The sequence below is a fragment of the Mirounga leonina genome, unplaced genomic scaffold, assembly GCF_011800145.1.
Source record: "Mirounga leonina isolate KUSES-001 unplaced genomic scaffold, KU_Mleo_1.0 Mir_201, whole genome shotgun sequence".
Lineage (NCBI taxonomy): Eukaryota > Metazoa > Chordata > Mammalia > Carnivora > Phocidae > Mirounga > Mirounga leonina.
Genome location: NW_023270504.1, coordinates 26629156 through 26701244, shown reverse-complemented (window position 1 = coordinate 26701244; position 72089 = coordinate 26629156). Strand labels below are relative to the sequence as shown.

General features: G+C 38.9%; 1 protein-coding gene across 1 annotated transcript; it reads left to right on the top strand.

Moving 5' to 3' along the window:
- The first annotated feature begins 15608 nt into the window (after positions 1 to 15608).
- GALNT8 (polypeptide N-acetylgalactosaminyltransferase 8) lies at positions 15609 to 61736 on the top strand. Its single transcript, XM_035028424.1, is given in 13 exon segments — positions 15609 to 16978; positions 23991 to 24285; positions 39241 to 39356; positions 39359 to 39406; positions 44177 to 44360; positions 45056 to 45253; positions 45747 to 45861; positions 50276 to 50461; positions 51428 to 51470; positions 51473 to 51564; positions 52116 to 52211; positions 53254 to 53421; positions 60674 to 61736. Coding segments are annotated over 13 exon segments (1896 nt in total). The 5' UTR covers positions 15609 to 16767; the 3' UTR covers positions 60818 to 61736.
- Positions 61737 to 72089: the final 10353 nt, after the last annotated feature.

The following is a 72089-nucleotide window of genomic DNA, read 5'->3' as shown; positions in this document are numbered from 1 at the left end:
CTTTGGAAGACAGTGGGCAGTTTCTTAGAAAACTAAATATACTCTTTACATATTATTCAGTAATTGCACTCCTAAACAAGTTACCTAAGTGAGTTAAAATTTCTGTCCACAAAAGAACCTGCACATAGATGTTTATAGCAACTTTATTCACAATTGCCAAAACTTGGAAGCAACCAAGATGTCCTTCAAAAGATGAATGGATAAATAAAATGTGGTATATTCAAAAATATAATATTCAGCACTAAGAATAAATGAGCTATCAAGCTATGAAAAGACAGGGAGAAAACTTAAACACATTTACTAAGTGAAAGAAATCAATCTGAATATGCTCCATAGCATATGACTCCAACTGTATGACATTCTGGAAAAGGCAAAAACATGGAGACAGTAAAAAGATCAGAGATTGCCAGAGTTTGGAGGGAGGGAGGGATAAATAGGCATAGCACAGAGGATTTTTAGGGCAGTGAAATTATTATAAATGTTACTATAATGGTGGAGACATGCCACTATATGTTTTCCAAAATCCATAGAATGTATAATATCAACAGTGAGCTCTACTGTAAACTATTGATTTTTTTTAATTTTATTTTTTTATGTTATATTAGTCACCATACAATACATCATTGGTTTTTGATGTAGTGATCCACGATTCATTGTTTTCATATAACACCCAGTGTTCCATGCAGTATGTGCCCTCCTTTTTAAGTTTTTTTTTTTAAATTTTATTTTATTATGTTATGTTAATCACCATACATTACATCATTGGTTTTTGATGTAGTGTTCCATGATTCATTGTTTGCGTATAACACCCAGTGCTCCATTCAATACGTGCCCTCTTTAATACCCATCACCAGGCTAACACATCCCCCCAAACCCCTCCTCTCTAGAACCCTCAGTTTGTTTTTCAGAGTTCATAGTCTCTCATGATTCATCTCCCCCTCTGATCCCCCCCCCCCTCCATTTTTCTCTTCCTAGTATCTTCTTTTCTTTTTTCTTTTTTTTAACAAATAATGTATTATTTGTTTCAGAGGTACAGGTCTGTGATTCATCAGTCTTACACAATTCACAGTGCTCACTAGCACATACCCTCCCCATTGTCTATCACCCAGCCACCCCATCCCTCCCACCCCCCCACCACTCCAGCAACCCTCAGTTTGTTTCCTGAGATTAAGAATTCCTCATATCAGTGAGATCATATGATACATGTCTTTCTCTGATTGATTTATATTGCTCAGCATAATACCCTCCAGGTCCATCCACGTCGTTGCAAATGGCAAGATTTCATTCCTTTGGATGGCTGCATAATATTCCATTGTATATAAATATATATACATATATATCTTCTTTATCCATTCATCTGTTGATGGACATCTTGGCTCTTTCCATAGTTTGGCTACTGTGGACATTGCTGCTATAAACATCGGGGTGCACGTACCCCTTCAGATCCCTACATTTGTATCTTTGGGGTAAATACCCAGTAGTGCAATTGCTGGGTCATACGGTAGCTCTATTTTCCACTTTTTGAGGAACCTCCATACTGTTTTCCAGAATGGCTGCACCACCTTGCATTCCCACCAACAGTGTAGGAGGGTTCCCCTTTCTCCGCATCCCCGCCAACATCTGTCGTTTCTTGACTTGTTAATTTTAGCCATTCTGATTGGTGTGAGGTGGTATCTCATTAAGGTTTTGATTTGGATTTCCCTGATGCTGAGTGATGTTGAACACTTTTTCATGTGTCTGTAGGCCATTTGAATGTCTTTGCAGAAATGTCTGTTCGTGTCTTCTGCCCATTTCTTGATGGATCATTTGTCCTTTGGGTGTTGAGTTTAAGAAGGTCTTTATAGATTTTGGATACTAGTCTTTTATCTGATATGTCATTTGCAAATATCTTCTCCCATTCTGTCGGTTGTCTTTTAGTTTTGTTGACTGTTTCTTCTGCTGTGCAAAAGCTTTTAATCTTGATGAAGTCCCAATAGTTCATTTTTGCCCTTGCTTCCCTTGCCTTTGGCAATGTTTCTAGGAAGAGGCTGCTGCGGCTGAGGTGGAAGAGGTTGCTGCCTGTGTTCTCCTTTAGGATTTTGATGGACTCCTGTCTCACATTGAGGTCTTTCAACCATTTTGAGTCTATTTGTGTGTGTGGTGTAAGGCAATGGTCCAGTTTCATTCTTCTGCATGTGGCTGTCCAATTTTCCCAACACCATTTGTCGAAGAGACTGTCTTTTTGCCATTGGACATTCTTTCCTGATTTGTTCAAAGATGAGTTAACCATAGAGTTGAAGGTCCATTTCTGGGCTCTCTATTCTGTTCCATTGATCTCTGTGTCTGTTTTTGTGCCAGTACCATACTGTCTTGATGATGACAGCTTTGTAATAGAGCTGGAATCCGGAATTGTGATGCTGCCAGCTTTGCTTTTCTTTTTCAACATTCCTCTGGCTATTCGGGGTCTTTTCTGGTTCCATACAAACTTTAGGATTATTTGTTCCATTTCTTTGAAAAAAGTGGATGATATTTTGATGGGGATTGCATCGAATGTGTAGATTGCTCTAGGTAGCATTGACATCTTCACAGTATTTGTTCTTCCAATCCATGAGCATGGAACGTTTTTCCATTTCTTTGTGTCTTCCTCAATTTCTTTCATGAGTATTTTATAGTTTTCTGAGTACAGATCCTTTGCCTCTTTGGTTAGATTTATTCCTAGGTATCTTATGGTTTTGGGTGCGAGTGTAAATGGGATCGACTCCTTAATTTCTCTTTCTTCTGTCTTGTTGTTGGTGTATAGGAATGCCACTGACTTCTGTGCATTGATTTTATATCCTGCCACTTGACTGAATTCCTGTATGAGTTCTAGCAGTTTTGGGGTGGAGTCTTTTGGGTTTTCCACATAAAGTATCATATCATCTGCAAAGAGTGAGAGTTTGACTTCTTCTTGGCCAATTCAGATGCCTTTGATTTCTTTTTGTTGTCTGATTGCTGAGGCTAGGAATTCTAGTAGTATGTTGAGTGGCAGTGGTGATAGTGGACATCCCTGCCATGTTCCTGACCTCAGGGGGAAAGCTCTCAATTTTTTCCCATTGAGAATGATATTTGCTGTGGGTTTTTCATAGATGGCTTTTATGATATTGAGGTACACATCCTCTATCCCTATACTGTGAAGAGTTTTGATCAAGAAAGGATGCTGTACTTTGTCAAATGCTTTTTCTGCATCTTTTGAGAGTATCATATGATTCTTGTTCTTTCTTTTATTGTTGTATTGTACCACATTGATTGACCTGTGGATGTTGAACCAACCTTGCAGCCCAGGGATAAATCCCACTTGGTCGTGGTGGATAATCCTTTTAATGTACTGTTGGATCCTACTGACTAGTATTTTGGTGAGAATTTTTACATCCATGTTCATCAAGGATATTGGTCTGTAATTCTCCTTTTTGATGGGGTCTTTGTCTGGTTTGGGGATCAAGGTAATGGTGACCTCATAAAACGAATTTGGAAGTTTTCCTTCCATTTCTATTTTTTGGAACAGTTTCAGCAGAATAGGTATTAATTCTTCTTGAAATGTTTGGTAGACTTCCCCTGGGAAGCCATCTGGCCCTGGGCTTTTGTTTCTTGGGAGGTTTTTGATGAGTGCTTCAATTTCCTTAGTGGTTATAGGTCTGCTCAGGTTTTCTATTTCTTCCTGGTTCAGTTTTGGTAGTTGATACATCTCTAGGAATGCATCCATTTCTTCCAGATTATCTAATTTGCTGGCATAGAGTTGCTCATAATATGTTCTTATAATTGTTTGTATTTCTTTGGTGTTGGTTGTGATCTCTCCTCTTTCATCATGATTTTGTTGATTTGGGTCCTTTCTCTTTTCTTTTTGATAAGTCTGGCCAGGGGTTTATCAATCTTGTTAATTCTTTCAAAGAAACAGCTCCTAGTTTCATTGATCCATTCTACTGTTCTTTTGGTTTCTATTTCATTGATTTCTGCTCTGATCTTTATTATTTCCCTTCTCCTGCTGGGTTTAGGCTTTCTTTGCTGTTCTTTCTCCAGCTCCTTTAGGTGTAGGGTTAAGTTGTATGTTTGAGACCTTTCTTGTTTCTTGAGAAAGGCTTGTATTGCTATGTACTTTCCCGTTAGGACTGCCTTTGCTGCATCTCAAAGATTTTGAACAGTTGTGTTTTCATTTTCATTGGTTTCCATGAATTTTTTTAAATTCTTCTTTAATTTCCTGGTTGACCCATTCATTCTTTAGTAGGATGCTCTTTAGCCTCCATGTATTTGAGTTCTTTCCGACTTTCCTCTTGTGATTGAGTTCTAGTTTCAAAGCATTGTGGTCTGAAAATAGGCAGGGAATGATCCCATTCTTTTGGTACTGGTTGAGACCTGATTTATGACCTAGGATGTGATTGATTCTGGAGAATGTTCCATGGGCACTAGAGAAGAATGTGTATTCCGTTGCTTTGGGATGGAATGTTCTGAAATGTCTGTGAAGTCCATTTGGTCCAGTGTGTCATTTAAAGTCTTTATTTCCTTGTTGATCTTTTGCTTAGATGATCTGTCCATTTCAGTGAGGGGGGTGTTAAAGTCCCCCACTATTATTGTATTTTTGTCGATGTGTTTCTTTGCTTTTGTTATTAATTGCCTTATATAATTGGCTGCTCCCATGTTAGGGGCATAGATATTTACAGTTGTTAGATCTTCTTGTTGGATAGACCCTTTAAGTAGGATATAGTGTCCTTCTTCATCTCTTATTATAGTCTTTGGTTACAATCTAATTTGTCTGATATAAGGATTGCCACCCTAGCTTTCTTTTGATGTCCATTAGCGTGGTAAATTGTTTTCCACCCCTTCACTTTCAATCTCGGGGTGTCTTTGGGTCTAAGATAAGTCTCTTGCAGACAGCATATCGATGGGTCTTGTTTTTTTATCCAATCTGATACCCTGTGTCTTATGATTGGGGCATTTAGCCCATTTACATTCAGAGTAACTGTTGAAAGATATGAATTTAGTGCCATTGTATTGCCTGTAAGGTGACTGTTACTGTATATTGTCTGTGTTCCTTTCTGGTCTATGTTGCTTTTAGGCTCTCTCTTTGCTTAGAGGACCCCTTTCAATATTTCTTGTAGGGTTGGTTTCATGTTGCAAATTCCTTTAGTTTTTGTTTGTCCTGGAAGCTTTTTATCTCTCCTATTTTCAATGAGAGCCTAGCTGGATATTATCCTTGGCTGCATATTTTTCTCATTTAGTGCTCTGAATATATCATGCCAGTCCTTTCTGGCCTGCCAGGTCTCTGTGGTAGGTCTGTTGCCAATCTAATGTTTCTACCATTGTAGGTTACAGATCTCTTCTCCCGAGCTGCTTTCAGGATTTTCTCTTTGTCTCTGAGACTCGTAAGTTTTACTATTAGATGTCGGGGTGTTGACCTATTTTTATTGATTTTGATGGGGGTTCTCTGTGCCTCCTGGATTTTGATGCCTGTTTCCTTCCCCAAATTCAGGAAGTTCTCTGCTATAATTTGCTCCAATATACCTTCTGCCCCTCTCTCTCTTTCTTCTTCTTCTGGGATCCCAATTATTCTAATATTGTTTTGTCTTATGATATCACTTATCTCTTGAATTCTGCCCTTGTGATCCAGTAGTTGTTTATCTCTCTTTTTTTCAGCTTCTTTATTTTCCATCCTTTGGTCTTCTATATCACTCATTCTCTCTTCTGCCTCATTTATCCTAGCAGTTAGAGCCTCCATTTTTGATGGCACCACATTAAGCCTTTTTGATTTCAACTTGGTTAGATCTTAGTTCTTTTATTTCTCCAGAAAGGGTTTCTCTAATAGCTTCCATGCTTTTCTCAATCCTAGCTATTATCTTTAAATTCATCATTCTGAACTCTAGTTCCAACATCTTACTAATGTCTGTATTGATTAGGTCCCTGGCAGTTGGTACTGCCTCTTGTTCTTTTTGTTGAGGTGATTTTTTCCATCTTGTCATTTTGTCCAGAGGAGAATAGATTAATGAGAGAACAAAATGTTAACAGGGTATCAATGCCCCCAGAAAAATATACACTAAACAAATCAGAAGAGATCTGAAACCAGGGGGAAATAAAGGGAAAGAATGAAAAAAGAAAATAAAAGAAAAAGAAAACAAAAAGAGTATGATTAAATATGATCAGGCTGGTGCTTAGATCAGTGCCACACACTGGATTTGGGGCATATTTTGGTCTGTTAGGAGAAAGTGCCTCCCAAAATTTTAAAGAAAGAAAAACTTATATATGTACAAAAATAAGGGTAAATATGATGAAGGGATGGAATATGACTGTAAAGATGCAAATTATAAAAGATTTTATAAAAGGAATTGATAAGAAGTTGGTTGAAAAAAGAAAGAAGAGGATTTAAAAAATAGGGGGGAGAGAATGTGATCAGGCAGGAGACTAGAACAAAGCCATACACTAGAGATTTAGGGTATATTTTGGTCTGTTAGAAGAAACTGTATCTCAAAATTTTAAAGTGAGAACATCTTATATATATTTACATATATACCAAAACTAAGGTTAACTACTATGAAGGGATAGAATGTGACTCTAAAATTGAAAAATAAAAAAGATTTTTAAAATAAAGGGATTAATAAGATATTGGCTGAAAAAGGGAAAAAGAAAAATTAAAAAAAAAGAAAATTAAAAAAATTAACTTTGAAAGAGTAAAGAAGCATGGGGAAAAAACCATGAATTCTTTGTGCAGTATTTCCCTAGTGCTGGAGTTCTGCCATTCTCATTGATCGGTAAATTTGGTCTTGGCTGGCTGTTCTCGCTGATCTTCTGGGGAAGGGGCCTGTTGCTGTGGTTCCCAAGTGTCTTTGCTGGAGGCCAAATTGCCCCACCCTTGCCGGGTCTGGGCTAAGTAATCTGCTCGGGTTTGCTCTCAGGAGCTTTTGTTCCCTGCAAGCTTTCCATGCAGCTTTGGAGGACGAGAGTGAAAATGGCGGGCTCCCAATCTCCCCCCTGGAGGAGCTGAGAACTCGGGGCCCCGCTCCTCAGTGTGCCCCCAGAGAAAAGCAATCAGTCACTCCCTTTTCCCCGGTCTCTGGCCTCACTCCGTGCTCACCCGGCCTGTGACCGAGCATTTCTAGCTCTGTCACCTGACCCCTTGTGGTCTCCAAACCCAGCAGATCCCTGCAGTGCACTCCCGCGCCACTCCTCCCAGGGGAGGAAGGGGAGTCTCCCGGGATCTGCCGCTTGTTGGGTCTCTGCTGGAGGAGTAGTGGCCTGACTGCCATGGATCATGGTTTATGGCAACCCTGAGCGGAGAGCCCGCCCCTCAGCTCTGTCTTTGCAGCCGGCTTCCCCACTCTGATACCTGGGAGCTCTGCCAAACTCAGGCACCCTGGTCTTTCTGTGACCCCGAGGGTCCTGAGACCACACTGTCCTAGCGAGGGTTCCACCCCCCCAACCCCCCCACCCCTGCTTAGCCACTGGAGCGACATCCCTCAGTGGAGCCAACTTCTAAAAGTTCCAATTTTGTGCTCTGCTGCTCTATTACTTGCCAGAAGTAGCGACGGAGGCCCCCTCCCCCACTGTCTATCTTCCCGAATATCGCCTCGGATTCACTTCTCTGCACGTCCTACCTTCCAGAAAGTGGTCGCTTTTCTGTTCAGAGAGTTGCTGCTATTCTTTTCTTGGATCTCCTGTTGAGTTTGTAGGTGTTCAGAATGGTTTGATCCCTATCCAGCTGAATTCCTGGGACCAGACCAAATCCAGGTCTCCTACTCCTCTGCCATTTGCTCCTCCCTGTTTGTCATATTCAGTCTGTGTTTTTTTTTCAGAGGAATCTTTGAAGTCTGTTGTCTCTTCTCTGCAGGTCAGTTTGGCTAAGATTAGATAGTGTAATCTTGACTGAACCTTAATAAACTGTCCTAGATGCCAGTAGGCTGAGGGACATTGGAGGGCTTTGCTCTGGTGTGGACTTTGATTTAAACAACGTTTAAACTGGTGCAGGATGTTGATAGTGGAGGAAGCTATGTGTGTGCAGGGACAAGGAGTGTATGGGAATTCTCTCTATGCTGCCCAATTTTGTTGCAAACAAATTTATTTTAAAACTGCTCTAAAAAATTTATTTTAAAAAATAGGTGGCTAGCTGGATTTGGCCTGTGGGCTAATAGTTTGGCAATGCCTGATTTAGTCTAACAATCTTTGCCTTTAATTGGTGTGTTTAGTCCCTTTTTAAAAAAACATAATTATTCATATGGTTGAGTTTGAATCTACTACTTTGCTATTTGTTTTCTATTTATCTCATCTGTTTTTTGTTCCTCTGTTATCCCTTTTCCCATCTTTCTTTGGCTTGATCAATTTTTTTTATTATTTTGTTTTAATTTCTCTGTTTTTTTCCATTATGTTCTCTTGGTAGCTCCAGGGATTATAATGTGTATCCTTAAATTATCTACCTAGAGTTAATACTATATAATTGTTAGCTATTATATTATGTAATTTTAAATTCAGTATTTTTAAAATGTAGAAACCCCATAACCATGTAACTCCATTACCTCTTCACACTTTGTGCTATTATTACATATCTAACTTCTACATACATTGTCATTCCACCTTACTATGTCACTATTTCTGCTCTAAACAGTCATTTGTTTTTTAAGATTAAGAGAAGAAAAAAATGGAGTCTTTCATATTTAGCCACATATTTACTATTTCTAGTGTTCCTCATTCCTTCCTATAGATCAGAGGTTCCTTCTAGTGAAGCATATTATTGAAGTATAGTTGACACACAATGTTAGATTAGTTTAGGTATGAAGAATTTTCTTTAGAGCTTGTTCTAATGCAAGTGTACTGATTCAGCTTTCATTTATCCAAAAAGGTGTTTATTTTTGAAAAGTATTTTTGCCTGATGTATGATACTATGTTAATTATAGACTCCCTCCCACTTCTTTAAAGATGTCATTTCATTGTCTTCTAGCCTCCATGTCACTGATATTATTGCCCCTACAGTGGCTTTTAAGATTTCTTTCAGTGGTTTCCAAAAATTGTTCAGTGCCAATATGTGTTTTTAAAAAATGTATTCTGCTAAAAAGACATTTATATTTGCAGGTTTGTGGTTTTCACTAAATCTGACAATTTTTTTCAATTGTTTCTTTTACATTTTTCTTTCTCTGCTGTCCTTCTGTGACTCTAGTTACAATTAGACTGCTTGGTGTCCCACAATTCACTGAGTGTATTTCAAAAAATCATTTTATTCTCTTTTTACTTGACATTGGATAATTTCTATTGATATATTTTGAAATGCATGACCTTTTGGTCTGAAGTTGCCAATCTGCTAAGTTTTTATCCAGTAAATCTTTAACTGGATCTTTAAAAATTATACTACTTGAATTTCAATTCTAGAATTCCCATTTGGTTCTTTATTAGAGTTTCTAGTTTTTCTTTGAGATTTCTCCATCTCACCAATCATTATGTCCATCTTTTTCTTTAAATCCTTGAAACTTTAAGTAGTAGCCTTTTTAAAGACTTTTATTTTTTAATGACCACATCTGGGTGATCTGGTGAATTTCTGTTGACTACTTTTCTTCTTTAATGAGTTACATTTTCCTACTTCTTCTCATGTCTAGTAATTTGTGATTGTATCCTTGAAGTTGTGAATAAATCCTTGTAAAACATCTGGTTTATATTTTCTTTCTTTAAAAAATGTTGAATTTTGTTTTGGCTATTAATATACTGGCAACTTATTTTGATACTGTTGAGACTTGTTTTTAAACTTTATTAGAGCAGTTTTAGAGTGGTCCTTACTCTAGGGCATGGTCCTTACTTGTAAGCACCATTGTGTTTGGCAGAATACCCAGGGTGTTCAGTAATATCTCTCTATCCCGAGTCAGCCAGAACTCTTGCATCCCCAAAGACTGTGCCTCTAGCGTCTGTTATGCTTTCAGCCCTGTTGCTATAGGCTAGATTCTGTGGAGTTTCTTTCTTACCTATTCAGCCTATTCCTTGTCTGAAAACCAGAGGTAATACTCAGAAAGCTTCTGCTTTCTGTGTAGCTCCTTGAATTTTGGTACCCTGAACTGAAATTTTCAGATGCTTTAACACCTCCTATACTCTATTCTCTGACTCCTCAGCTCAGGGGACTATCATGCTCTGCTTGGAGTTCACCATCCAGTGGTTGTGAAATTGTTCCCAGGTAAAAAGATGGGATAAATGGAGGGCTCAATTCATGCTTCCTCTTTTGGGATTAGTCTTTTGCTGCCTCTTTCCTGAAAAACAGGTGTTTCATATGTTGTGCTCAGTTTTATAGTTGTTTTTGGCAGGAGGGCAAATTTAATGTAAGGTAGAAAATATCCTTCTCTCAAACCTATCAAACTCACTTTCACTTGCCTGCAATTCCAGAGTCTCTTTTCCTAAGTGCATCTTCCAATTTTCTTTCAAACCGATAGTTTCAGCTTGAATTATTTAAATGTAACTGAATGTATTTAAAGTGTCACTGGAATGCTTAAATGACATAGAAACTGAGCTGTTGGCTGGCAGGTGGCAGCTGGGAAGTAAGGTAGCACTTCAAATCATTATCCATCAGTTAACATTTGAAGAACTGAATTTAAAGGCTTATGAAAGTGAATTACATGGACAAGTATGGGCTTTACAAAAATTGTGTCCACTCTAGTTCTGATGGTAATAGCCAAGACATCCTTGCTAGATCACTGATAAAACTCACAAGCAGGTGTTGGAAACAAACAAACAAAAACAAAGAAAAACCCACATGTTTTGGTTGTGGTCCCAGTTCTTCTCTTCTTTTGCTACCTTGTTCAGCTATCTATATTGGTCTATTTTCGAGGCTATTTTCCCCCTTTGGGCCAATTCTGTTCTTTTATAAGTCCTTAGGGATGATGAATTATGCAAAGAGTTCTGTTAATCTGCCACTTCTCAAGTTAAATGTTTATCAATTATATTGACTATGCCATTGGCTCTTCCTAATTCACACTCTTAATTATATCAAATGAATTAGGTTTTATGATGCTAATTCTTCAGTATGATTCTTTTTCCTCTGTTGCTATGGTGGAGGAGATTTGTCTAAGCCTCTTGACTATTGACAGGAAAGATTATCTTTAAAGTTAGTTTTGCAGGAAAGTTTTTCTTTTTACTCAGCAGTCTTGCTTACATTATTATTTCTTCTTGGATCATACTATTCATATTCCCACTCCTGGCTGAACAGATGGAGTGAAAAACTATTGCTTTGGAATACTTGTTCTGTGTTATATATAGATTTTAGTACAATGATAAATATATAGGCAACCAATCCAAGAAGTAAGGAAATATATGCAAAAGGAAAACTATTTGCAGGCCAACTGTACTAACCCTTAAAACTGTAGCTTAAAGAAGTGTGATTAAAACACTGAAAAGGAAAGAATACAACCTGATCCAGAGTGAAAATTACTTACCCTTCTGATCCTTAGTTTCCTTATCTATAAAATAGGGTAACAATCCCTGCATCACAGGTGGTTATGAAGATACCTATGAAAATGCCTAACACTGGCTGCCCATAGAAGATACTTACAAAATATTTATTTCCTTTTTGTCCTCCCATGCATGTTCACATCTACAGATAAGCTTTTTCAGCCACTATTATCAAACTTAGTCTTTGTCAAATGAATGAATCTTCTGACATTACGTAGATATTTGTAAGGAAGGGTGCAGTTTAATCTCTTGAGAATACAATATCCCCAAATGAGTATAGAATGAGCAGAAATTTTAGTGAGGAAATATGAGAGATGGAGGAGCTTCCCCTTAAAATGTCAGCATTATGATCAACAAAATCAATCAATTATGAAATATTTATTGTCTGGCTAGAGGTTTTATGCTAAGGAAGAGAAAAGATAGACATTATTAATGATTGAATCACCGTTTTTCCTTAATAGTATTAAGATAATATGAACATAAAATTGTCCATACTTGAATGTTCCACTTTATGTTTAATTCCAATACACTTCTACTTTGAAAAATTTTATTCTTTTCCTCTGAGCAAAATTTCTGTCCCTGATCTCTTCCTAGAGCTTCAAAGCCAGATTTCCATTTTCTCACTGGACATACCTGATCTTTCAGAGGCCTTTCAAATGTGCCTAGTTGACCCAGCGAAGTCATTCTCCTTCCAACCTGTATCCCTCAGTGCTCTAGCCCCTGCCACCCCAAGAGATAACCACTCTTCTTCTGTATATTTTTAATAAAGGGTTTGTAATTTCAGAAAGTGATGTACTTTAGTAATAAGTTTGTTTAGAGTAAGAATCACACCTTTAAAAAAAACTTTTAATTTTGAAATAACTATAGACTAACAAAATTTTGCAAAAATAGTACAGAACAGTCCTGTGTACCCTTCACCCAGATTCCCCCAATGGATGTATTTCATATAACTATAGTGCAATAACAAAACCAGACATTTGACATTGATAATTTGTGTGTGTACTTCTATGCCATTTGATCAGATGTATAGATTCATGCAACCAGCATACAATCAAAATATTTTAGAACTAGTCCATCACCACTGCACATTACATAACTTATCATAGTCTACTACTATCATCACTTTACCAGTTCAAATGAATTGTAAAAATATTACCTTATTTTAAGTTTCTTTACCCTCTTCAATTTATGATTGTCCTAAGTACCTCTTCCACATTCCTTCTTTCCTTCCTTCCTTCCTTCCTTCCTTCCTTCCTTCCTTCCTTCCTTCCTTCCTTCCAGATTTATTTATTTATTTTAGAGAGAGCATATGCACATGCATATGCAAGGGGGGAGATGCAGAGGGAGAGAATCTTCAAGGAGACTCCATGCTGAGCATGGAGCCCCACTTGGGGCTCGATCTCAGGACCCATGAGATCATGACCTGAGCTGAAACCAAGAATCTGAGGCTCAACCAATTGAGCCACTCAGGCACCCCCAAGATTCTTTCTTTTATCATTTCTTCATTTTGAAAATTTCCTGTAAGCTTTCTTTTGGAGTAGATCTACTAGCCAAGATTCTCTTAATTTTTTCTCTTTTCTCTTTCTTTCTTTCTTTCTTTCTTTCTTTCTTTCTTTCTTTCTTTCTTTCTTTCTTTCTTTCTTTCTTTCTTTCTTTCTTCCTTCCTTCCTTCCTTCCTTCCTTCCTTTCTCTTTCTTTCTTTCTTTCTTTCTTTCTTTCTTTCTTTCTTTCTTTCTCTTTCTTTCTTCTTTCTTTCTTTCTCTTCCTTCTTTCCTTCCTTCTTTCCTTCCTTCCTTCCTTTCTTTCTTTTTCTTTCTTTCTTTCTTTCTTTCTTTCTTTCTTTCTTTCTTTCTTTTTCTTTCTTTCTTTCTTCTTTTTTGTTTTTTGTCTGAGAATGTATTGATTTCTCTGCCATTCTTGGGGAATATTTTTGTGGATAAAGGATTCTGGATTGACCATTCTTTTCTTTACCCACTTGACAAATGTGACACTTCCATTTGGTTTTTGTGATTTCTGATGGGAAATCTGCTGTCATTTACATTGTTTTTTCCCTACAGGTGAGCTGTCATTTCTCTTTTGCTGCTCTTAAGAATTTTTTCTTTCTTTCTTTTCTTTTTTAGTTTTCAGAAGTTTGATTATGATATGACTTGGTGTAGATTTCTTTGATTTATCCTATTCACAGTTAACCCAGCTTTTTAAGTTTGTAAATTTATGTCTTTTGCCAACTTTGGTTAATTTTTAGCCCTTATTTCTTTGAATTCTTGTTTAGCCTCACATTCTCTCCTCTCCTTCTGGGACACAGATGAAATATTAGATATTTTGTTGGAGTCTCAAGTTCTTGAGGCTCTGTTATTATTATTGTTATTATTTTAAAGATTTTATTTATTTGTCAGAGAGAGAGGGAGAGAGAGCACAAGCAGGGGGAGCGGCAGGCAGAGGGAGAAGCAGACTCCCTGCTGAGCAAGGAGCCCCATGTGGGGCTCCATCCCAGGACCCTGGATCATGACCTGAGCCGAAGGCAGACACTTAACTGACTAAGCCACCCAGGCATCTCTCTGTTATTATTTTTCAAGTCTGTTCTCACTTTGTTGTTCAGATTGAGTAATTTCTATTCTATCTTCTAATCAAGTTTCCTGATTCTTTTCTCTATCTTCTTCATTGTGCTGTTAAGGATCTTCCTGTGATTTAAAATTTTTATTTATTGTATTTTTCAGTTCTAAAATTTCCATTTGGTTTTTCTCTATGTCTCCTATTTCTTTCCTGAGACCTGCTATTTCTTTGCTGAGACTTACTATTTTTTTCATTTGTTTGAAGCATGTTTATAACTGCTCACTGAAGTATTTTTATGATGGCTGATTTAATTTTTTTTTCAGACAATTCTAACATCTGTGTCATATAGGTGTTGGTGTCTGTTGATTGCCTTTTTCCATTCAAGTTGAGATTTGCTATGACAAGTGATCCTTGTATGCATCCTGGACATTGGGGGTATTATGTTATTGGACTCAATTTTATTTAAATCTTCTGTTTTAGCAAGTTTTCTGACACTGCCTTGCTGGGGAAAGGAAGATGCCACCTTGTTACATCACGTGGGAACAGAAGTCTGGGTTTACTACTTGGCCTCCATCAAAACTTGGTGGGGCAGGGGTGCCTCATTATACTGCTGAGGGAGAAAGTTCAGGTTGCCCACTAGGCGTCTGCTGATACCACTAGGGTGAGAGAGAGCCATTTTGTTACTATTCCCTTACTGGCATCACGGGGGAACAGGGATAAAAGTTATGCCTTCCCTACTCGGCTTTCTCTGAACCATTTTGGAGGGGGAGTGGAAACCGAAGCTTCCCACATGGTCTTTGTCAATGGGATGGCCATGGCAAACAGCAGGTTTTTCAGTCCTGGCTGTTGGCTGGGGTAGGTCAGTTATTATCTAAACATTTTTTTCTTACTGGGCTGTCCCTTTCTTGTTCCTTTGGCTAGAGAGAGCAGGCTTTTATTGTCCAAGATTCTTGGAGGCTTTTATTGTCTTTTTTTAATGTAATTTCTTTTTTTTACTTTTTATTTTATTTTATTTTATTATGTTATGTTAATTACCATACATTATATCATTAGTTTTTGATGTAGTGTCCCATGATTCATTATTTGCGTCTAACACCCAGTGCTCCATTCAGTACATGTCCTCTTTTTTTTTTTTTTAAAGATTTTATTTATTTATTTGACAGAGAGAGACACAGCGAGAGAGGGAACACAAGCAGGGGGAGTGGGAGAGGGAGAAGCAGGCTCCCCGCTGAGCAGGGAGCCCGATGCGGGACTCGATCCCAGGACCCTGGGATCATGACCTGAGCTGAAGGCAGTCGCTCAACCAACTGAACCACCCAGGCGCCCAGTACATGTCCTCTTTAATACCCATCACCAGGCGAACCCATCCCCTCACCCCCCTCCCCTCTAGAACCCTCAGTTTGTTTCTCAGAGTCCATAGTCTCTCATGGTTCATCTCCCCCTCCGATTTCCCCTTATTGTCTTTTCTTACTGGCATTTACAGTTTAACAACTTCTCCAGCATCCAGGATAGGCTATACTAGGAGGAAGAAAACACAGGGAACTCACTGCTGTCATTCCTCAGCTCCCAAGATCTCCAGCCAGTCTGCCCACTTTTTCTCCACCTTTCAGTCTTCTTATGCAGGTTTTATGTATAATGTCCAGAGTTTTTAGCTGATCTTAGTGGGGAGGAATAGAGATAAGTGGATCTACCCCATTTCATGCCAGAAACAGAAATGATCATGCATTTTTAATTTATTTTTTACTCCAGTTTGCAGGTGAGAGCATAGGAAAGATGATGAAAACAAACAAAAAAACTCCACCTGATTACTTTTCATTTTGTTCTTTTTCATCTTACCTGATTTTCCAAGATCCGCATTTCTTTACTTTAATCCACATGTCTACTTCAGCTCTTGTCTGCATATACCATGTTTGGGAACCTAATAAAGCGTTCAAGGGACTGGGATGAGTGGGAGATATGATTATTGAGGGACCCAACACCAGAATAACAACTTTGAATTTTTGGCTCTGGAAAACAATTTGAAGTATTTAACAATGATGATGATTAGGTGATTTGTCCAAACATATAGTGAATGTGAGGTATGGAAGCGGAAGAGTTACTGGAAGTTGGGGCAGAGTAGAACTATGTTGTTTGGAACTGTGTAGATGACAAAAGAGGATGGGACCAGTGAAGCATGACCATCCCCTGGGGCTCACCCTCAGGGGCTGCTTCCAGCTCATCCACCTGTTTCTAGGTAGATTCAGCAGGACAGTCTTTCCTCAAGTTTGTTGAACTAGCATTTGCTGCACATCTAATATGTTCAAGACTCCGTAGAGTTAGATAAAAGGACATCTGAGATGTGATTCTTGTTCTCAAAATCATATAATATGGAAGCTTCCCATTTTGTGGATTCTTTTTTCAAATTATTTATCTCATATACTTCACATGCCCTTTCAGAGAGCAATTGTACCAGAGAGAGGGAGCATTAAAAAATAAAATAAAATGAAACAAAACAGAGAGAGAAAAGCCTCCCCCATCACAGCCTGAAGTAGCTCCAGGGGCAAGCATTAACCTGACTTCTAAGATAGTGCAAGGTGTGTCCAGGTACCCTACCAGTCATTGGGTGGCTTCCCTGGCACACTCCACATATGTGACACAGCTCAGGGAGAAGCCAGGCAGCTTGTGACAGCTTTTCCAGTTGAAGAATATCAGGCTTAGCAGGCAGCAGCCGGCAGAGACAAAGCTCAGCTGATTGTGATCTTTAGCTTACCTGGGCAGTGACACATTCAGGCCCGCAGGAGGTGACAGTTTCAGAGGCAGGGTATGATGTCCAGGAGAAATGTCCTCAAAATCCTCTGCATTGGGCTGGCTCTGGTTATTGCCACCGATGTCCTCCTGGTATTTTATACCAGGAGGACATTAGAAAAGTTGGTTTGGGGAAATCTCCAAAAGCAGCTTCATTTGCCTTCGTCTGAAAGGAACAAGACAGTGATAAAGAGACTCTCTCATGTGGAGGTGGATTTGTGGCATCTGAGTAAGTTTATAATATCAACTTGGAGGGATGGTGTGTGTGTGTGTGTGTGTGTGTGTGTTTAGGGACACTTAGAAAAAAGGGGCATGGAAGAAATAATGAATGAGAGATCACATTCTTTTTCTCAGTTGCTCAATTAAGCATCTGATATTGAATTCTATCCCTCCAAATGGGAGGTAAGTGAGAATTAGTGGGAATCAGAGCAAGCAGTTGAGGGGAGTGGAGCAGGATATGTCTATGTGAGTGGTGTGTGGGTACACTTGCACACATACATGATCACAGGTACATGCATGTAGGCAGGGAGATTGAGGCTCAGTATAAAAACCCCTGAGAGGGCAGGAGCTGTTAAACAGAGGTGACAAACTCTGGGGCAAAGGCCTCCCTTCCAGGTTGCTGTGAGTTCCCATCAGGAATTAATGGGGACTGGGGCGCCTGGGTGGCTCAGTTGGTTAAGCGACTGCCTTCGGCTCAGGTCATGATCCTGGAGTCCCTGGATCGAGTCCCGCATCGGGCTCCCTGCTTCGTCCTCTGACCCTATCCCCTCTCATGTGTTCTCTCTCTCTCAAATAAATAAATAAAATCTTTAAAAAAAAAGGAATTAATGGGGACTTGTTAGAGGACCCAAGATTGAACCCTGACATGGCCATGATCAACAAGTGCTTATCTCTCTCAGCCATAGACTCTGGATCTATAAATGGAGATGAGAGGTTACCTGCTGGATCTCATACAGTTGTGAAATATATGCAGAAAATGTTCTGTAGACTGATGTGTATCACATTTTAATCTCTCTCTTTTTAAGTTGAGGTATAACCGACACCTAACATTATGTTAGTTTCAGGTATACAGCATAATGTTTCAATATTTGTATATATTGTGAAATGATCACCATAATAAGTCTAGTTAACATGCATCATCCCATATTTAACAATTTTATATGCAAATACAGGATTAACTATAGACACCATGCTGTACATTATATCCCATAACTTATTTATTTTATAACTGGAAGTTTGTACCTTTTGACGCCCTTTACCCATTTCACCCACCTCCCCCATGCCCTGCCTCTCGCAACTACCAATCTGTTCTCTTATCTATGAGCTCATTGCCCACCCCATTCTTTTTTTTAAATTCCACATATAAATGATATCATACAGTAGTTGTCTTTTTCTGTCTGACTTATTCAACTTAGCAAGATGCCCTCAAGATTTCCCAAATTTTAACTTCTTCACATGAATTCTGGGGTTTTAAAAATTTCTTTTCTGGGGTTTATTTTTGATTCTGGCTCACCGTGAAACTCTAATCCCTCTGAATTTTATGTGTCTCAGGATCTGACTCCAGTGAGGGGCACAGCTATGTTTCCTCTGCTCCCAAGTGAGAGGGATCTAATGCTTGTGCCCCTGAAGGGAAGTGTTGAATGTGTGAGCAGGGAAGTGACTGCACAGACATGAGAGTGTGTGCACATGGGGGCTGGAGATGGGGAAAATCCCTTCTATAATGAGAACTGAGCATTGTCAGGGTTCAGGGTGAGGCCAAGGGATAGAGAGAAGGACAGACAGGAGAAACAAAAGGAAGAGTTTAAATGGAGACTGGAGGAAAAAGGGAAAACAAGATGAGGGGAGAAAGAAAAAGCACCATAGCACCGTCTACATCCTCCTTCATAAGATGCATCATATTTTATTGTGGTACAAGTTTCTGGAGGGCAAATTTCATAGGGGCTTGCTTAGTGAGTATTTTATAGAGTGTCTTACCACTTTATTCCCTGTACCTGGCATGTAGAAATTATTAATCAATGAATAAATGAATGACTGTGGAAAGGAGAAAACAAAGACAGGCAGACAAGGATGAAGGGAAGAGGGGTACAAGGCAAGAAAGTAGATGAAACAGAGAAGATTGTAAGATCCAGAAGCCCTGGCTTTGAGCACACCCCAGTGGATTAACATTAACTATGCAAATGTGCTTAGTACAGCTTCACCAGAGGATGCCTGTGTACCTAACCAGTCACCGTCACTCTGGGGCAGAGCACCCAGACCACACCAGGACTCTCTCACCCAATCCCAGGGTTCATCCTATTGGCTCAGGCTCCTCTGGCCTTAAAATAGTAGGACTTCTGCCTCAAGCCTGACTACTCTTTCCTTCAGCTGGGACAAAGTATGCCTTGAGAGCCACCCAGAACCATTGGGTGTACTTCCCCTGCTTTCTTTGCAATGACCAGTTCCTCCTTTTCTTGTTATTCTCAGTGCTTCCCCCTTTATTCACTCTAAAATGATATGGTGTCGGGGACTCCCTACCACCTGAGATGAATTTCAGAATGTCTTCTGGACTCTGTTTCCAGATCACAAATGCTCTTCTTTCCTAAAGGGCTTCCTGAAATCAAAAGCCTGTTCAATTACCAATCATCCTGGTTGCTCATTGCCTTCAAAAAGATTGACAAAAGTCATAAGTCAATAAGGATGTCTACACAAATTATGTAAACTATCAAGAACAAAAGCAAACATGTGATGATAATTGTGGGAGGGGTTGATGACCCTAAACTAATTTGATGGAACCTCCCTAAGGATACTTTGTCCCACCACAAAGACAACATTGGGTGTGCCCCCCTTGGGTTCTGGAAAGTTTCAGTATAGTCATGGGGACAGTCTAGTGACACTGTATTCATCCTGATGGACTCTGCACTTACATCCTCAAATTAATTCTAGAGTGTCTAGGTCCAAACAATTTCCCATTGACAGCATCAATGAAAGAGAAAAATCAGATATTCCCCAAGAGGAGTGTAGGGGAATTCAAAGGCACAGAGATCCCAAGACCACCCTATGACCCTCACATACTTAGTATAGAAGAGTTTGAATAAAAAATACTATTCAATTTGGAAAACTGTAAAAATTCTGCTCTCATTTTTATTTTCCACTGGAGCAAATATGCTTGGTACTCACATGAGCCTTTTATAAAAGACCAACCATTTATTTTTCTTACCGAGTTTGCTTTGACCATCCTGTCTTTGCTTTTAAGCTCTTCCCTGGTTGTTTCTCCTTCCCTTTGGGCCAGTTTAATGCCACCTTCTAAACATGTCCTCCTCTAAGTTGAAGAGACTTTCCTGTTTCCTTTTTAGGGGCTGTATATTTAGCTGAAATTCAGTCCATGTTCTGCTCACCAAGCCATGTGCTGTGGCATGGAGCTGCACCTACTTAGAGGAAATTCACACAATAGGACGGTCCCCTCATCAAGCAGGTGCCCCTGGACTGTAATTATCCACAGATTTTCTTCTAACTTGTAGGAAAGTACTAGATGGGCTAGAAGGTGATCCTATCAGTCTGGTTGGAATTTAGAGAGTTTAGGGAGAATTAGTAGGAACTAAGTGGGTCCTTATGGTGGAATGCCTCGATTATCATTTTGGGGTTTAGTGCTGAGGAGTGTCATAATCCATTTTGGGCTTGGGAAATATTAATCTGATCTAGGTTTGGTCTAATGGAGGAGAGTCAGAAGTCTGTCACAGTAGCCCTTTACCTCATTATGAAAACCTGGCTGCCCTCTTTCCTCTGCTAACATTTCTCTGGCTGACCTCTCTGACGAGTTTTCTCACTCCTTACAGACTTTGTAATAGCTCCTGGTTTAGTTTTTGTCTCTGCCCCCAATCCTGTTATCCCCCTGGGTGATGCAGTGTCATCATTTAATACCTTGTCCTTTCCATCTGTGAAGCTCTTTACCTACATCCCACCTCACATTTCTATGGTGTATTCTGGACTTTGTCACCTCCCAGAATTGTTCACCTTAGAAATGACAAACTCATGCTGTCCATTCCTGATTGAAACCTCATGACTACAATACATCCATCGAACTTTTCTCTATAACAGTACTATTTCTCCAACTCTGCTCTTTGCAATATCTACAACTCCATTGCACACTTGTTCTGTTGCACCCACCTAAGAACCTCCCCACACTGTGTGAAATCAGTTGATCACCTTCTCTGTGCCTTCACTCAAGTGCTTGGTACTGCTGAAAAAATTCTCATAACTGAACCACTACAAATTCATTGTCACTTGCCTCAGCTGACCCTCTCTGGTCCCACGGTGCTTCTGTGTTTCAGAAATCAGGTCTTACTCCAATTTCTTATCATAACAATTTAAAAAGTTTCTCACTTTTCTTAATCCCCTTCCTCAGTTCTCCCTACCCCTCCCCCAGAAGAGGAAACAGAGAAAACAGAATTGATAGCCAAATTTTATTGTGTGCCAGGCTCTGTCCTTAGCACTTTATATGTATTAATCCACTTAGTTATCACTGAAACCCTGCGAGGTACTTGGCAAATCTAAGACCAAGAAGAGAAATCCCTTGGCCAAAGTCACACAGGTAGGAAGGTGTAGGGCTGCCTGGCTAAGGACTTTTAACATTGATGTGGTAAATTGTTGGATAGGATCAGCCTGTCTTGTCTGGCACTCTCCTTAGCAACCAGCCAGAGAAGATTCTCAATAAGTCTTTGGTGAATCAAAAGTCCAGATAAGAGTCAATAGGGAATTGGATGGGAGTGGAATGAAAAGAAAAGGATGAATTCTATCCAGAAGAGGCATACTCCACACATAGGCAATTGAATGGAGGTAGGGAAACAGAGTCAAAGGGGACCTGAGTTTTGGTGGTTGGGTAGGTAGGAGAAGAGTGGTTACCATTTGTAGAAATAGGGAGGTAACCTCAGGAGATTTGGGGGGAAGGTGATGAGTTCAGTTGTTAAGGAATTTGGGGAACTCGGGAAACAGCAAAATGAGAGACATCTCCAATAGACACTTGAGATGAAAGTGATGATGATAATGATGACCAACATTGACTGAGTATTTATTAAGTGACAGGTACAATTTTAACTGCTTTATACAAACTCATTTAACTGCTTTATACAAACTCATTTAATTCTCCTCAAAATCTATGTAGCAAGTGCAGCCGTGATTATCCCCATTCAGAGAGGTTAAGATGGTTTTCCTTAGGCCATGCAACTGCTAGCTGGCAGAGGTGACTTTCAAAATCAGGCAGTTTGAATTTAGAACAGCAGATTGTGTGTTGGGGGTGATAGTGGCCTTGAGTTGAAAGGCAAAGCCTTGGGGATAGATGAGATCACCAAGGACAGGAGGGGACAGAGGCCAAGGAGTGGGGTAATATTTGGGGGACAGGGCAGAGGTGCTTGTTGGATCCCATCTGTAATTCTATGGTGCAGAGAGTACTCACTGAGAGAAAAATGATGGCAGCATAGCCAGCACAGGCTGAGGTGAACCTAGCTGGGGGCAAGTGGCAGAGTCAGGTAAAACTGGTTTGTTTTTCTTCTGTTGATGATATTCCTAGCTGAATGATCATGTGCCCAGGCTCCAGGATGGAGCTATACCATGGGCCTTGTATCTGGAGACAAGGCCACTGGTTTGGATGGCACTGAGGAGAAGATATATTTAGTATTAAAATCAGACTCAGCTAAGCTGGCTCTCTGTGAGCTACTAATAGATTCTCCTTCCTTTGGGTAGGGAGATGGTAAGTCCTGGTTTGCCTAGAATGGTCCTGCTTTACACCTGTGGTCCTGGTGATTCTTGTTATGTAACTATTAATAGCACCCCATCTACTCTGAAAAGTGTCCAAATTAGATAGATTAATTATATTTTCATCACTAATTTAGGGGAATTGTGTTTTTGAGTGGTTTGGCAGGCAGAAGCACTTACATTGTAAGTAATTACTTCCTTTTTCTCTTTCTCTGTGGAGTCCGCAGAATTGAGCTTGAGGTACATATGGTGAGACTCTCCAAACAGAAATCTTATAGGGTTGTTGTAAAGGTGACATAAATAATGGTTGGAAAAGTGCTCTGAAATTTGGAGGCCACTTTCCAAAACTATTGTTATTGATGTCATGGATCCTAGAAGCCCTCTTCTATATAAAAGAGTCCTGTCACTGGTTTCTTTTCTTCTTCTTTTTCTTCCTTCGATCCTTCCTCCTCCCCCTCCCCTCCCCCCTCCCCCTCCCCCTCCTCCTCCTCCTTCTTCTTCTTCTTCTTCTTCTTCTTCTTCTTCTCCTTCTTCTTCTTCTTCTTCTTCTTCTTCTTCTTCTTCTTCTTCTTCTTCTTCTTCTTCTTCTTCTTCTTCTTCTTCTTCTCCTCCTCCTCCTCCTCCTCCTCCTTCTTCTTCTTCTTCTTTTTCTTTTCTTCTTCTCCTCTTCCTCCTCCCCCTCCTCCTCCTCCTCCTTCTTCTTCTTCTTCTTCCTCTTCTTTGTGAAGACAGTGTTTCTGAAATTGATGTGACCATTAGATTGATCTAGAGCAATTGTTAAAAATTCTGATCCCCACACTCCACCCCAGACCTACTGAATCAGAATCTCTGGGGGAGACCTGGGATTCTGTGCTTTTAACAAACTTTTGAAGTTTGCTTATGATTAAGCAAGTTGGAAAATGTGGGATTAGGACATCTCCAATTTAAAATTCTTGGCAAATCAAATATATAAGTGAAGGGAATGGTGGATAATGGTGCAGTTTAGAATAGATCTGCCTTTGTTAGCCACTGATAGTGTAGTATGATGTTTCAAATTTCATTGTACAAAGGAGTTACTCCTTGATTTTGTTAAAAATGCAGATTCTGTAACTTCTCTTCCCCTATCTCTATCTGACTCTATGATTCTGATTTAGTTGATTTGGGGATAAGCCTGAATACCTACATTTTAAAATAATCATGACAATTCTGATATAAGAGTTTCTTGCGCCTTATTCTGAAAAATGTTAGCTCATTATCAATCTATTTCTCAGGTCACAGTTTCTTAAGAAGACTTAAATGTGTAGGACTCAGGATAGATAAGCTCCGATAAAGGTTTAGGAGAGGTGTGTTCTAGTGCACACCTGGCCAGGACAGCCTTGCAATAGCTCTGACAAATTCCCTTAACAGACTGCATCCCCTGGGACAAGAGATTACACATTTCAGAATTTGAAGAGGAAAATATTTCAAGAAAATTTGGATAGAAAACAATGCCCAGGATTACCTGAAATATTTTCTCCCCTGCCTTTCATTTGCAGAAGAAAGTATGAAATTGGCTATGAAGCAAGAAGAAAATGTGGACAACACAGTGGTGAGGGTGAAATACGAACATCCTGTTCAAAAGGCATTGAAAATCAAAGCAAGTGAGACTAAGAAGCACAAACCCAAAGAGTTACTCTTCCCAGACTCACAGCTTTTCAGGCAGTGGGGTAAGGATCTTTCTGAGGCCCATCAGAAAAAGGCCAAGGACCTTTTCCAGAAGTTTGGTTACAACGTGTACCTCAGTAACCAGTTGCCTTTCAATTGCACCATCCCAGATACCCGAGATTCCAGGTAGGACAGACCAAGTTTGGGTTGCCAAGGGACCTTGGTTTAATTGGGGGATGAGCTTTGGGAGCAGTGAAAGTCAAGGGTTGAAAGAGGGTTGAGGAGTGGAAAATTGATGGGGAAGGAATTCTGGCAGGCTGACTGAGCAAAGTTCTTGTTTTTAATCCATTTTATAATGGCAGCTCAGAGAGGACAACTGACTGGTCCCAATGTTTACAGCCCCTTGGAAATGGGCAGAGATGTCAGAGAAACAGATCCTTGAGAACTGATAATGAGTCTAACTCATAATTGTACAGATGAGGAAACTGAGGAAAGACTTGTGCAAGCCACACTGAAGTTAACAGCTCTATTTGCTCCCATGGTGTTTTCCTCAAATTCTGTGTGAATTCCTCTCTGTTATTAATTCTAATTTAAAGAGCCTTCCCTGGGGCACGTGGGTGGCTCGGTTGGTTAAGCGACTGCCTTCGGCTCAGGTCATGATCCTGGAGTCCCGGGATCGAGTTCCACGTCGGGCTCCCTGCTCAGCAGGGAGTCTGCCTCTCTCTCTGACCCTCCCCCCTCTCATGCTCTCTATCTCATTCTCTCTCTCAAATAAATAAATAAATAAAATCTTAAAAAAAAAAATAAAGAGCCTTCCCTGGGGCGCCTGGGTGGCTCAGTCAGTTAAGCATCTGCCTTGGGCTCTGGTCATGATCAAGCCCTGCATTGGGCTCCCTGCTTGGCAGGAAGCCTGCTTCTCCCTCTTCTACTCCCCTTGCTTGTGTTCCCTCTCTCTGTCAAATAAGTAAATAAAATCTTAAAAAAAAAAAAAGAGCCTTCCCTCTCTTTCTCCATCAGTTTCTTCTTCCCATTGCTTTTTCTTTCTTTGCTTCTCCCACCATTCTTCGTAAGTCTTGAAAATAACAACTTTGTTGAGATATAATTCATATACAATTCATCAATTTAAAGTGTACAATTTAATGGTTTTTAATATATTCACAAAGTGGTGCACCATCACCGTAATCAATTTTAAAACATTTTCATCACTTCAAAAAAAATTCCATACCCATTAATAACCCCTCCTTGTTTACACATAATTCCTCATTTCTAGGCAACCATTAAGTTTCTGTCCCTATGGATTTACCTATTCTCGACATTTCATGTAAGTGGAATAATATAATATATGGGTCTCTCGTGACTGGCTTTTTTCACTTAGAATAATATGTTCTTTTTTATATTATTATTATTATTTTTATTATGTTCAGTTAGCCAACATACAGTGCATCATTAGTTTTTGATGTAGTGTTCAACGATTCCTTAGTTGCGTATAACACCCAACGCTCATCACAACATGTGCCCTCCTTAATACACATCACCTGACTGACCCATCCCCTCACCCCCCTCTCCTCTGAAACCCTCAGTTTGTTTTCCAGAGTCCAGAGTCTGTCATGGTTTTTCTCCCTTACTGATTTCTTCCCTTTCAGTTTTCCCTCCCTTCCCGTATGGTACTCCATGCTATTCCTTATGTTTCACATATGAGTGAAACCATATGATAATTGTCTTTCTCTGCTTGACTTATTTCATTTAGCATAATCCCCTCCAGTTCCATCCATGTCAATGCAAATGGTGGGTATTCATCCTTTCTGATGGCTGGGTAATATTCCATTGTATATATGTACCTAGAATAATGTTTTTAAGTTACATTCGTATTATAGTACGTATCAATACTTAACTCCTTTTATTGTCAAATAATATTCTTTTGTACAGGTACACCACATTTTGTTTATCTATTTTCCAGTTAGTGGAAATTTGGATTGTTTCCACTTTTTGACTATTAAGAATAATACTGCTCTGAACATTCATGTATAAGTTTTTGTGTGGACATATGTCTTCAGTTTTCTTGGTTATACCCTAGAAGTATAATTTCTGGGTTATATGATAACTCTATATTTAACATTTCAAGGAACTGCCAGACTGCTTTCCAAAGTGACTGCATCATCTCTAGCAGTATATGAGAGTGCTGGTTTTTCCACATCCTCACCAACATTTGTTATTCGTCTTTTGATAATAGATATTCTAGTGATGTGAAGTGGTATATCATTGTGGTCTTCATTTAAATTTTCCTGATGTCTAATGATAGTGAACATCTTTTCACGTGCATATTGGCTATTTGTATATCTTCTTTGGAGAAATGTTTATTCAGAGACTTTCTCCTTTTATTTTTAAATTTATTTTAATTTTATTATGTTAGTCACCATACAATACATCATTAGTTTTTGATGTAGTGATCCATGATTCATTGTTTTATTAATATGATTTTGTCCAGTTTATCTAATTTTTTTCTTTGGTTGCTTATGCTTTGGATGTCATATGTAAGAAACTATAATGCTTAATGCAAAGTCATGAAGATTTATGCCCTTTTTTTCTAAAAGTTTTGTAGTGTTAATCTTACATTTAGGTTTTTGGTCCATTTAAAATTAATTTTTGGACATGGTGTGACATAGAGGTACAACTTCATTTTCTTGCGTATGGCCATCCAGCTGTCCTAGCACCCTTTGTTGAAAAGACTACTTTTTCCACATTGGATTGTCTTGGCACCCTTGTCAAAATCAATTGGTCATAAATATAAGAATTTACTTCCAGATATCAATCCTATAGGTCTATTCCTTATGACATTAACTCACTGACTTGACAACTGTAGCTTTTGTAGTAAGTTTTGAAATCAAGAAGTATGAGTCTTCCAACTTTCTTCTTGTTCAAGATTGTTTTAGCTATTCTGAGATCTTGAATTTCCATATGAATTTTAGGATTAGCTGGTCAATTTCTACAAACAAACCAGCAGTATTTTGATAGGGACTAGATTGAATCTGTAGATCAATGTAGGGAGTATTGTCATATTAACAAATCTTTCAATCCATGAACATAAAGAATCTTTGCATTTATTTAGGTTTTCTTTAATTTCTTTCAACAATGTTTTGGGTTTGGGAGTGTAAGTTTTGTACTTATTTTGTTAGATATGTTTATCTTTTTGATGCTAGTTGAAGTGAAATTGTTTTCTTAGTTTCATTTTCAAATTGTTCATTGTAAGTCTATAGAAACACAATTTTTTTTGTATGTTGAACTTGTATCCTGCAATCTTGCCATATTCATTTATTAATTCTAATAGTTTTTTTAGTGGATATTTTAGAATTTTCTATTAGACTATGTTATTTGTACATAGAGAAAGCTATACTTTTTCCTTTCCAATATGATGATTTTTATTTAATTTTCTTGCTTAATTGCCTGACTAGAATCTTCAATAAAATGTCACATAGAAGTGGTGAGAGAGGGCACTTTGTTTTGTTCCTCATTATGGATGGGGGATGCATTAAATATTTCACCATTAAGTATGTTAGCTGTGGCTTTTTGTACATGCCCTTTATCAGAAATCTCATTCTATTTCTAGTTGGTTTAGTGTTTTTTTCTTTCTTTTTTTTTTCTTGTTATGAAGGGGTCAGATGCTTTTTCTGTGTCTATCAAATTGATCATGAGGTTTTATTCATTATCTATTGATATAGTGTATTACATAAATTGATGATAGGATGTCAAACAAATCTTAAATTCATGGCATAAATTCTACTTGATCATAGTATGCAGTTGTTTCTATATGTTGCTGGATTTGGTTTGCTAATATTTTGTGTCTCTATTCATAAGAAATATTGGTTTTTAATTTTCTTTCCTTGTGATATTTTTGTTTGTTCATTTTTTAAAAGATTTTACTTACTTATTTGACAGAGAGAGATTGAGAGAGAGAGAGAGAGTGCAAGCAGGGGTAGAGGCAGGCAGTGGGAGAAGGAGAAAGAGGCTTCCCGCTGAGCAGAGAGCCTGATGTGGGGCTTGCTCGAGGACCCTGGCTGGGATCATGACCTGAGCCGAGGGCAGAACCTTAACTGACTGAACCACCCAGGTGCCCCTTTTTGTTTGGTTTTGTAACTAAGTAATACTGGCCTCATAGAATGACTTGAGAAATGTTTCCTCTTCTTCTATATTTTGGAAACATTTGTGAACAATTGGTACTAATTATTTTTAAATATTTGGTAGAATTCACCAGAAGCCATCTGGGCCTGGATCTATTTTGGTGGGTAATTAGTGATCAGTAATTCAATCTCTTTACTTGATATAGGTCTATGTAGATTTCTATTTATTTATTTCAAGATTTTATTTAAATTCAAGTTAGTTCACATATAGTGTAGTATATTGTAGTTTCAGAGGTAGAATCTAGTGATTCATCAGTTGATATAACACCCAGTGCTCATGACATCAAGTGCCCTCTTAATGCCCATCACCCAATTATGCCATCCCCCCATCCACCTCCCCTCCAGCAACCCTCACTTTGCTCCCTTTAGCTAAGAGTCTCTTATGATTTGGCTCCCTCTCTATTTTCATCTTATTTTATTTTTCCTTCTTTTCCCCTATATTCATCTGTTTTGTTTCTTAAATTCCACATATGAGTGAAATCATATGGTATTTGTCTTTCTTTGACTGGCTTATTTTGCTTAGCATAATACACTCTAGTTCCATCCATGTCATTGCAAATGGCAAGTTTTCATTCTTTTTGATTGATGAGTAATATTTCATTGTATGTATGTGTATATATATACACCACATCTTCTTTATCTATTCATCAGTCGATGAACATTTGGGCTCTATCCATGTTTTGGCTAACAGACACATGAAAAAACGCTCAACATGACTCATCATCAGGGAAATACAAAACAAAACCACAAAAAGATAACACCTCACACCTGTCAGGATGGCTAAAATTAACAACTCAGGAAACAACAGATGTTGGCAAGGATGCAGAGAAAGGGGAACCCTCTTACACTATTGGTGGGAATGCAAACTGGTGCAGCCATTCTGGAAAACAGTATGGAGGCTCCTCAAAGAGTTAAAAATAGAACTACCCAATGATCCAGCAATTGCACTATTGGGCATTTATCCAGAGGATACAAAAATAGTGATTTGAAGGAGCTCGTGAACCTCAATGTTTATAGCAGCACTATCCACAATAGATTTCTATTTATTCTTGAGTTGCTTTTGATAATTTATCTCTTTAGGAATCTGTCCACCTCATCTAAATTTTCTAATTTGTGGGAAGATTGTTTATTTATAGTGTTCCCTTATAATCTTTTTTTATTTCTGGAAGGTCAATAATGATGTCCCACTTTTATTCCTGATTTTAGTAATTTGAATATTCTTTATTATGTTCTTGGTCAGTCTAGCTGCACATTTGTAAATTTTGTTGATGTTTTCAAAGAGCCAACTTTTCAGTGATTGTCTCTATTTTTATATCTATTCTCCATTTTATGTATTTCTACTCTCATCTTTATTATTTCCTTCCTTCTCCTTGCTTTGGATTTAGTTTGCACTTTCTATTTTCTTAAGGTGGAAGGCTCGATTATTATTCTTTTTTAAAAAATATACTTATTGATAGCTATAAATTTATTTCCTAGCTTCTCTTTAGCTGTATTCCATAAGTTTTGGTATATGGTGCTTTGTTTTTTCAGTCATCTCAATGTATTTTCTAGTTTCCCTTGCAATTTTTTTTTGACTCAATGGTTACTTAGGAATGTATTGTTTAATTTCCACATATTTGTGAATTTTCCTTTTTTTTTCTGTTTTCATCTCTAATGTCACTATTGTAATGAGAGAATCAATTTTGTATTAACTTAATCTTTAAAAAATTTATTGAGGCTTCTTTTGTATGCTAACAAATGATCTCTTCTGGAGAATGTTGTATGTGTAGTTTGAAAGTATTATGCTTTTATTGGGTAGAGTGTTCTCTAGATATCTGTTAGGTCTAGTTGGTTTGTAGTGTTGTTTAGTCTTCTGCCTAATCTTTTCTTGTTTATATTTTGCTTAGTTGTATCTATTATTGAAAGTGGGATACTGAAGTCTCTAATGATTATTGTTAAATTGTCTATTACTTCCTTCAATTCTGTCAGTTTTTATTTCATATATTTTGGGAGTCTGTTGCTAGATGTATACTTTTACAATTGTCTTATCTTCCTGATGGATTGATCCCTTTGTTGTTATAAAATCTTCCCTTATCATTACTAAGATTTTTATTTTAATATCTATTTTGTCTGATATTAGTATAACCACTCTAGCTTTCATATGGTTGCTATTTGCATAATATATCTTTTACTTACAATCTATTTTTATCTTTTTATCTAAAATATGTTTCCTGAAGATATAGTTGGATTTAAAAAAATGCAATCTGACAATCCCTACCTTTTGATTAGATTAATTCATTTAAATTTAATATTTTTATTGATATAGTTGGATTTATGTCTGCCAATTTATCTTTGTTTTCTAATGTTTCATGTCTTTTTTCCTCTCATCCTTTACTGATTGTTTTTTATGTTAAGTGAATATTTTCCAATGTAACGATATCATCCTTTTAATTATTTTTCAGTATATTTTAGAGTTATTTTCTTAATGGCTGCTCTAGGATTTATTGTGTACATCTTAATTTATCAGAGTCTACTTAGACTTATAATGAGATATAGGAAGGCTAGTCATATATAACTTTATTTAATCATTTTTGCTATTATTGTTATACATATTACATATATGTATGGTAAAAAATAAAAAATATATACTGTTATAATCACTTTATATAGTTTTATCTATTAAAATGAGGAAAAAGGAGAGGAAGTATAAATTTATGAAGTTTGTTATTTATCTTTTAAGTTATCATGTCTGATTCTCTCCACTTGTTCCTGTAGATTCAATTTACAATCTGGTGTCATTTTCTTGTGTCAGTACAGCTTTGCTCCCATCTACCTCTTTTGTGCTATTATTGTCAAGTATATTAAATCACTATATCTTATAGGCCCAACAATTAGATATACTTTAAAAAAATATAATTGCTTTTAAAATCAGTTAAGAGAAGAAATAGGCATTTATACTGTCTTTTATAATTGTGCAATTACCTTTACTGATGCTCTTTGCTCGTCTATGTGTGTGTGTGTGTGTGTGTGTGTGTGTGTGTGTGTGTGTTGAGTTACTACTGTCTGGGATTACTTGTTTTCAGGCTAAGGAACTTAGTATTTCTTGTAGGTGGATTTGCTACCAACAAATTCTCTCAGTGCTTATTTATTTGCCAATGTCTTCATTTCACTTTCATATTTGAAAGATAAAAGATAAAAACTGCTTGGTTAATTTTTCTTTCTGCACTTTGAATATGTCACTCCATTGCTTTCTGGCTCTATTGTTCTGATGAGATATCAACTATTAATATCACTGGGGTTTCCTTGTACCACAGGTAGGTTATTTTTCTTTCACTTCTTTCAAGGTTTTCTTTTTATCTTTGGCTTTCAACATTTTGACTACGATGTGTCTGGGTGTGTATCTCTGCATTTATCTTACTTGAAGTTCATTGAGCTTTTTGGATGTGTCTAGAAGTATTTAAATATGAGTATTTCTTTTAGGGGTTATGAAATATATCAAAAGTTGCAGCCTCTAAGTGCTAAGATCTTATAGCTGAATTCATCCAATATCAAATGAACATGGAATTGTGAGCAGGAATTTTTTTCCACAAATTTTATTCCATTTATACTTTTAACCACCAGAACAAAAGAATCATCATTGAGGATCTGACCCATAATCCATGTAATACATGGCAGTGGCCTAATGTAGCATTTGAATGATGAATTGATACTCTTCGTCACATCACCCTAAGAAGATGATTCCTCAGCATCCCCTAATTCTCTAAATCAGAAGGTAACTGGCATAGCCATAGATGGAGATGTGAGAAGCTACTTTTTCACTGAGACTCACTCGTCTCAACATGTAGATCACCCCAAAAGCATTCAGAGAAACCTTTTTCCTGTACAAGGATGGTAACAAAATTTCACCTTAAAGCCAACTCCAGTTGATTGGTAGTGACTACCTGGAGTATTGTGGTGGGAAAACTTTTGAGTCCATATGATCAAAGGCATGGATGATCTGTTAGTGATGCCTGCCATCATGAGAGGGGAGAATGGTGCCATGTGTGTCAGTATTTGCTACTTGTGAACCAGGACACAAATAGGACCTAACATATTTTCTCCTAGGTTGATTGCATAATTTAGGTCTTTAGGTATGAAGATAATATGCTGGGACCAGTTGGTAACTGAAGATGCCTTGTATTTATTGATTTTGAAACATCCAGATTTAATTCCATAAGGATTAACTCATGAAACTGCTTGTCAGAAAGCATTACTGTGGATACAAAATATTTATGAATCAAATATCTACATATATTTGAAAAATGTTTGAGTCACATCTGATACTACAAACCAAATGAGTACTCTTCCTCTCTGCTGTTCATAAAAAAAATCTTTGTGGCCCAGACATATATGGATTTCAGAGCTAAAGCATTCTGGAAACCATATGGTTTAAAACTATAGGAAGACCACTCCATTGACTTTCTTTGAGAGAAATAATTTAGTGAATTAGAGGTATTATTACATAGAATTACACAATAATGTAAGAATAGATCTTCTATGCCATTTAGTCCAGCTTCCTGCTAAGTGAGATGTCAAAGTGATTGTAATCACTGTTCCCCCACCTTTCTGGATAGCTATCTGAGCCCAGAAAAATGCCAGCCCTGGCAGCTCTCCTGTTCTCATGTCCTCGCTTTACCTTTCAGAGACCAGAGAAAGGCTACTCAGGAGAGCACTGTGTGGAATTGGAGAGTCAGTCAGTTACCTTATTGAGTTTAGGTGGATGTTAAATACCAACAAATGATTAAACACATGAAAAGTCATAGCTTCAATTGTTAATCTTTTTTTAAATTTTATTTTTATTTTTTTAAAGATTTTATTTATTTATTTGACAGAGAGAGACACAGCGAGAGAGGGAACACAAGCAGGGGGAGTGGGAGAGGGAGAAGCAGGCCTCCCGTGAAGCAGGGAGCCCGATGCAGGGCTCAATCCCAGGACCCCGAGATCATGACCTGAGCCGAAGGCAGACGCTTAACGACTGAGCCATGCAGGCACCCCCAATCGTTAATCTTTAATAGGGAATTTATCAAAATGCTGTGGCCAGGACCAGCTACAAAATTTGCAGGGCCCAGTGCAAAATGAAAATGTGGGGCCTTTTGTTCAAAAACTATTTAGAATTTCAAGATGGTGTTAGGAAGGTATTAAGCCAAGTTAAGTCACTAAGTGTGGGGACCTGTGTGACTGCATAGGCTGCACACCCAGGAAGCTGGCCTTGCTGCAGGTGTAACTTGTCTTAGGGAATCCCAATGTAAGAATATATTTTGCAATTGTTTAAAGTCTGTTTCCATGTGTACATATCAGTTTATTTGTTATGCACAATGGTAGTTTCAGGTAAAGTTATGATATACATAAAGTTTATCTTTCTAGCTCTAACACCTAGAAGCTACCTTTTCTCTTCTCCCATTGTGCCTTCTTATTGTTAGGGGGAAGTGGGGTGGACTGTGGTTCTATATTGGAAGGATTTGCCAAAGATCAGTTCCTGTAACTGTCATCCAACTAATAAATATTTTTTAGGATCTTCTGCTGCACTACCTAATATGGTAGCCAGTAGTCACATGTGACTATTTAAAATTAAATTAATTAAAATTGAATTAAATAAAAAATTTAGGGTTTTTTTTTTTTTTGGTTATATAGTGACATTATAAGTGCTCGATAGCCACACATGACTAGTGGCTATCATAATGGGCAGCACAGATTTAGAACATTTCCATCATTGCAGGAAATTCTGTTGGACAGAGCTGGTCTAACCATTCTGGGTCAGGTGTTGGGGAGCAAGGAGGAAGGAGAGATCATTCTTTTTGGAACTGCAGGAGCCACATTTCTTGCTTCCCTTGATATAAGGTTGGGAAGAGAATGTGGGGTGTGGATAAGAGAAGTGTTGGGAAAACATTTAGAACATAGCCAAGACAGTACTCAAAAGGAAGCATGGGAGACTGAGTGGAAAAAAGAAAATTTAAAGGTGGTTGATTGGATTATGTGGATTAGAGGGAAGAGAAGCTGAACAAAGTTTTAATCAGGTTTCAATTTAACTTAATTACCAACTCTTACTCTTGATTAAATACATATTTATTATATAATCAGTCTGTACTAGATATTAAGAACTGCCCCTGAACTTGAAAGAATTTAAGATTCATCTGTCACACTCCTTTGCCTCTGCTTTAAATATTGATGACCCTCAGGCTTTAGCTTAAGGCTCTTTTCTGCATGTAACTTGAGTGATTTTATCCAACTCTTACGAATTCAACCACCACTTACAGGGTGATGACTCCTAAATTCACTTGTCTCCAATCCAGATTGTTCAGCTGTGACCCTGGGACCATATATGCAATGACCTGCTGGGGAATTCCATGGTGTGACTCACAGGTGCTTCCTACTCAACATGGCCAAACCAAAATGTATCCGTTTCTTTTTCTCCTCTCATTGTTCCTAGTTCAGTGACTGGTGCCACTGTTCAAGTAATAAATGTAAGAACAAGAACAGCAATAATCACTGAAGTAGTAATAGTAGCAGCTAACATTAAATGAGCACTTCTTTTGTTCTGAGCATTTTTGCACATTATTGCATTTTACCCTCATAATAATACTGTTGTGAAATAATAGAAAAAATATATTTGTCTCTGTCCCCTCTTCCTGACACAGAGCTAAAATCCTTGTGACTTCCTAAATGATGAGAACACTATGAGTATTTTATGTTCTAATGAGGTGACTCTGAGTGGATCCCTGGTTGGCGGCTGGTTATCAGAAATATCTACCATGATAAGGAGCTTGGAATTTTCAGCCCCATCCCTATCCCTCAGAGAAGGGAGAGGGATTGAAAATAGAATTAATATTCGATCATGTGTATGTGGAGAAGCCTCCATAAAATCTCAGTAGTATGGAATTTGGAGAGCACCCAGGTTGGTGAACACATTAGTAACTTAAATACTACTCAGGTCCAGACAGCTCCACTGGTGAATTCTACCAAAGTTTAAACAAGAATTAGCTTCAACTCCTTAAACTCTTCCTAACAATAGAAGAGAAGGGAATACTCCACAACTCGTTATATGAGGTCAGTATTACCCTGATGCCAAAGTCAGATAAATACATTGCAAGAAAAGAAAACTGCAGAGCCGCATCCCATATGACTATAGATGTCAAAATCCTCAGCAAAATACTAACTGAATCTAACAGAATAGAAACAGGATTACACACCAAAACCAAGTTGGGATTTAAGCCAACAATATAAAATTGATTCAAACTCTGAAAATCAATCAGTGTAATACATCATATTGATAGAATAAAGGACAAAAGCCACACTATAATGTCAATAGACACAGAAAAAAAGCACTTGACAAAATCCAACCTTTTCATGATTAAAAACACTCAACAAGCAAGGAATAGATGGGAACTTCCTCAACCTAGCAAAGGGCATCTATAAAGAGCCCATATCATTCCTAATGGTGAAAGACTGAAAGCTTTCCCTATATGATGAAACTAAACAAGTATGTCCGACATCAACACTTGTATTCAAGATTTTAGTCAGGCAAGAAAGAGAAATAAAAAGCATCCATCTTGGGATGGAAGAAGTAAAACTGTTTCTATTCACAGATGACATGATCTTATATAGGAAATCATAAAAATCCATTAAAAACTATTAGAATTAATAAATGAATACAGGAAGGTTGCAGGATGCAAGATCAATACATAAAATTTATCATGTTTCTACAGATTTGTAGTGAACAATTCAAAAATAAAATTAAAAAAAAGTGTCACTTAGCATCAAAAAATACTTGGGAATAAATTTCACAAAGAAGTGCAAGCTTGTAGATGCAAAACTACAAGACATTAGTTAAGAAATTAAAGATTTAAATAAATGGAAAACATCCCATATTCATTGTTGGAACATTTAATTTTGTTAAAATAACAACAGTCTCCAGGTTGATCTACAACTGGATTTTTGGTAGAAATTGACATGTTGATCCCAAAATTAAAATGAAAACACAAATGATCCCAAATAGCCAAAACACCTTGAAAAGGAATAAAGAATAGAGAAAAGAAGAATAAAGTTACAAGACTCACATTTTCTCTATTTCAAAACTTACTGCAAAACTATAATAATCAAGACAAGGTTTAACTGGTTAAGGATAGATATATAAATCAGTGGTATAGAATTGGTACCAAGAAATAAACTCTTATGTTAATGGTCAATTGATTCTTGACAAGGGTGCCATGATACTGTGATTTATACTAAGAAATATATATTTGGTCTTCACCCCTGTTCCTGACATAGAGTATCTAAAATCCTTGTAATTTCCTAAGAGATAAGAGAGATGAAAGTGTCTTTTGGTATCCTTAACAAGCTCCTTTCAGCCCTGAATTAATGAGGTGACTCTTAGAAAGCCTCTAAGGCTATGAGCTGGTTGCTATAGTAATGAACCCTATAATTATAAGGTTGGGATATTCAGTTCCTCCTATATCTTCTGACAGGGGAGAGAGGATGGAGATAGACTTGACCACTAACAGGCAATGATCTTATCAATTATGCCTATTAAAGCATGAAGGATGCCAAGGCTGTGCTGCACCCCAAACTCCACTGGGACAGAAGTTCCTGTGCTCTGGACCCTTCAGAACCCTGGCCTGTGTATCTCTTCACATGGCAGTTCATTCATATCTTTTAGTATCTTCTGTAATAAACTGGTAATCTAATAAGTAAACTGGTTTCCTGACTTCTGTGAGCTGCTCTAGCAAATTAATCTAACCCAAGGAGGGGGTCTTGGAAACTTCCGATCTATAGCTAGTGGGTCAGAAGCACCAATAACAACCTAAACTTGTGATTGGCCTCCAGAGTGGTATGTGTGTGTGTGTGTGTGTGTGTGTGTGCCAGTCTTGTGGGTGGGAACTCTTAACCTGTGTGATCTGATGTTAACTTCAGGTAGGTAGTATCAGAATGCAATTAAATTATAGGACACGCAGCTGGTGTCACAGAATTATTTGATGTGAGGAAAAAAACCCACTATCCAGTCATCAAAGTTTTCATTATGAGTAGTGCTGTGAGTAGAGAGAAAGAGATACACAGGAGAGTTTTTCCTCTTTACAAGTGCTAAGACAACTGAATGGGGGTAAGAATTATCTCTTCAACAGATGGCACTGGGACAACTGGTTATTTATATGCAAACAGATGAAACTAGGTCCTTATATCATACCATACATAAATATTAACTCAAATGATCATAGATGTAAATAAAACTAAAGCTCTTAAGAGAAAACACAAGATTAAATCTCAGAGATCATGGGTTAGTCAATGGTTTTTAGATATGACACCAAAAGCATAAGTGATAAATGATTGAAAAGCTGGACTTCATCAAAACTGAAAAATTTTTGCTGCAAATAATATCATCAAGAAGGTTAAAAACAGCTCATAGTGTGGGAGAAATACTTGCAAACCATATATCTGATAAAGTGCTTGAATCTAGAATACATTAGTAGCTCTTATAACTCAATAATAAAAAGACAAATAACTAAATTAAAAATAAACAAAGGACTTAGACAATGTTCCAAAAAAGATACACACATGGCTAACAAGCACATCTGAAACTAATGATATAGTAACTATATATTAACTAATGGAATTTAAATAAAATAAGTTAATAAAAGAAAAAAAAAGATGCTAAACATCATTACTTATTAGGGAAATGGAAATTAAAGTCACAGGGAGGTAATACTTCACACCCACTGGGATGACTATCATCAAAATGACAGATAATGACAACTGTTGTGCAGGATGTGGAGAAATTAGGACCCTCATTCATTACTGGTGGTAATGTAAAATGGTTTGGAAAACACTACAGCAGCTCATCAAATTGTTAAACAGAGTTGTCCTATGACTTAACAATTGCACTCTTAGGTGTATATATAAGTGAAATGAAAATATATGCCAACACAAAACTTGTTCAAGAATGTTCACAGTGGCATTAGCAACAGCCAAAAAATGGAAAATATTTTATATGTCCAACAACTGATGAATGGATAAACATGTGGTGTATCCATGCAATGGAATATTGTTTGACAGTAAAAAGGAATGAAGGTCTGATGCATGCCACAATGTGGATGAACCTTAAAAACATTATGCTAAGTGAAAGAAGCTAGTCATAGAAAACCACATATTATATGTTTCCATTTATATGAAAAGCCAGAATAGACAATTCTATAGAGATAGAAAGTAGATTAGTTGCCTTCGGCTGAAGGGAGTGGGGGTGGAATGGGTTGGGGAGAAATGGACTGGTAATAGGTATGGGGTTTCTTTTTAGTGTGATGAAAATGTTCTAAAATTTGACAGTGGTAATTGTTGTTCAACTCTGTGAATGTTATAAAAAACACTTGTATACTTTTAAATAGGTGAATTTTTATCATATATTAAGTACATCTCAATAAAGATGTTAAAAGTAAAGAATAAGCTAGTTCCTGGCATATGGTAAGCATTTAATAATGTAAACTATGAAAACTATGAAATTAAAAAAATGTGTCAAGCATAATTCTTTGAACAGTTCCCCACTTCCCTACAGTGGTGAAGTAGAGGTTTGTGTCAGAAATGACTGACAGCCTGAGAATATGGGGAAAAGGTGGTGGCAATGACAGAAGACTTCTGGCAAGAAAGCAAATTTAGAGATGGGGGAGGAATAAGGAATCTTTTTGGGGGAATGTTGGATGTTCAAGTTGATCCATCTACTGAAGATTGATATGAAAGACAAGGATTTTATCCTCATAAGAGGAAAATTTTGGTTAAGCAAATATAAGATCTTGCTGCAGTGACAATCACCTTAGAGTTTCCCTTCCTAATGAGTTTGGGGGTTGGTGAGCCGATTAATATATTAAAGCATCATATATAGTGAAGGGGTAGATTAGATAGTAATGTTTAAGTAATTTTTAAAAAGTTTTTAAAAAGTAACGTGGTTATTTAAAATGGTTTCTTATAGGTGTCTTCAGAAGACATATCCTTCACAACTCCCATCCCTTGGTGTCATTCTCATATTCATGAATGAAGCTCTGTCCATTATACAATGGGCCGTCACTAGTGTCATCAACCGCACCCCCCTCATTTGTTAAAGGAGATCATCTTGGTGGATGATTTTAGCTCAAATGGTGAGCAACTTGATCAAAGAATAATAGTTTATTGACTGCTGAGCTGGAAAAGAGTTTTATCTTAGAGTTTAGGACACTTTAGTTTCCTCATATAGTGAAGAGAAAGGGATCATTTATTGAGGTCGTATGTGCTGGACACATTAATCTTCACAAAGTCAAGGCAGAGGATCATCACCTTGATTACATAGATGGGGAAGCTAGGACACAGAGAGATCACATAATGTGCCCAAATTGCAGAGTGAGTTAATGGTGGAGCTGACTCAAGTCTAGGACTGAGTGACTCCGAAGCCTTTCTATGTACCATGATGGAGACCTGAGGGAGTAAACTGGGGTCCAAAATTAGACCTCAGATACCAAGAAGGGATTTAGAACTGTTCCCTATGAGGAAAAGCAATCTTTCTGTGTAATTAAACCCAGAGAAAATGGAGCTTTGGATGCTGAGACTCTTCCCAGTGGCAATGTTTCTTGCTCATAGCATGCCCCCTCCCCATCCCTATCTAGTTCACCCAGCGGGGACATGAAGAATTGGGAGATAGTGGGCAAAACATGAATGTTGGTAATAATAACTATCTCATAAACTGCAAGGAGAGTTACATGAGATAATCATGGCAGCTAACATTGTTCCAAGCACCTTATGTATGTTAACTATTTTAATCATTACAATAACCTATGAGGAGGAACCACTGTTTTGGCCATTTTACAGATGCAAAAACCTAAGGCATAGTCTGGTTAAGGAATTTGCTAAATATTGCAATGCTGGTAAGTGACAAAATTGAGATTTGCAGAGTCCAGAGCCCTATCTCTAGCCACTATGTTCACTGATATAATACGTAGGTGATGAACAGTATTTAGCACATAGTAACCTCTCAGCCAGTGTTAGCTCTTAGTTTTTTAAATTTTGAAGAACTAGAACAAAGTCACAGATTTGCGGTAGCAATAAGGAAGAAATTTCTGAGAGTAAGGACTATGGAGTGGCTGCTCATGGGAGGCAGAATTTGTTCCTTCTCTGGGGGATCTTTAAGTACGAGACAGGTACTTATTGCAGATTCAAATTAGGGGCATATATATATATATATATATATATATAATCAAATTAGGGGCAGTTTGACCTAAGAGGAAGAGGCAAATGACCTCTAAACTTTCCTTTTTGGATTTCCAGACACTAAAAATACTCCTTTTCATGTTTTAAATACCTTCCTTTCTTGTCATTTCAATATAAATGCACAAAAAAATAAGAAGGTACAGTTCTTAAGCAGAATTCCATTGAAAACCAAAGAAAAGAAAATGGCTGACTTCATTCCTTTCTGTGCAGGCACACCTAGTTTTTGAGTAGGAAATAAGAACTTGATTAGAAAGACCTCTGTCCTCAACATCTGGACACACCCTGGCTCCACTCCCTGTCTCTGTGAGATGATCTGAGGCAAGCCGTCTCACCTGTCTGAGACTCAACTTTTTCATGGGGCAAATGTAAGGACTGAGCTGGGGGACCCCTGAAGATATTATTTCCTGTGGGAAAAAAAAAATCAATGGCTCTTTAATTCCACATTCCATGAAGAGTAGATAAGAATTAATTCAAGATTTCTACCTATGGAACAATGAAATCAAAAGATACAAGATTACAAATGTAGGTAGACACATAAAGAGAAGTCAAGCAAAACTCTGGATCGTTCCAAACTATTCCCTTATCATATAATACATCTCTCTCACTTTGGTCAGGAACCCATTATGCTTTTCATAGAGATAATGTGTGAATTGGCAAAGAAGAGGGGACTGTTAGTCCTTCTTTGACTGGTGTCCCTGGGACAGGGATTAATTTCTCTCTCCTTAACCATAAAATATCAACTAGATTGGTCCTACACTGAACAGAACTTAAAAATCTGTTTTGTGTTAAATTGAGGAAAATAAATGGAAGTCTACCACATATGCCACAAGAGAAACTTACTATTCATTTGACTTCGTGGGGCAAGTAATTCAACTACTCCATGTCTCCACTTCCTCACCTGTAATACGGGGGAAATAATAGTGTTTACCTGATAGGACAATTTTGAAGATTAAATAAGACATGTGAAGTCCTCAACACAGGACTTGCTCGCAATAAATGTTAACTAGTGTTATTACTCCTTGTTTACCTCAGTATCATTTGTAGTACTGTTGAAATGCCATAACTTGATTATGTCCCTGTCCTTTTCCCCCTAGATATGAAGCTTCATTTGTATCAGGTCAAATGTTTCAAGTGTCAACAGAGCTAATCCAACTATTTCAGAAATTGTATTAATATATGTGGGATTCTACATATTCGCTCCAATTTTAGGCAAATTTTATAACTAACAACTATTTATTTTGTACCAAAAAACAAGCACTATGCAAGGAAGATTTCAAGAAGTTCCCATATTAATTTATGAGGCAAGACATACCTATGGAAAGATATTTCAATATATGAAGAATGGTGTGTCAAATTGAGTGAGCTGTTAGTGAATGCAAGAAAGCCTGGAGAAATGGCTGGGATGAACTAAAGAGGCTTCCTGGAGGAGGAGGACTTGGATTGGGACTCGAAAATTTGGTAGGATTTAGAAAAGCAAAGAAAACAATGGAAGACTGGGTGTGTGTATGTGGGTGTCGGGGATAGAGAGTGATGAAAAGAATGATATGAGCAAATCTGCAGAAGCCAGAAGCACCCTGAGCTGAGCATCCTGGAATAAAGAGTTTGGGGGCAAAGAGGACCAGTGGGAGAGCAAGGCTGAGAAGGAGGCCTAAGTTTACTTTAGAAGATCCATTGAAGGGTCTTTAATTCTTGTGCTGGACTGTAGGCATTATTTCTGAGAGGATGACTCAGAATCTACAACTTATAAAATTTTGGAATTGGAAGGATCTTGGCATATTATTCAGCCTTTCTTTCTAAGTTGAGGAAACAGAGATCCCCAAATGGGAAGTGACACAGAAATAGATAGTGAGGGAGGTTGAATTACACACTAGATATCTGGGGTCTATGGGAAACTCTTTTTTCTCTTTTTTCCTTTTTTCTTTTTTTCCCACCATTTTGGTTCACACAGTTTATTTAAGAACTCATACAGAATACTCAAGATAAATGATTTTTAATCCTCATCTTTAATTCTCTTCTTTATCCTGGTTAATCTGGAAGTAATGTAATTCCTAATTATGCTGTTAACAACTATGTACAACCAACCACACAGAAGAATATTCTTCATATTTCTTGGTGAGATTTTTCTAATGCCTTTTAGAAAAAGGTACCTCAGAAGTTATGGTAATCCTGCTCTTGCTCCTTTCAATGATTATAACACCTCTACCAGGATTCCCAGGTTTTCCATTCACTTTGATTTTTTCTTGAAGAAATTGCTAAAAAAATAGGCAGAATCCATGATTCTTCTACAAGGTGGGTGCCATCAAGGGTGAAATTCAGAACCTGCTCCCTCCCCTCACTTTGCCACAAGCCTTTTCAGGGGCACCATGGTGGCAGAAGAAGAAAAAAACATGGCAACTCCTTCTGATTGCTTCCTGAAAGTAGTGACTGGGTAAGTGTAGGGACTTTCCAGCTTGGTTTCTCACAGTTGGAGCAAAAGCCTTCAGATCCACTGGCTCTCTTTAAAACCTTCAGTTACTGAGTCAGTCTTCCTGGAGTGCACCTGGGAAAGTTCTAATATAGGGCAAATTTTTGTGCCACAGTCATGTAGGTATTGCTTCCAGATCTTGGTCATTCCAGCACTCACAAATCTACTCTTCTTCTGAGAGAGGAACCAGCAAGAATTTCATCTCTGGGCCCTGGGAAGAGAGGGATAGAGAGAGATCATGATAAATCCAACCAAGTACACACATAGTTCGTGAGGCAGCATTGCATGGTGGTTAGACACAACATGGGCTCACATCCAGGGTATGCCACTTATTGGATGTGTAACTTGGAGAAGTTTCTTAATCTCTCTGTGTCTCAGGGTTTTTTTTTGTCTGTAAAGTGAGGATACTGAAATACCTACCTTATAGGATAATTTGAAATTTAAATAAATTAATGTTATCAATGGAAAACTCAGTCACTTGGTTAGATATTTTAAACACTGCTTAGTGATTTGCATGCAAGTTTTTCTCATACATATGAGGAAGTCAACTGGTAGGCTGAGTCAAAGAACAAATTTATAGACAGCCTTTATAAAAGACAGGGGAAAGAGGGAAGAAAAAAAAAAGGAAACAATCTGGGAATAGTGAATCCTGTTTGCATAATTTAGGGGACAAATTCATTAGCTAGAAGCTGGAAAAGTGATTAGCCTGGGCATTCTGTCCAAAACTGGTCCTTGAGTAGGCCAAGTAGAAATATGTAAAATAAGACAAAACAGTTTCAGTTGTTTATGGATTCTCCAGAAAATCTTGAGAGTTTAGCCATGGGGAAGACATTCCAGGCTGTCTCCACAATGTCTGTTCATCAGCATCTCTACCTTAGCTAGGTCAGGTCTATCTACTCATTCTTGTGAGAATTCTCAATACACATAAAGCTTATATAACAATCCTTGTTACATGGTAAGCGGTATGATTATTCTAAGGTAGTTAAACTTCAAGGGAAATGAGATTAGGAATGAGCATTAAGCCTGAGGATAGAATGGAGAGAAGTAGGTGCAGGGGAAACACTACTTATTTCTCAGTCAAGATGGTAGAATTGCTCAATCTAAACTGGAAGTAGTCCAACCACTACTATATAATAGTATGAAATTTCTACACCACATTGATTATTGCACTCAGAATTTCTATAGGTGTGCATTTGGTTGGCAGGAGAACTAAACGCATACTTGGATGAGAAGATTAAACTTTACAACCAGAAGTATCCAGGACTACTAAAAATAATACGGCGTACGAAGAGAAAAGGTCTTGCTCAAGCACGCAACACTGGCAGGAAAGTGGCCACAGCTGATGTGATTGCCATCTTGGATGCTCATGTTGAAGTGAACGTTGGGTGGTAAGGCTCCAGGAAGTTTCTTCTAAGAAAGGGGAAAAAGGAGATACTGAAAATGTACTACATACAAGACAGGATATTATGGAAATAGGGAAAGATAGCACCAGATCTCGAACAAAGAAAAGATCCAAAGACAGGGTGTTTTACTCAGGGATTCGTAACACTAAACTACTAAAGAAGTAATAGTTTAGTGTTAGGAAAAAACAACAACCAGAACAAAAACAAAAAACAATGGGCTTGGAGTGTTGACAACTGGATTCTGACCCTGACTTTGCCAAACAACTTTGTGACTTTTAATAAGTCACATTTAACTAGACATTTATGTCCTTAACTATAAAATGAGGAAATTATCTTTTGATGATTCCTAAGGTTTTTCTCAAATAGTAAAGAGACATCATTTTGGAAACAGGGAGACTCAAAGAGTTAATGTAAATTTAGGCAGAATACAAATAGTCCTGTTCATAATGACTTGAGAGTGGTATTTGGGTACTAATTCCAAATCTGTTCTTGACATATCTGTTCTTTTCATATCCTGAAAACTGCGAGTCTTTGCATTCTGGAGTATCCTACTCAGAGCTCAGCACAGCATAAATGAAAAAGGTGCTCAATGTCAGGGCAAAGTGCTTGAGGAGGTTTTGTTTGCTTGCTTCTTCTTACTTTCGTATCCAACCTGGATTTGTTACACACTCTTCTTCTAGGGCAGAGCCCATTCTGTCTCGGATTCAGGAAGACCCCACTGTAATTGTGTCTCCTGTGTTTGACAATATTCATTTTGACACCTTTGAACTGGAAAAGTATGCATTGGCAGTTGATGGCTTTAACTGGGAACTATGATGCCACTATGATCCACTGCCAAAGGCCTGGTTTGATCTTCATGATGCCACCGCTCCAGTGAAGTAAGTCTGAGATTTAGGGAATTTGATTAGAACATGGGAAATCAGGAATGGATGGTGTGGGTTTTGTTTATCTTTTATGGTACTGATGGGAGTGGGTGGGAGAAATGGAGGAGATGGGGTGAAGGACAGAGGATAGAGAAAAAATTATAGGCACTTTAGGCTATCTAAGGACTTTCAAACAAAAACCAAAGTATATAATGTTTTAAAAAAATATTTGAGACATTTTAAGAATTTTCAGGCTATGAAGTAGGGATATGAAGATGAAAAAGGTGTAATTTCATTATAATATGAGAAGGACTATGGCAGGATGAGGGTGAAGGAAGGCTACATGTACTTAGTTCAGCCTGAGGGTTTAGAGAAAACCTTCAGGATAAGAAGAGACTTGAGTAGACCTTTGAAAGCCAAATCATCATTGGCTTTCTACCCCTCACCACCATCCTGACCCATTTCTCTCATCAAGAGGTTAGTAACTCTCTTACTATGTGTTCTATAGGAATCCTTCCATCATGGGCATCCTGGCTGCCAACAGGATCTTTTTGGAAGAGATAGGATCTCTGGATGGTGGGATGCTGGTCTGTGGAGGAGAGAACGTGGAGCTTAGCTTGAGGGTGGGTACATTTTCTTCTCATTATGAGAAAAAGCAGAGGGGGAAATAATTGGAGAGTAGTATGGTCTTTGGAATTCTGGAACAAGGTTGAATGTCATTGGCTCAAGAGATGGACAAATTATCATGTTTCCAAGTCACTAGGAAAGGCAGTAAAACTTCTGGAGTGGAACTTTCTAGTATAGGTTTGTATAATCTGGGAGATATGGATGGAAAGAGGTATAATTGAGGCTCGGCAGATGGTATTCTTATTTACCTTAAGGGAAATAAGCATTCCAAGCATTTTTCCAAGCATTTCCTAGATCTCATGCATAAAATATCCCTCCTATAGTATTCCTTTTGCAGCTTCTGTATAATCCAGAATCCTTTGTTAAAAGGCCTTGCCCCTTGGGTTTGTGATTTTTCTTATTAATTTACCTTTCTTTCATCTTCCAGCCTAAGACTGAACTTTAAAAAAGGCACTAACTTATGTTAGTGAGAATTACATGAGTATTGGAAACAGACAGACTTAAGTCCAAATCCTACTCTACCACTTGAAAGTTTGTGTTATCTTGGGCAGATAGAAGCTCTCTAAGCCATACCTACTACATTGAGCACCTAGCATGCTGAGTGACATGTGACTTATGCTCATAAATGGTTAATGATAAAAATAATAATGATAAGGATGTCAGGATGGCATTGTAAAAAAATGCTGAACTTGGCTTCTAATCCTGACTCTGCTAACTCACTGTGGACTGAGGTTCTATAAAATGGCTTTTTTTTCCCCCCAAGCCCTGAAATTCTGTGCCTGAGACCAGGTGATCTCTAGTCCATAACAGTGTCTGGAAGCATACGATATTTTCTAAAGCTTATTTAGATCTACAACTTTCAATTTTTTACTTGGAACTGATGACCCTAGAACTATATATTATACCCAATGAAGACCTAACCAGGACCTCACATTTATGTGTTAACAAATACAATTTGAGTCCCTATCTGGGTTATACCGTAAGCCACAGTAATTGTTGGGCAGAGAAAACTACTGCTTTGCATGTTTGTCTTGACCAGTTTTCCCTTTTATGAAATGAAGAGAAACATCCTTGTTTCATCTACCTCATAAGGATAATGGCACTGTTAAAATGTAATAAATATTTTTAAATGATTTATAAAGATATTAATTGAATCCTTGTTTGACTACTGTGAGAGAGGCTAAAATAACAGGTTTAAACAAGATAGAGATTGATTTCTTTTTCCCAGAACAGTTTGAACATAAGCAGTTCAGGATTAAGATGGCAGCTTCAGGGTGATGGGAACAAAAACCCATCTTGTGGTTCTGCTACACTCAACACCACACCTGTATTCTACTCAGTAGGAAGAGAAAAGGGGGGAAAGACAGAGCATGTTTTCTTTTTAAGGGCACTACCTGAAAGTTGTCTATGTTATTTCCCTCAAATCCCATTGGCCCCTGCTGGTCATATGGCCACTGGTGAGCGAAAAAGTCTGGGAAATGTAGATTTCAGCTAGTTGCTATGTGTGCAGTTATTCCTTCTACAACTATAGATGTAGAGGGAAATAGGTATTGAGTGTACAATTAGTCTCTAGCACAAAATAGAAATGTAGAAATAATTATTTTATGCATGGTACTTAGCAAAGTCCTAAGATGACCTTAGTTACATTAGGGCTGATGTTTTCCCATCTACCATAGCTTCCATGAATTTGGAACTCCAATTCTCCAACTTAGGACCCCAAGCCCTTCTTACCATTTCTGAGTTCCCCATGCTTTTCTCTGCTTTCTTCTTCTGCTGCTTCTTGTCTGTTTCCATTCCCCTCACCATCCCATATTGAACTCTGGTATTTTAGTTTCCACAAGAAATTCTCTTTCTTTTAATATTTTGTGCTTTTTTGATAGATTTTGCTGGAAATGTAGGGAGTGTCAGGGAAAGGCCATTCTTTTCTTTTTCTTGGATAAAACAGTTCTACCCATATCTAGTTTCCTTAGTTTGTGTGTGTGACTATTTGCCTTTTAAAACCTTCCAGCACTTGTTAAGATCTGTCTTTCTCCAGTGACAGATCATGGGGAACATTAGAACTGCATGGAATGTTTTGTTCTGACATCTAGAGGCATGGTAGTGATAGTGCACATGGAAGTGTATAAATGGAGATGGACTGTTGGGGTTGATGCTCAAGAAAGGAAAACCAGCATTTATCAGGCACCTTGTGTATTCCTGACCCCTTGACAGAGCTTAATAGGCTCACTGCTCAGAATCCAATTCTGTCATTTACCTGCTGGTAAATGTGGGCAACTTACTTAAATGAGGATAATAATAATACCTACATGTTAAGGATTAAATTCATGAAAAACATTAGGGTAACATTTGCCACAGAGCAAGTCATTGTTACTCTAAGCAGAAGCTTTACATCTCTCTCTGTGTGTTACACACACACACACACACACACACACACACACACCCCACACACACAGAATGAGAATGGAGGAATGTTTGGCAAGTGGGAATAAACTGAAAGAGTAAAATTTGAAAACTGTTGGTCAAGGATAATAGTTAACATTACTTCATAAATGGCAATCATGACTTTTATCTTTTCACTTGAATTTAAGGTTTTTTTTGTGCCAAAATTTTTTTCTCCTCTGAATTCCTGTGGATTGGAAACTACCAGCAACTAAAAAAAATGAAATAAATTTGTATTTGAAATTTTAGATGTTTGGCTTCAGAAACTAAAATCTGAAAGCACATGAGTTTTAACCTCCACATGATTCTGGAAACTAATGAAGAGAAATTCAGGAAGATAATGGAAGAAAAGATCTGTTTCAAGTTAAAAATCATAGACATTTATGGATACTTGTTATGCCATTTATTCCTCCTGACAGCTTTATGCCCTTTGTGGATGAGCCACCTGAGACTCAGAAGGGGAGTGTTTTGCTTCTAGTTGCCAGGTATGCAGTGATAGAATCAGGGTTTGAACACAGGTCAGTCTGACTTCAAAGCATGGCTTTTTGTCATTGTGCTAGTCTGGGTTTTGGGGGATGAGGGAGAAGAATCTGTGGATTCAGAAGTAGAAAAAGGGATAAAAAAATTTTGAAAGTCAGATAAGGGGACTGACCCTTCAGGTGGTTAACTGAACCAGCAGGACCTAAGTTCCTCACTCTTATCTCAGAGGCTCCCTTGGGCATGAAGGTAGTAGGTTTTTAACCACTGCTAGATAGGCCAATTAACTCCCAGAAACTGCACTTTTCTTGGGAAACCATGAGGAGAAGACACTGGAGCCATTATATCAATCTAATATCATTAGATAATTCTATCATCTATCTGGATGAAGATCATATTTTTAAGCCAAATATTAGAGTATGTGGCCTGAAAAGTAAGTTTGTACCCATCAGGATGGCAAAGAAGAGTATTTATAATTATATCATTATATCATAAGTCATGATATCTCTTAGTCAAGAATTACTTGTATTAGTTATCTATTGCTGTGTAGCAGGATTATCACAAAGTTGGTGATTCAAAGCAAAGTGCATTTACCATCTCACCGTTTCTGTGGATTAAGAGTCCATGCATGGCTTAGCAGAGTCATCTGCAAAGCTGCAGTCAAAGTGTTGGCCAGGGCAGTCAAAGCGTTGGCCATTGAGGATTGACTAGGGAAAGATCTGCTTCCAAGCTCATGGGATTGTTGGCAGCACTCAGTTGCTTGAAGCCCTCTAGACTGAGAGAGCATTCAGTTTTTTGCTGGCTATCAGTTGGAAGCCACCCTTAGTTTCTTGCCCTGTGGCCTCTTTATCATGGTGGCTCACAACATGGTGGCTTGCTACTTCAAAGCCAACATGACAGCACGTCTCCTAACCAGATGGACACTGCAATCTTATATAGTGTAATCACATACATGCAATCATGTACATCCTATCACCTTTGCCATATTCTATTGGCTAGAAGGAGATCACAAGCCCACACTCAAAGGGAAGGGATTAGAGAAGGGTATGAACACTAGGAGGCAGGGATCATGGGAGCCCCTGAGAGTCTGTCCACCACATTGCTTTATATCTAGTATGCAGGACAGAGTGGGTCTTGGGAAGTGAAGTCCAGTGAGATTGGCTCAGAGTGTGGTACCTCTTAGGACTCTGGCACTTTCTTGGGGATAATAGAGCCAAAGGCAGCCATTCCTTTGGTCTGTTCAGGAAGATTTCCTGAAGGATGTAGGATTTTTGGAGCTGTCTGAACAATGGGAGAGAAGAATTTTGGTAGATTTCTAATGAAGGTTGTTTTAGGTAGGTAGGTTGAGAGGCCACATTGAGATGGGAGTGAGAGAACTAAATTTACATTCTTTAAAAATGATTCCAAAATGTGTTCTCTGTGAGTCTACAAGCTATGCTGCTTCTTGGTCATGGGCCTAGCCTGCCCAGGTGACTTTCTTTTCTTCTTTTACAGGTGTGGCAATGTGGAGGGAGAATCGAGATCTTACCCTGCTCCCGGATTGCTCACCTAGAGAGACACCACAAGCCCTATGCCTTGGATCTGAGTCTTGCCTTGAAGTGTAATGCTCTGCGAGTGGCTGAAATCTGGGTGGATGAGTACAAACACATGGTCTATTTGGCCTGGAACATACCTCTCCAGGTTTGTCATGGATTGAACAGAAGCAGGGAAGAACGAAGGAGGAGGAGGGGGTGATAAGTGTAGGAAATGGGAGAGATAGAGTGAAAGTGCCATCCCTGCCCTAAAAAATTAGCATAAAGTTCCGATGGTGCAAGGATAATGACATCTAACATTAGGTAGTAATACTATGCTCCAGGTAGTCATTAATCATTGCAACATATCTATGAGGAAGGTTTTTTTTTTATTCTTCCAAGTTTACAGATGAAGAAACTGAAGTACAGAGAGTTGAAAGGAATTTGTTTAAAGTAATAAAGTAATAAGCAGGAGAGATATAATTTAAACCAAGGAATCTCCTAGATTCTATGATCTTCATGCATCATCTATACTGGGGGATTCCTTGTGGGGCAGGGCTGGACATTAGGAATTTATGGGACATGGCAGGTGGGATGTGGGATGGTGGGAGTAGAGACTGTAACCCTGCTGGATGCACACAAATGAGGATGGCCTTCTTGGCTAAGGCCGGCCACCTGAGGTTGGCATGGCATGCTGTCTTCTGTCCTTGAGCTGCGACTCTGGGCTCAAGCATTCTTTCCCTTTGATTCCCCACAGATATCACTTGTAGAAAATCTCCTTCAATCTCTAAATCTTGCTACCAGAATATTCCTTTTGAAAGCCTTTTTCTATCATGAGGAGTATTTTGTGCCTTACTGGTGTAAACATTATCTCAAATGGGAGCAGTCTGCATTAGCTTGCTAATGAAGGGAAATAAACCTGAGTGGCCCTACTATGCAGGCCTTGCAAGTACCTTTGAAGCTAGCAGAGATTACTAGGTTTCAAGCTCTTCCCACTTTACTTGAAAAACTATAATTATCAAGGTTACCTTCCAGGCTATCAGGAAAATATTTCATTCCCTCGTGTGTCATTCATACCCTTTGGTGGAGTCAAGGATGTTATAAGGCACAGAAATAGTCCATGTTTAATTTATAGAACTCTGGAATCGATTTTGGAGACATTTCTTCCAGAATGGCACTCCGGAAAAACTGAAATGTAAAACTTTTGACTGGTATCTGAAAAATGTTTATCCAAACCTGAAGCCAATCCACAACATTGTGGGCTACAGAAGAGTATGTATCATGAAATTGCAACTCAGATTTTAAATATTTGACTATAAAAGACAATGGGACCTGAATTACATGACAGCTCAGAAAAGCATTTCCTAATTCCATCCTGTCCAGGATTATCTTTCTAGCCCTTACCTCCTTTCTCAGCTTTTTGCCCTTGGGCCTTCTCAGTGTCCTTTTGTCTCTTGCTCCCCAGACCCCATCTCTTTTCCTTGTCTTTGCCTCTGGTTCCTTACTTTGCAAACTGCAGCCCTAGATCTGACCTCTCAGTTTCTCAGCCAACCAGGGTATCTGGCTTGGTCCCCCTTCTCTATATGTGCTGTGACAGTCTGAGGGGTGGGAGTTCTTAGGAAGGAACATCACAGCAGCACCTCCTTCCAGCATTTGTCTAGTGCAAAGAGAATGGCTTCCAAGATCCCAAACCTCTGCTTCCTTTTGGTTGGTAATTTCTGGCACCCTTGGAGTAGTGGGGAAAAGGCACGACGTAGGGAGGCTTGAGGGCCCTCTTTCTCTACCTCTTTCCAATGGTGTTTCTGTGTGTTTTGCCCTTTCAGATGAAAAACACGTTGGATGAAAATATCTGCCTGGATCAGGGACTTGTTTCAGGCAAAACCCCCAGCATGTTTTATTGTCACAAATACAGTCTGCAGGTATCTTCCACAATCTCCCCTGCCCCAGGGTGAGTCTGTTGTGGCTCAGCCCCTGGCAACACTTGCCAGATTCAGACTAAGTGTTAGATGATGGGAAGGCAGAAACAGAGCATCCTGAGCAATGGGTAAGGGTGAAATCCAAACCTGTCTTTGTAACTAAGCACTTCGAAGTCCATTCAAAAAATCATACTAGACAGTTCAACTTTGGGTACAGGAATGATAGGTAGAAAGTATGCTCTGTCACATTTGTTCACAATGGTAATATTTTCATTGACAGTTACCTCAGGTTCCACCTGACAGTTCCCTTCCCCTCACTGTCTCCACCATCCTCCCACCACTCCTGGTATGCCCTGGAAGGTGGGCAGGTGATGCTACCTGTGACTTCTTCTGTAGAGGAGGAAACAGGGGCTAGAGAAGAGAGGCTAAATGGAAGTCGCTCCATAGAATAGAAGAGACCTGGCATCAAGTGGATGGTGCAGCCTGGGGGACTTTTTCCCCTGAGAATATTTTCATCCATCTTGTTACTTTGCATGTTGCCCTCACAGGGAACTTCTGGTAGTATGTATGATAGATAAGCATTTCCACCTGACAAATGAAAACACTGAGACACAAAAAGAACCCACTTGTCCAAGCTCACCAAGCAAGATAGTATCAGATTAAGAACTGGAAAGGTTTCTTGACAAGCCCATAGCTGGAGCTTATGATGACAGCTTCTGAAGTTCAGGTGTGTGTGTGTGTGTGTGTGTGTGTGTGTGTGTTTCAAAGATAATCTCCTTTGTCTATGCAAGTCATGATTGTGTTGGAGTCCTTGTATGGAATCAAGTAGGCTGGTGCCCCCTCCTTATGCCTGGTCTTCTTCCTAGAGTCAACTGGGGTTTGAGGAGAAGGAAGAGGAGGTGGATCCTTGTTACCCATGAAAGTTCAGTGCTCCCTCGTAGTGATTGAGTACATAGGGGACCAAGGAACAGCCTTCATGCCCTCTATAAGGTCAAGGACAGCCCCACTGACCGTATCCATGACAGATTCCTTTGCTCTCTTTTAGAATGTCTACTATCACCTAACTGGGGAGTTCTATGTGGGACCACTGATTGCGGAGGCACGTACTGATGATCACTGCCTGACAGACCCTGGCAATGGGGAGAAGCCCATTTGAGAGCCATGTTCCAAGGCAGTCCAAAACAGACTGCACATATATTGGGATTTTAAACCGGTGAGTCACATGTTTTTTTATTTTTATTTTTATTTATTTATTTTTTAAAGATTTTATTTATTTATTTGAGAGAGAGAGAATGAGAGAGAGAGAACACCTGAGAGGGGATAGGGTCAGAGGACGAAGCAGACTCCCTGCTGAGCAGGAAGCCCGATGCGGGACTCGATCCAGGGACTCCAGGATCATGACCTGAGCCGAAGGCAGTCGCTTAACCAACTGAGCCACCCAGGCGCCCAGTCACATGTTTTTTTTAAAGATAAGCATATTCAAATCTAGTCTGTGAGGTTCATATTTGATTTGATAGTGTTTTAGAAGGACTGGCTTTGTGGCAGTGGTAGGGAAAAGACTGGAAATGAAACTGGGCGTGGAACCCTGAGTCTGTTGGCGAAGGTGGATGGGTAAGGGAAGCAATATTGGAATCTGTTATAGTTTAACGGTAAGAGTTTAGGTTCGGTCCTAGTTCAGTCACCATTAGCAAGTTTCTTACCCTCTCTGATACTCAGTTTCCTCATTTATAAAATGGAGATCACAATATCTACTTTAGGAGCCTGTTGGGAGGATTAAATGAGATAGTGTGGTGCCTATTTAGCATGGTGCCTGCACATAGAAAGTATTCAGTAAATATTAGCCATTATGATTAGTTTTATTATTAATGGTAATCAGAGAATCTGGAGCCCTGGGCTGAAATTTGATAGTATAAAAGCCCTGGTTTTAATTTCAATATCAACTGACTAAGAACAGGGTGGAGGGAATCTGGCAGAATTCACAAGACAATGAGATAAGGGATTTGACTGACTATAGCCTACATGTGAGTTTACTGTGTGATGGGGCTGCATTAAGCCACATTGGCAGAGATGTGATGTCCTGATGAAGGGAGGCAATGCTCTGTCTGTGATGGTATCTCTGAGCATTTTGGTACTGTGTTAGGTTCAGGGGCTACATTTTAACAGACATGGATCAATCTAACTCATTTACTCCTAATGTAAAGCTAATAACTCTTCTAAAAATCTTCTTTCCAGGAAAACATATATATGCACATATGTGCACAATTTTGCTTACAATTTCAGAGGGTTTTTGGATCCTAGATCAAGTCTTTTTGAACTAGGCACTATCAGTGAGAAGGAGGAGGAGGGTAAGCTGTGTTTCTGCTCTTACTTCCTGCTCTATATGGAACTACATGTAATTCTATGAAAGGCTATGCTCCCTCTTATCTTAGGCTTTTGTGTACGTATTATTCCCTCTCCTCCCACCTCTTTACTGGGCCAACTACAAAATGTTCCTCTGGCCTCAGACATTGTCTTCTTTGAGCAGCCATCTGTGACTCCACAGGACGAGGATGAGTGATTCGTGCTCTCAGGGCTCTTCGTACAGGTTTTATCTCACGATTATTTCTAAGTACCTCCTCACTTGCTTCTTTTAATCACTAGACTGTGAGCTGGAGGGCAGGGCCTGGGTTTTGTTGTTGTTGTTGTTGTTTTCTCTCTGGCATCTAGCACAGTGCCTGGAACATGACAGGCACTCAATAAATAATTTCAGAGCAGAGGAAAGATTGGCAAATCTGGAGGCACTAGCTTGGAGACATGAGCCTAGAGAAAAGATGATGCTGATTTCATGAGGAAGAGGGATTAGATTTGTTCAGTTTCTGCAGGGGGGCAGAATTGAGACCAGTGACTGGAGATCAAGGAGAGGGAGTTCAACTTAACATAAGGGGAGGACTTTCTAATAGCCTGACAGCTTAAGCTATCCTACAGAATAATGGGCTGCCTAGCAAGGTGGTGAGCTTTCTGTCAATGGCAGTCACCAAGCAGACATGTTTGACAGGCAGGTCCAGTGTGCTAAATGTGAGTTTTTGATGTCCTTAACAGTATCTTTTTTGTGTATGCAGAAAATACTATCACAGGTTTACTTTAGTTTTAAAAATTAATATTAAATTAAGTTATAAATTAAAGAACTATAGTTTTTCTTAAACTTTTACATTCAGCTTAGAAATCTTATTATTTTATTAAAAAACCCAGCAGTTTTTAACAATCACTTTTTTTTTCATTTCCAATCTGTATGACTTTTATTCGTTTCGTTTTTCTTGCCATATTACATTAGCTAGAATTTCGAGTACTATGTTGAATAAGAATGGTGAGAATGGATATCCTGACTTTGTTCCCAAATGCAGGGGGAAAGCATTGAGTCTTTCATCATTGCATATACATTAGCTGTAGATTTTTTGTAGATGCTCCTTATCAAACTGAAGTAATTTATCTGAATTTCTGACTTGCTAAGAAATATTTTTATTGTGAATGTGAGCTGGATTTTGCCAAATGCTTTTCCTTTGTCAATTGATATCATATTTTTTCTTCTTTAGTTTGTTGATATGATGGATTACACTGATTAATTTTCTAATGTTGAAACAACCTTGTGTGCCAGGAATAAACCACACTTAGTCATGGTGTACACTTCTTTTCATAACTTTATTGGATTTGGTTTGCTTGTATGTTGTTGAAGATTTTTGTGTCTGAGTTCATTAGAGGTAATGACCTGCAGCTTTTCTCTTTTCTTTTTTTTCTTCTTGGTACTGTCTTTGGTTTTAGTATAAAGGTAATAAAGGCCTCATAAAGTGAGTTAGGAGGTGTTTTCTCTTCCTAATTGATAAAATTTGTCCTATTGACAAAAATTTAGAATAGATCAGTTTCTGAAAGAGGCATTTCTGGAAGAGATTTTCTGGAAGAGATTGTCTTAAATTGGCATTAATCCTTCTTTAAGTGCTTGGTATAATTCTCCAGTGGAACCATATGGGCCTGGAGGTTTCTTTCCAGGGGCTTTTAAACCAGGAATTAAAATATTTTAAAACCCTTTTGGCCTTGTGTGTACCCCACAAATTCCTGCCTATACTCAAAACTATCAGCACAATCCCCTGAGCCTGAAGCCAAGTTCAGTGAGCCTGGTTTCCACTCTGAAGCACCCAAGCATAGACACTTTGCTCCTTGCACACTTCCTGCATTCAGATCTGCCAGCTTTCTAGGCCTGTGTGCACAGGTGATGTGCCAGCCTGGCAGGCCTTCTTCCTGGAGCTCAAATTGAAAAATTTTTTAATAGTTCAGGGCTATTCAGATCATTTATTTCATGTTGATTGAATTTCAGTGCTTTATGGTTTTTCAGGAATTGGCCCATTTCTTCAAATTTATGAGTATAAAGTTATTTGCAACAGTGAATTAATTAATTTATTTATACAAGTGACATTATATTAGTTTCAAGTGTATAACATAATATGCCTAATTTATGCATAAATTGCAAAATGATCACCACAGTAAGTCTAGTTAACATCGATCACCACACATAATTACAAAAACATTTTTTTCTTGTGATGAGAACTTTTAAAATCTACTCTCTTAGCAACTTTATGGGGGAATTTACAATTTAATAAATTCCCTTAAACATTACATACTATATTTATAAATTTAATACATTGAATTTTCTTTCTTAAGAATGTCAATTATCTGATTTTAAATTAATGATTCTTAAATTCTATTATATGTTTCAACAGTGTTTGCAATTTGGTAAGATTTCACAAACTTAATTATTCAATTACACATTTTTAAATTGGTAACACAAGGTTAATCTGTAAGATTTTTTTTTTAAACATAGCAGGTACTTAAAAATAGTAACTATACACAGAATCTTTAACAAATACTATGTGTTTAACATCTTTACTTGATCCTAAATCTCCCAGGAATTAAACATACTAGTTATGCTAAAGAAACAATTATAACATCTCAAACATTTTGAGGTTTGCCTTTCCAAGAGAATTTTGGAAAGATCACTTTCTCAGCTGGCTGAAGTTGCTGAGGGAATATAGATTCTGGTTGGGTGTGAGGCCTGGAGCTGCAGGACATGCAGGGGAATTTTGCCCACCACTCCAATGTCCAAGCCAGGTCCCTTTTTAGGTGACTGTGTCAAGAAGTCCAGAAGTTGAAGAAAGAGGTGATCATGTAGCTCATGAGTCAATTCATTCTATCTAAGCCTTTCCTATCCACCTTATCTTAGGATCACAGTTCTTTCAGGTAAGAAAGCTGTAGACACAACTTACACATTCGTTCCACTAAAAAGCTACCAAAGATAATTTCCAGAATTGAGAGGGAGTTAAGACTAAATAATCCTTTCGTCTTCCAATTGCATGATTCATGGTTTGAGTCAACCAGAGGAGGTGTGACTTCTGAAAGCCACAAGAGAGATGGCATCAATGACTGAGAAGGGACCCAATTTGAACATCTGGACTTTGAAATGAGGAGCAGAGTTGCGAGTAGAGACATACTGAGATAATGGAGGGTTGGGGTAAATGTCATCATGCAGAAGTCTTCTGGATTGAGTGACACAAAGAAGAGTTCTGGGAGAGGCAGTGAGAATGAGGAGTCAGGGTTCGAGAAATAAAAAGGAAGAGATACTGTGGGAACGTGTCACGCTAGTGGGCACAGTTGCAGAAGGCAGTTTAGCTCTCTGCGTGAAAAACCCTGATGCTAATCAGCGCCCCCAAATTAATTGTGACCCCTTTTATGGTGTTCATTCTGTTTTAAGACAGTATTTTAAAAAATAATATAGAATGTGGGTCAAAACTAATATGGAAAATATCTTAATATTTATCATAGCAAAATATTAGGAAAAATTAAATGCCCGACAGTAGGGGAGATTTTTGTTCATCCCCTGAATATTGAACTGAATATTATATAGCCATTCAAATTATATCCTCAAAAAGTATATTTTCAAAAATTAATGAAATTGGAAAGTACACGAGATATTAAATCATGATATTAAACTTAAAAAGCAGGATATACAAACTATATATACAATGTTATTCTATTACGAGTACTTCTAATTTTTGAAATATGCTTTCCAAATTAAAAGAAAGAACACATATTCCTTCTGTGAAAGTGGAAAATAAACAAAACCAAAAATTCCTTAAAAACTGTCAGACAACACCCCCTAAATAAAAACCAAGCCAAATATGTATAAGATCCAGATGAACACATTGTAAAGGAAAGAAGTCTGAAGAAGGTGCAAAGAATACTTCCAAAGGACATGTCACATGGAAGTGGAGAGAAAATAGAAAAAAAAAAAGCGTCACTGACTTTATCTAAAAAATCACAATAAATTAGAACAGCCAAGATTTATTGAGTACATATAATGTATAGGCACGATCTAATTTAATCCTTACATAAATCTTACAAGAGAAATATTATCATTAGCTCTACTTTACTTATGAAGTTACTAAACCACAGAGAGTCAAATAATATAACCAAGGTCACATAGCAGATTAAATGTCCAGATTCAAACACAGAATCTTATCCACTGTTGTTATCGCCTCGTTGCTTGGGAAGTTTGGTTCTGAAAGGGAGGAAAGCACTGAATTTTGGTTAAAAAGGATGATAGAGTTAAGGATTATTTTCCCCCTCTAATATCGGGGGAAATACATTGAATTTTCTTTCTTAAGAATGTCAATTATCTGACCCAGACACATAGAAAAGTAGAATCTGGAATCTGCCCAGAGGGAGAAATGAAAGAACGATGTTAAACAGGAAGAGTGTTTCTCTGGCATCCACATCAGAGCACGGGGCTGCTAGCAATAGAGAGAGGCAGGGCAGCTCCTTTGAGACCACCCACAAGCAGTGTCCTGAGGGTCCCTCATGGCACTTGGGGAGGGACTAGACTGGCTGGCAGTGTGATCTTTTCAACAAAGTGAAAAAAAAAAGCATTTAGTGTAAGTGAGCATCAAGCACCAAGTGGGGACCAGGGTTAAAGAGTGCTGAAGAGGTCTGGAAGAATAACCCTAAGGAGTAAGCCAAGTTTTAAGCCAGACTTCTGTAGGCACATTTGTGGTCAGGCCTGCTTGGTTGGTGGACCCTCTCCAGGAGCACCCTGTGGGCTACAAAGGGGGCCCACAGAAAGGAGCAGTGGAGGTGACAGGAAGATTTCTAGAACCAGGGGTGCCTGCGTGACTGCCCGCACTGGGGAGGTACACTGGGGAGGTGCACCTCAGAGAAGTCCAGTGTGGGCAGGGCAGGCAAGTTTAGGGGAGCAGGGTTGGCAGTGGGGGTTGCATTTTGTAATGGAAAGAGATCAGAGGAAGCAGGGTTTGGACATACTGCTGCAGCCCTGCTCAATGTTGAAATGTTTGGTGGTAGGTTCCAAAGTGGGACGGTGAGATCAGGGTCTCTCACTAGACCTTCAAATAGAGGCTGTTAACTCAGGATGACAGCAGAGGGCAGGGTGGATAAAGCGAAAACAACTTCACCGAGGCACTGAAATAGATTCTGTGAGTGATTCCTGCAAAGAAGTGGAGAGGGGTGTAGGAAATGGGAGGACTAGGAGAAGAGGACAGGACCAGGACAGATGGCATGATGACAGTAGTTGAGCCATAGATATGAGGAAGGAGCTTAGGGGCTGGAGGTGGCACATAGGAACAAAAAGAAGGATAACCCTTCCTCCCCTTCCCCCTTTAGAATGGGAAGAGTCAGAGATGTACTAATTTACTGCACATCTTTCATGTCAGGCACAAGATGCTCAATAAATATTAACCAACTAATTTAATTCAATTAGTATTAATTTTAACCCTAATATTAACTATAAACCCATTTTACAGATGAGGAAATTGAGACTTAGGATAGGTAATTTGCCGGAGCCCTCTCCTATATGTGGTGGAGTAGGGATTTAGCCCAGACTCTTTGGCTCCTAAGCCCATAACATTCCCAGTAGTAAACTTTGGTGAAGCCCCCAGGGCAGAACAGGTAGGAACTGCTCCCCCCCACAACCCCCACAGTGGTAGAGAAAACAAGCTGAGATGCCTGAATGTAGCTTCTGCTCCTTTGGCCACCAAGCTTCACTGAAGAAGGAGGGAGAATCCTGATGGGTTTCATGGGCTCAGGGATGAAGATGTGGAAAGGAAGGCCAAGTAGAGAAGGACCATGGCTCTCCAAGATGTGTCATGTCTAGACAGTCACACTGCCCTGATGCTTCAACCTCATGAGAGGTGGATGATAACAGAAACCCAGCACAGCCTTGCTTCCTCCTAGATCTGTGGTTAGTCTGCCATGGTACTAGTAGAGAAAGCCCTGGGTGGTCTAACTCTGCCCTTTGCTTCATTTCCCCTCTGGATGACTGGCAGAAGATTGAGGGACTCTTCAAGCATGTGGCTGAGCACAGCAGGAAGAGCAGAAGCAGGGGAGATGAGGGCATTTTGATACCTTGACTCTGTCTCTTCTCCATCCAGGAAAAAGCTGTCATGAACAGAGCCACCAAGCGATGTCTGGAGATGAAGAAAGACACTTCCAGCATCTATGAGCCTGTGCTCCAGACCTGCACCACACAAGCGTGGACAATACAGTATACTGTGCAAAACTGGGGGTCAAACTAGCTTCCAGTGATCCTCAGAGAGCCTGGATTTGGGATACCAGTTCTTGCCACTGGAATGGCTTCTACTCCTAATGCAGCTCAAATAGGGAGAGGGTGAGGATAGGAAAGTATGTGTGTATGTTTACTGTGACTTCGGCCTGCAACACACAGGCTAGGGGAGACGAAGTGTATGCGTGTGTGAGGATGTCCAGGCTGCAGACGGGTGAGGAAACTCCCCCAGCTTCCCTTGGAAAGTCATGATATATATCAAATGCCATTATTGGAAACTCCTTGAGATAAGCACCATCATCTGGCTGCTGTGTGGGGACAGAACTAGGAGGGTGGAAGTCTATCATTGACTTCTGCCAACACTGTTTAGTCTTCATGCCTGACAACTACTGTTGCCATCTGCCCCACACATCCTCCCCCAGCCCATCTGCTCAGAGACTTCCCAGACAGCTTGGGGGCTGCTCCATGGGAGAGGCTGGGTCATCATCGGGCTGACAGCATGACAATGATTCAGGTGGCACCAGTTCTCTGAAGGTGTGTTGCCCCTGCTGTTCCCCTTTTCTGAACTGTCCTGAAAGATGCAGCAAATAGACAAGTAATCTTTAAAAATTCCTCTGTCATCACTCCAGAGCAGTTTTATTTGGATTACCCAATCTCTCCCATACCAAAGAGATTCTGGAGGCTGAGGGTAGGAGAGAACGTGTCTCCACTAATCCCAACTCTGCACAGTGCATAGAGAATGGTAGAAAAGTCCAAGTCCATCTGAGTCTTTAAGTAGCTTCTAACACTTAATAGACTTGATTACCTCTTTCCTTCCATTCTCCCTGAAAATTATGGAGAAATTGAGGCTTGAAACAGAGGGGCATCACTTATTGGGACACAAAGAAAGAATTGTAGGCACAGACTTAAAACCAAAGGCACTTACTGCTGTCTGTTGGATAAATCCTTTCCCCTAATTGGTAAATTGGGAAGAGATGTCTAGGGATGCCAATTTTGGCAAGGTCCTGGTGGTTGGTGGGAGTGGGCACCATGATAGGAGAGGAGGTAGGATGTTATATGTATATGTTGTTTTGTGGTCTCACCTTTCAAGGATGTGCAAACTGGTCCCTTCCTTAAGAGCATCACCTTTTCCTTTTAGTTTTATGTCAGTGCTACTTGGGTATGATTCTGGGAATAATTAGGCTTCTTTTAGGCATTAGGCAGACAAGACACTGATAATTTAGTACAGAATTAAATCAGCTAATTTTTTTAAAGTAAGCTTTTAGAAGTGCATAAGTCATAAGTGTACAGCTTGATAAAACTTTCACAGTGGCCGAATCCATATCCAAGAACTAAAACATTACCTTAGGTAGGATATTATGATGAAAAAATTAAGGAACAGGATAAATGTTAAGCAAATGTATAACTTGTAGTTTCTTCATAGCAAATTGAAGGGAAAATGCAATTCATAGCAAAACTTTTTTTTTTAAAGCTTGTACCCATTAGAAAGATGGGTAAAAAATGGGTAATATCCTTAAACATACGAAAAGATGTTTTAATCTCACTCAGAGAAATGCAAATTAAAATGGTACCGAGATAATTTTTCACTTAAATAGGTGAAAATTAAAAATTATGACAGCACATTCTGTTAGCAAGGTTGTGGGAAACAGATAGTCTCATATTTTGATGATAGGGATGCAAATTGGTACAACCATTTTGGAGGGATATTTGGCAGTATTTAAAAATACTGTAGGGGCACCTGTGTGGCCCAGTTGGTTAAGTGTCTGAGTCTTGATTTTGGCTCAGGTCATGATCTCAGGGTCCTGAGATCAAGCCTCAGGTCAGGCTCCACTCTCAACAGGGAATCTGCTTGAGATTCTCTTCCTCTCCTTCTGCCCCTGCCCCTGACTCATGTGCATGTGCATGTTCTCTCTCTCAAATAAATAAATAAATCTTAAAAAATACTATATGTGCACTTTTTTGTGTGTGTAACTCTACCTTGAGAAACTCACACCTCCAAAAAATAAGAAAATACTTATGTGTAAATGAATTATTTGCAGTATTGAATTTAATTATAAAATGTTGGAAATGAACCATAATGTTCAAACATCAGCAAGTGGTTGAATATATCCATACAACAGAGTACTATGCAGCTATGGAAAAGAACTAGGAACATTTCTTTGAACTGATATGGAACGTGTTCCGGTGTGAAAAAAAAGAAAATCATATTTATAGTTTGTACTTTTTAGGTAAGAGATAAGGGGGAAATATACATGTATCTGTTGATTCCTGCAAAATGAAACATAAGGATAAACCAGAAACTAATGAGATTGGTTACTTATGGCTGGTATTGGTTGGAAATAGGATGGAAAGGATTGAGGATAGAAACAAGATAGAAGGGATGTGGGGAGAGTGACATTTCTCAAAACATATATTTTTCTGTAATTTAGACTTTTAGAATCATGTTATGTTTCATATGTTCAAAACATAAATATACAAACCCAACAAGGATAAAGGGAAACCCAAAATGGAGTGCAAACAAAAACAAGTGAACCTACCTATGTTTCTGTGTTTAACACACTCATTCTGAGCACACTCAGCATCCAGCATGCAGATCTTTGTTTCTAAATATTTTCGAGTAAAAGGAATTAGGGCTCCTTGGAGAAATAGCTGATTTGGGGCTTAGACATTTTCCTGTGCTAGAGAATAAGGAAATGCTCCAAGGGTGATGGGGACATGTCACAACCTATAGCAGCCAGATCCAAGGGGTTCTCACTGGCCAAAACTAGAATAGTTTGAGCATTAAAATAAATAATGCTTTTATTATATAGATTAAAAGCCATAGAAAAAGTAAGTGAAGGAATGGATGGATAGATGGATGAATGAATGCATGGGGAGAAGGGAAAGCTCTTCCTTAATGTAGACTGCCAATTAAAAAATGTAGGGAGAAATCTGGAATTAGAAAATTATCTGACAATCCATAGTTAAAATTGTTTCAGGCAAGAATCTTAAATGGATATTAAAATTAATGGGTGATGAGAAACAGAATACATACATAGTATCAAAGTAACCCTTCAGAAGATATTTGTTAACTACAAAGGGAAAACTAATTTCATGGTGGAGAAATCTGACAGACACCATCTTAACTGAGTGATCAATGTTAATATCGCCAGTTACAAGACAAATGGATATCACATGACTTCTGATAAGATGCACCCAGAAAATACAACATCATTTCCAATGGTATTCTTGCCCCCAACACAGGATCTGAATCTATAATTTTTAGGAAACAATTAAACCCAAATCAAGGAATATCCTTCAAAATAAATGGTCTGTCTGCTTCAAAATGTCAAAGTCATAAAAGACAAAGAAAGACTGAAAAACTTCCCCAGACTAAAGGAGACAAAGAGTCTCGACAGCTAAATATAATGTGTGGTCCTGGATGGGAATCTGGGCCTGAGGGGAAATTAGTTTTCCTTTGTTCTAAAGAACAGCAGTAGACAACTGATGAAATTTAAATAAGGTTTTTTGATCAGATAACAGTACTGTATCAATGTTATCTTCCTGATTTTGATCACTGTACTCTGCTTATATAAGAATATAAGAGAATGTCCTTGATTTTACAAGATACTCTATGGATGGATTGGGGGAGGGGCATTATCGTTGAGATTATATCTATTATACTTTATATAACCTCCTTAGCAAAGAGACCTAGGCAAAAAGTCAACTTTATGACAAGTTAAGAAATGGATATAGTTTATTTTCCTTCTTTCTCTAACAAGTCATGATGGCTAGATCAGGACTTGTCTTTTCCAAGCACCTTGTCAATCTCCTTCCATTTTTAAAGGTTCGTCATTAGCTACTAAATGAGGCTGGTGGCTTCTGCTTCCAATACATTTCCTAGCTGAGGCAAAATTGAAGAAGATGGGCTGTGCTGTCCTATTTTTACAGGTGCTTTGTCCTGGGGCTAGTAGCAGCCCCCAAGTCCTAGTTAGTCTCCCCTCACCAAGCTCCCTATGTCCCCTTCCAGAGAGCTTGCTGGTAGGCCTTCCCATTGGGCCTACAGCACATCTCGATTAGTGTTCCACACGAGAATTCCTTCCCAGCAGTGCTCAGGAAAGTTCTGCATTTTTTCAAATTTCAAGTTTCAAGAAAAATCAGTTGAAAAATTAGGAAGACAAGAAAGAGCTCTGTAATTCTCCTGCAAGAATTAAAGCTTTGTCGGTAACATAGAAGTGTTACTGGTTTGAAGGAACCCACTGTCATCCAATGGAATGCAGGAACAGGAAACACTGAGACACAGAGTCCAAGGTTAAGGATATATTTTCAGAAACCAGGACAGGAGTGTGCAGAAAAAAAGATGGCCACAGTCTAATCAGTTGGTCACGCATATAGCAATAGCCATGCTGTAAGTGTGTGTGTTGGTCTATTTGCCTCTACTGGTGAGGAATTCTTGCAAATAAAAATACATATTAAGTTTTTATGCATAGCGTACTTCATACAAATCTTACGAAATTCCAAGGAATAACAAGTTTGGGGAGCAAAATATGGTCTTAAATTGGCAATTTCAACACATGATTTTGACAAGTGCTATTAACCTAGTTAACCTCTCATCAGGAGATCCAAATGTTACATTATTTGAATACTACAAATTTCATGTAATCTTGGCTGGTGCTTTCTAGGGTTTGAATATTTGCTATAGACTATTGTTTTTGTAAATATTACTAAGCTTAATATCTCTAATTTACTAAACAACTTTTAGAAATCCATAATAGCAAGTAAAGAGTATATCTGATTTTCGATATACTAAAGAATAACTTATGCTTTGGGGGAATTTATGAAAATTACTGAGAGTTCTGATTTTTTTCCTGAATCCCCAAGATAATGTCTGTTGGGAAATTGTTGGGATTACTATCCTAACATTACTGAAACCTACTGTGGGTGGTCTCTGTCAATTTATTGCTCTGGGTTCTCCATTAAAAATCAATCAAAGGGACTTCTTTCAGGTTTTTTAAATAAAAATTATGTCCTATTATTTTTGCCAGTTTTTTTTAAAACCACTTCATTGAGATATGATTGACATGTAAAAAGCTGTACATATTTAATATATGAAACTCAGTGAGTTTGGGGATAAGTATACGTATACCCCATGAAATCATCACCACTATCATGGCCATAGACATATTCATTACTTCCCAAAGTTTCCTCTTGCCCCTTTTATTATTATTGTTATTATTATAACTACTACTACCATTTGTGGTATGCATACTTACCATAAGATTAACCCTCTTAAAAAAATCTAAAGTATACACATAGTATTGTTAGCTATAGGTACTATGCTGTATTGCCCCAGAACTTATTCATCTTGAAAAACTAAAACTTTGTACCCTTTGACCACCATCTCCCCATTTCCCCCTCCCTGACCCCTGGCAACCACCCTTCTACTCTCTGCTTCTATGAGTCTATTTTTAAGTTCCACATATAATTGAGTTCACATTTGTCTTTTTTATATCTGGCTTATTTCCCTTAGACTAATGTCCTCCAGGTCCATCCATGTTGTTGAAAATTTGCCAAATGTTTTTAAATGTCTTCCACAAAATCAGTTTCCTGGGAGTCTTTTTTTCCCCCCTTATGTCTGTGGGCACATGTGCTGTGGCTGGCTGCAAGATCTTAGCTCCTACTGGAGCACAGTGGTTCTCATGATTGCAACAATCTTCAACAGTTAGTTCCTAGAGACTTTTTAATCTTCAAGAACTTCTCTCCAGGGCAGAAGTTCTGCTGAAGATGGAGTTCACTGACATGGAGTGGAGTAACATGTACTTTCCATTTCCTCTGCTCGTGAGGGAAGGGAAAAATCTAGGATTACAGGTGCAATAAAAGGAATCCAAGTGTAGCTCAAAGCTCTAGCATTATAATCCATGGCACCCCTTTCCTCCAAAATCTGTCCTCCTAGTCCTATCATGGACTTCTTTCCCTCCCTGCTGGAATCTGTCCTCACAGATTGGTCCAGGGTGCAGGGCAGGTGACACAGATTTTGCAGTACAGAAACTCTAGGCACCCATGCTCTGCTTTCTAAGCCTTGAGTCCTGCCCCTCTGATGAGGGCTTCTCTTCCCTAGTTAGAGCCAGACACTGGGTCTCAGGCTGGACTGCTACCCTGGGGATGGGCTGTCTGCCAAGCCTTGATTTGCTTTTCTGGGCTGGAACGCTTCACTACTGAACCGCCCAGCATGGCTTAGGAAATAGGGGACATGGACTAAGGGGACAGAAAAGCACTGGCTCAAGGGTGACAGAGGTGGTGACTGCAAAGCCAGTTTGGGTGATGGTAGATGCTGCAGGATAGGTGTGGCTGGGGTGGCTGTGTGGATACCAGCAGTGGTACCTGCATGATTTAGGACAGGGTCAGCAGGGCAATAGATCCTGCGGGGTGGTGAAAGGAGTGGGGGTTGGCAGAGGATTATATTTGCCTCCAATAGCTGCTGCAGGGGGCCACAAGGTGCTGGGTAGCTCTCAGAGAACTCTGGCAATGGCAAGTAGTGGCCCAGTGTAAAAATGTTGATAGCTAAGCCCGGGAATTGGCCAGGCAGGGAGGCAGTGAGAGGGCTCTGAGAAAAGGCCTCTGTCTGTGGTTGCTGCAGTTCTTATTCCCCTCCCTGCAAGAAGGCTTTGGCTTTCTCTCTGTGCCTGAGGTTTTCCTTGCTTTTACCCATCCTCAGATGTTAAGACTTTTGCACCCAGGGTTAACTCAGCTCCAGTGGAGCAGGTACTGGCTGCTACTGATCAATGGGATAGTTTGATCTGTGCATATTTTTGTTCAGTCAGGAGGGGACAGTAGTGGGTCTTTACTTAAAAACACTTTTCCCAATAGATCTTTATTCATGACTAAGCTGTTTTCCACGGAAGACTTTTCTTTAGGGTCCTGCCCTAGCCCTTAGGATCTTGAGAAGAGCTCTGTAAAGGGAGTAAGGTTCCTACCTATTGGACTCACTATTCTTCCTTGAGCCCTTTGGGAGCAGGGAGACTTCCTAAGTCCCCCATGAGAAACACCCTTTAAAAGTGAAGCCATCTCTTTTACCTCAACCCTACCAGTGTGAACTCCTTGTAGCCAAGTTCTCTTAGTGAAAGAAAAAGAGAGAGGGGGGGAGAAGGAGGGTGGGGGAGAGGATTTAGCTATTCTGGGCAACATCCAGGCAGAAGCAATTCCACTGATGTTGCCCAACACTGCTCTCCAAGTGAGAATCAAGGGCCAACTCAGCAGACCCCTGGCCATCTTGAAGCTTTCCAAACATCCTGTTTATGCACAGAGGGGTTTGGAAAAATAAAAGCAGTGAAGACCAGTTCCACTCAACAGGAAAGGAGAGGAAGTTCTTAAGGGAGCCAAAGTGCCTGGGGGAGGGTGCTGTGGTTGGGTTGAGCCTCTTTGGGCAAATAGACCAGTTGGCTGGTCACTCCCTGAATACAACATGGTAGAATAAACAGGCAACTGTTCTGAAATCCCACTTGCCCTGGCCCTAGGCGGGAGTGGTCTGGCAAATCCAGTAGTGGAGAGACTTCACTCCAGACATGCTTTGAATAAGTGCACCCAGTCGAGACTTTGCCAGACTCTTGTCTGTCTCCACTCCATCCTTAGATCCTTTGGGCTCCAGACAAGATCAAAGGTTCCTGCTCTTCTTGGCCAAAAGCCTCAGAGAGAGAGAGAGAGGAGAGAGAGATTTGTAGGAGTCTTTTCATTATGGGCTCCTGGTTACTGGAATTTGAAAATCTGGCTGTGAACACTTATTCCAGGCCAACTGTTGGCACCGATGTTATAACAAGGATCAACTTCTACCCCTACTCCCCACCCCCTTTCAAGTCAAATATGGAAAAACTCCATTTGGCAGTTATTTTCCCTGAAATAGCAACAAGAAGAGAGACAAATATCCCAAATTTTTAAAAAAGAAAACTTTACAGTGAATCAGGCATTCCCTTACAATGTTATTTTAATAAGTAATACCTTTGATTCTGCCATCACACTCCTGGTATTGGTGATTATAAATGGACCTCTAGACTGAGCGTGCAGGTCAGTGGTAAAGCCACAGTTGGGAATTAAAACAAACAAACAAACAAACAAAAAAAGTGTATTAGAAGACACACAGCCAGAGAGAGAGATAGAGAGAGTTTAAGTACATCCATGAGTCAGAAAATAGAAAAGCCAAGGTAAATAAGCTCCCTGCAGGGATGGCTCCGGGGACAGGGTTTGGCTTACCTTGAGACTGTGTGTTTCCTCTCTCCCATCATGAGGGCACCTTGTAATACAGTGCTTTTCTTTGGAGAGTGAGTGTCCTTATCGAAGAGACACCTTTGTTTCTTCTCTTTCAGATATACATTGTCTTGCCTCCTACTGCAGGGGTCAGAAAAAAGAGAGAAAGGTCTATTTGAATCCCTTTCTGTTGTTGTCTTTTGAGACTTTGTATTCTCATGCATGACCTAGACATACCAAGGGTATGCAAATTTAGCAATGCCTTTTTTGAATTTTATGGTTTTCTCCATTTTTCCTGTCCTTCAGTCCTAACTTTCATTTCTATTTATCTGACACTTGACTGAATCAACTTGAATGGTGCAGAAAGGGAAGCAGGGGCACAGGAATCAGGTCCAGGCTAATAGGTGTGGGCAGGGTGTGTGTAAAAGGTTCTCAGTTCATGCCTCACGCTTTAGTGTGGGATTTGAGGAAGTGAGTGAAGTGGACTCTTCCTGGTCGAGAAGACTGAGACTATGCCAAGGACATGACTACAGGTGAATAGAGAACTGGGAGCAAAGGGAGCCAACAATGAATTTGCCTGGATGAAATGAAAGAACAAGGAGATGAGAGCAAGCCCAGGGAGAGAGCTGAGCCTTCAGGGAGCACAGCGGCCGACAGAAATATCTTTCCTGCCATCTTCTCCCTAAGGAATACACAGAGAAACAAATGAATAACTAATACTTATGTTTTATTTTTCATTGTAAATATTCCAAAGCACATAAAGACATAAATAATAAACAAATAGCATGTGTCATCTCACCACTTTGAGGTGATAATTATAAATTTGTCTTTATTTCCTTTTCATCTTTTTCCTTTGAATCTCTATGTCTGAACACGTTTATACATTTTATAAAACAAGGACCATACCTGATATACAGTTGTAGCTTGATTTTTTAACTTAATATTCTATACAGAATTCTAGCATTTTTCATGGATTTAGAGAAGTCATCAGCTGAAAGGCAGAAGTTTCTAGCACAGGCTTTAGGATTTAACTGTAGAACAATGGTGTCAGTGAGTCTCTTTCAGGTTCAGGTTTTGTGTGGAGCAGAGGACTCCCTCAGCTTACCAGCCCAGTGCAGAGGACTGCTGCTCTAAGAAGGAAGAGGGCAGAAGGAGGAATATTGGAAGGAAGAGTTCTGTTCTCCCAGGTGCAGCGGGAGGGAACTTGCAAGGCTGGAACTGTTCTGTATTGCACAGGTCAGTGCTTCCCAACCTAGGGGGATGCTCATTACAGTTATCATTTATTGAGCATCTACTACGTGCAGGGCAATGGAGCTGTGCCAATACTATCTGTCATCCTCCAAACAATCTGACAAAATAGGTGTTATTACCCATACTTTCCATGAGAGGAAACTAAGGCTCTCAGAGGTTAATTTACCTGTCCATAGCCACACAACTGTCAACTGAGTGAATGTGGGCTCTGACTTGGGCTTCCAAGAGGGTAGAAGAATAGAAAATTATAGGCTTTGAAATATACAGAAAACATGTATTTGAATCACTTTTGTTAAAACAAAACTTTTTTTTAGACTGTAAAAGTAATGCATATTTATTGAAGAAAACTTGCTATTAATCTCTCTCTTTTCTCCAGTACCTTGATTTGGAAAGTCTCTGTTATCTGATTTCCCCTGCCAGGATTTTACATTAATTCATCCAACAAATATTTAATTTTAGTCACTGTTAAGAGGAGTGGGAAAAAAATTGGTTAAGTTTTAGCCCCTGCCTTTAGGAAATAGTGCAATGGGACTAGGCAATCACATGTACCCTAACTGTGACATCTGTAATGATGATTACCACAGAGACCTGATGCAAGGGCTCAGGAAATACAGCTGTGAAAGAGGATTAAACCGGCCTGGTGAGGGTCAGATGAGGCTTCAGAATGAAGGCGGTTGTTCTCTCCCTGAGTCTTATTTCATCTGTTAAATTGGGCAAGAGTGACTTCTGGTCCTGGCATTCTGTAATTCTCATCTCCTTTTCCTATATGGATTTGTCACCAAGAATAGCTCTTTTCCATACATAAAGATCTCTGGGTTCCCAAGGAGGCCTGATCTGGAGCCCGAAGTGAATGGCTGCCTTCAGAGGTCTCTTCTGGAGCGAGGCAAATGGCTTCCTTGATCACAGTTCCTTATGCTTGTTTGGCTCAGCTACAGGTTCGGGTTCTATTTCCTTCCTACTTTTAGCTCCCTCCCTCTTTCAATGCCTTCTAGTCTTTTCGTGGCGGATTGTGATGTGCTCCACCTCTCTCCACTCTCAGATTTCCTGGAAGGATAGACCCAAAATCAAGATTTGTTCTGATTCAGCTCTATATCCCTCCAGGACTTAATGCTTTGCACACAGAAGATGTTCAATTAATGTACATGAATGCATAAGTTTTTTCTTTTGGAATTTTTTTGCATTCAGGTTAAAAGTACCTGTATTTGTTTTCTCCAGTTTGTGGAACAAATTACCACCAACAGTGGCTTGAAACAACATAAATATATTGTCTTACAATTCTGGAGATCAGAAGTCTGACATGGGTTTCACTAGGTTATACTCAAGATGTTGGCAGGGCTGTGATTCTTTCTGGAAGTTCTAGAGCAAATCCATTCTTGTTTGTTTGTTTGCTTTTTGTTTCTGTTTTTGTCTTTTCCAGCTTCTAGGGGCTACCCTGTATTCCTTGGCTTGTGGCCCTCTTCCACCTTGAAAGTCAGCAGTGGCTAGTCAAACTGTGCTCACATCACGTCACTCTGACACTGTTCTTCACCCCTTTTCTAGCTTTTAAGGGGTGCTGTGATTACATTGGGCCCATCTGGCTAACCCAGGATCATCTCTCTATCTTGAGGTGTATTGATTAGCAACTTCAATACCATTTTACCATGTAATGTAACATAGTCACAGGTCATAGGGATTAGGATGAGGATACCTTTGGAGGACCATTACTCTGTTTACTATGGTACCAAGTGACTCCCCCCCCCCCCAGGATTCTGTTTATTTAATCATCTACCCATGCACTTACTTACTTAGCATTTGTTGAGCTCTAACTATGTCCCATG